A 72,089-nucleotide genomic window follows, 5' to 3' on the forward strand; every position below is an offset into this window, starting at 1 on the left:
TTCCATGCAGAGCAACACCTGGTTACAACTCACATTCATTGGAGAGCACAGCTTGTGTTCTCATACACCACTACTGTGCATGCGCAGTACAACGTCTAAAAAACATATTATAGAAATAAGGCAATTCTGTATGAAAAATAAATACATTGAATAAACTTGCTTGAAATATAAAGTCATCTGACATAATGGAATGGTTATTTTACCAATTTAATGACTGCTGTACAACATCACCCACCGCCGTGGTGCAATTACACGTTTATTGAATGCAATTGAAAAAAGAACAGGCAGGGAAGGGGTTAAATTAGTGCATCTGTTTTTGCATGTTTTGCCCATTTTTATCACACCACTTATTTATCATATAGAAATCTGTGTCCTGTCTGGTAATCCCAGATGTAGCAAAACGTTGTCACTTCTAATGAGGTTCTGGATGAAAACAGGTGTTTTTCACACACGCCTACAATATCCCCTCGTGTCTTTATTTCTCAATAAAGCCTAAAAGTGCCACAATAGTTCAAAGTGTATTGTGTTTGAAAAGAATCATGCGACTTCAAACCTTTAGTCCAATCGCCACTGCCCAGGTAGAGACTCATTCCAAAAGTTACTGGAGTTTCAGGACCAGTCCAGGACCCAAGTGGTTGCTGTATTTGATGGACAGTGGGCCTCTGCCTGCTCAGGAGTGGCAGTATGTTGAGGCCTGCTTACTGACCATCCCAAACCTGGCCCTGTTTGGAGAAGTTCTTGTTAGGACTCGAGCCGCATGAGCTGCTGGGGAACAGGCAGCACACAGAGATAGACCTCAGCAGCCCAGGCCCTTTCTAAGCATCCTGCAAATGCCACCTCCCAAGTCTAGGATTACGAACGTCAGACGAGACATACCAGTTCCGTTGTCGCAAATACCGTTTCTGGCTGTGCTATTCATCTGGAATCTGGCAAAATGCAAAAAAAGAAATAAAGTTGGAATGTACCGTTGTGAAAAAATGTCAGGGGTGTCACATTTTGCATTGGGGCTGTTGTCCTTGGTTAACTCGGTATTAATGTTTTCATTGCGTGCCACATTCAGCTCTGTTTGCAGCGAACTCACATGAGGTTTGTTGAAATCCATTTTGGGATCCTCGGGTTTAAAAAGATGCTAGGCCTCACCAGCCATCCCTGTCCTGCTTCGCTCTGAAGGTGTATGCTCGACCGGCTAGTCATGGTAAGCGCCTTTGACTGAAGGCCCAGTGTTCCTCCTCACCCCCTGCACCTCGTGGTGACTGCTTCATGGCACTTCAGTCGTCTGGTGAATAGCCGACATCACATGGTTAAACCCAAGGTGAGCTGCGCCCCCTCCACAGGGTGGGCTTCCATCTTGTGCTGGAGGCCCTGCACCGCTGAGCTTCATACTGGGGTGTGGAACCTCCCCAGGAGGATGGCCCCAGCCTTAGAAGCTTTTGTGAGCTCACCTCACTGCACACAGTGCCATTCTTTTATACATCTGCAGGTCTTCATTTCAAGCAATCAATCAATCAATCTTTTATTGTTTACTTAATGTTCTGTTTTATATGCTGCACATTGTTAAGCAATTTTGCTGTACAGTTAAATCAAGAATGATTTTTTCTTTTTTCTCATTGAGTGGCTAAAATGAGTGACTGAAACGCACTGCTGAAAGTGAAAACCTCTGCTTGAAACAGGCAGCTGCTGTGTGCCGAGTATACAATGCATTTACTGAGCGCCTAGTATAAGCAGCACTTACTGTGTGCTGAGTATAAGATGCAGTAACTGCATGCCTAGCATAAGATGAAGTTATTGTGTGCCTTGTATAAGATACATTTAGTGTGTGCCTAGTTTAAGGTGCAGCTACTGTGTGCCTAGTATGAGACACAATTACTCTGTGCTTAGTACAAGGTGCATTTACTGTGTGCTTAGTACAAGGTTCAGTTAGTCCGTGCCTAGTAGAGGATGAAGTTGATGTGTGCCTAGCATTGGATGCAGTTACTGAGTGCTAGCATATGATGCAGTTATTGTGTGCCAAGCATAGGATGCAGTTACGGTGTGCCTAGCATAATTTGCAGTTACTGAGTTCCTAGCATAAGATTGAGTTATTGTGTGCCTAGTAGATGATGCAGTTACTGTTTGCCTAGCATAAGATCCAGTTAGTATGAGCCTAGCATAGGATGCAGTTACTGTGTGCCTAGCATAAGTTGCTGTTCTGGGTGCCTAGCAAAGGATATGGGTACTGTGTGCCTAGTGTAAATACAGTTACTGTGTGTCTAGTATAGGATGAAGTTACTGTGCGCCTAGTACACAATGCAGTTACTATGTGCTTAGTACAAGGAGCAGTTACTGTGTGCCTAGTACAATGTGTAGTTACTGTGAACCTTGCATAAGATGCAGTTACTCTGTGCCTAGAAGAGTATGAAGTTACTGTGTGCCTGTCGTAAGATGTAGTTACTGAGTGCCTAGCACAGGATGCAGTTACCATGTGTCAAGCATAGTCTGCAGTTATTGTGTAAGTAGATTAAGTTGTAGTTACTATGTGCCTAGCATACAATGGAGTTATTGTGTGCCTAGTCTAGGATGAAGCTACTGTGCGCCTACTACAAGATGTGATGACTGTGTGCCTAGTACAAGGTGCAGTTAATGTGTGCCTAGCATAAGACGGAGTTACTGTGTACCTAGTAGAAGATGCAGTTACTGTGTGCCTAGTATAAGGTTCAGCTACTGTGTGCCTAGTATGAGATACAATTACTCTGTGCTTAGTACAATGTGAATTTTCTGTGTGTTTCGTACAAGGTGCAGTTAGTCTGTGCCTAGTTGAGGATGAAGTTGCTGTGTGCCTAGCATAGGATGCAGTTACTGAGTGCCTAGCATATGACACCGTTTCTGTGTGCCAAGCATAAAATGCAGTTATTGTGTGGCAAGCATAAGATAACGTATTTGTGTGCCAAGCATAAGATGCAGGTATTTTGTGCCTAGTAGAAGATGCAATTACTGTGTGCCTAGCATAATATCCAGTTATTATGTGCCTAGCATAGGATGCAGTTAATGTGTTCACAAGCATAGAATGTAGTTACTGTGTGCCTAGCATAAGTTGCAGTTCTGGGTGCCTAGAAAAATATTCAGGTACTGTGTGCCTAGTGTAAAATGCAATCGCTGGGTGTCTAGTATAAGATGAAGTTTCTGTGTGCCTCGTACACAATGCAGTTACTATGTTCTTAGTACAAGGGGCAGTTACTGTGTGCCTAGTACAAGGTGTAGTTACTGTGTACCTAGCATAATATGCAGTTAATCTGTGCCTAGAAGAGTATAAAGGTACTTTGTGCCTAGCTTAATATGCAGTTACTGAGTGCCTAGCATGGGATGCAATTACTGTGTGCCAAGCATTGGATGCAGTTACTGTGTGCCAAGCATAGTCTGCAGTTATTGTGTGAGTAGCAAAATTTGTAGTTACTCTGTGCCTAGCCAATGATGGAGTTATTGTGTGACTAGCATAGGATGCTGTTACTGTATACCTAGCATAAGATGCAGTTACTGTGTGCCTAGCATAATATGCAGTTACTGTGTGCCTTGTACAAGGTGCAGTTAAAGTGTGCCTAGATTAAGGTGCAGTTACTGTGTACCGAGTGCAAGATGCATTTACTGTGTGCCTAGCATAAGATGCAGTTATTGTGTACCTAGCATAAGATGCAGTTACTGTGTGTCTCATATAAGATGCAGTTACTCTGTGCCCAGTACAAAGTGCAGTTAATGTGTGCCTAACATATGGTGCAGTTACTCTTTGCCTAGTACAAGATGCATCTACTGTGTGGCCAGCATAAGATGCAGTTATTGTGTGCCTAGCATAGGATGCAGTTACTGTGTACCTAGTGAAAGATTCAGTTACTGTTTGCCAAGCATAAAACATGGTCACAGTGTGGCGAGTTTAAGTTGGGGTTACTGTATGCCAAGAATAAAATAAAGGTACTGTGTGCCTAGTGTAAGGTGCAGTTTCTGCTTGCCTAGTTTAGGATAAAGATACTGTGTGCCTAGTACTAGGTGCAGTTACTGTATGCCTAGTACATGGTGCAGTTAATGTGTGCCTAGTGCAAGGTGCAGTTACTTGGTGCCTAGCATGAGCTGCAACTACTGTGTGCCTAGTACAAGATGGATTTACTGTGTGCCTAGCATAGGATGCAGTTATTGTGTGCCTAGCATAGGATGCAGTTACTGTGTAAATACTATTAACTGTTTGCCAAGTATAAAATATGGGCACAGTGTTGGGGTTACTGTATGGCGAGAATAAAATAGGGGTACTGTGTGCCTAGTGTAAGGTGCAGTTACTCCGTGTCTAGTTTAGGATGAAGGTACTGTGCGCCTAGTACAAGATGCAGTTAGTGTGTGCCTAGTACAAGGTGCAGTTAATGTGTCCCTAGCATAAGATGCACTTACTGTGTGCCTAGTATAAGATGCAGCTATTGTGTGCCTAGCACAAGATGCAGTTACTGTGTGCCTAGCATAAGATGCAGTTACTGTGTACCTAGCATAAGATACAGTTACTGTGCGCCTAGTAGGAGGTGCAGTTACTGTGTGCCTAGTATGAGACACAATTACTCTGTGCTTAGTACACGGTGCATTTTCCATGTGCTTGGTACAAGGTGCAGTTAGTCTTTACCTATTAGAGGATGAAGTTGCTGTGTGCCTAGCATAGGATGCAGTTACTGAGTGCCTAGCATATGACACAGTTACTGTGTGCCAAGCATAAGATGCAGTTATTTTGTGCCAAGCATATGATGTAGTTATTGTGTGCCTAGCATAATTTGCAGTTACTGTGTTCCTAGCATAGGATCCAGTTATTATGTGCCTAGCATAGGATGCAGTTTTTGTGTTCCAAGCATAGCATGCAGTTACTGTGTGCCTAACATAAATTGTAGTTTCTTGTGCCTAACAAAAGATGCGGGTACTGTGTGCCTACTGTAAAATGCGGTTACTGTGAGTCTAGTATAGGATGAAGTTAGTGTGTGCTGAGTACACGATGCAGTTACTATGTGCTTAGTACAAGGTGCAGTTACTGTGTGCCTAGTACAAGGTGTAGTTACTGTGTACCTAGCATAAGATGCAGTTACTCTGTGCTTAGTAGAGTATGAAAGTAGGAAGGTACTTTGTGCCTTCATAAGATGCAGTTACTGAGTGCCTAGCATAGGATGCAGTCACTACGTGCCAAGCATAGTCTGCAGTTATTGTGTGAGTAGCATATGTTGTAGTTACTGTGCGCCTATCATACAATGGATTTATTGTGTGCCTAGGATAGGATGCCATTACTGTTACTTTGTTGATGAAAGCACCTCACAATCAGGTATGCTTCCAAAAACAGTGTTAATTACTGGCTTAGGTGACTTATAGCAGTAGTGCCAATGCCACATTCACGTAGTTTGCTAAACGATAGCCTTTCTTTACAGCTAGCCAAAGAGTACCCAGCCGCGCTAGAAAGAACGAACATAAATTAGAATCGGTCTGAATTTCAGAAGGTAGGAATTATTAGCTATGGTCAATAATTATTAATAATAACCTTATAATACAAAGCTTTATAATTCCCTTCCTCCTTTTTTATTACTGCCAGAAAATACTCAAACTCCTAGCCTAAGAAGCTTAAAGTCTGCATTAAGGAATGCCTTCCACCAGGTATATTCATTCATTTTTTAATGGTCCAACCTATATGTTTTGTAAGGTAGAAATCAATTAAAAGGGTGGGAGCCCTATCACTAATACTAATTTTTTATACCCACTACAGACAGCATCATCGGTCATAAAATTCAGAAGCCCTTATGAGAGCCTCTGTACTCGTAAGCCAGGGACTCGAAACGCGTTGAGACAATTTTGAATGTGTGTAGGATCCAAAAAAAAGTGTACCACACTGTTTATTTGGTGTAAGAAGTTTATGCTGTCGCTAGTATTTTTTAAGGTGTTGTGATGTATCAATGTAGTAATGTCTATGTCTTTTGTAATGATAGTGTAACGATGATAATGTGTTATTGACTTCATTGTTTTCTTTCCGCACACTTTAATAAATGTATGAAAATGAAAAAAGAATTTTGAAAAATAAGGTGAAATAAAAATACCTGTTCAGACAATTAAAGTAAGGTGTTTGATCTTTATGAGAAATCATCTCCATATCTAAAAGATATAAGGTCCAGGTGTTTCCCCTTTTTTAGCTCACATTTACTGTATACCTAGCATAAGTTGCAGTTACTGTGTGCATAGCATAAGATGCAGTTACTGTGTGCCTTGTACACAGTGCAGTTAATGTTTGCCTAGCATAAGGTGCCGGTCCTGTGTGCCTAGGGCAAGATACATTTACTGTGTACACCGCAATACTATTACAACACGAGTATTACAACGCAAGTCATTACAATGACTTGCGCTGGATGGCACTATAACCTAATGAATAGTATGATTTACTCTTCCAACACCTTCCCTACGACTGGAGTTGGAATAGTAGATCATACTATTCCTAAGTCACGCGCACTCAAGCGCAAGTCTTTGTAACAACTTGCTTTGTAATGCCTGCGATCTAAAGGTATCGCGGTGTAAACACCGCGATGTAACATCGTATATTTGAAGGAGGTACACAGTTGTCAAAATATTGACAGTCAACGGTAAAATAAAATTTAGAGATGTGAGGAAGTGCATTCAGGAGAGAGTGAAAAGAGGGTGCAGAACAGGGAAGAGATGTGGTGTAAGATATGAAAATGGACAAGATGAGAGAGGAAAATGGCGTATATGTCTAACTAAGTGAATATACCTGGAGTGATTTAAACACTCTGAACACCACTACTTCTTTCACTAGACCAGTAATATCTAATTTACAATCTTGTAATTTCAGAATTGAAACACTTTCAATATTATTTACAACAAAATCATTATTGTTACTCATTGATCTTAAATAGTCAACACCCACTGACAAAATCATTAGTTCTGATTGGTTGTAGGATTAAGTCAGCTGTGTTATGTATAGGCCTGGGCGTAGTTCATGGAGTTTTGGTGCGTGGAACTCCGCGAAGTTACAAAAAAACTCCGGGAAGTTCTGCGAGTGGCGGAGTGTAGTGCGAACTGCAGTTTGTGCTGGTATTCCTGCTGCTCGGGTAGAAATTCTACCCGATCAGCAGCTCGCACTCGCAAAATTGCCGTTTGCGATCTTACCGTTTGCGCTTGCAAATTTACCGTTTACAATCGCGAGCAGGGAAAAAAACTCCGCTGCACATCGCGAAGCAGAGTTTTCTGCACTCCATGAGCTCCAGGGATGCGGAGTTAAAAAAACTCTGCAAACTCCGCGAACAGAGCGGAGTTCACCGCCCAGGCCTAGTTATATATGTGGATGCAATCACTAAAAGCTCAGAGGAACCAACATGCCTGTTGGATGGTTTAATTTACTTGTTTAAGCCACTCCCTTGAATACATAGGTCATGCCCCTTTTTGAACCCTCTCCAACGGTTTTTTTACCTCACTTAAAGCCCTGATGATAGTATCAGGTCAATTGTGAACTGATCTTTTAAGGCAAGGGTCTCACTGTGACTTTAAAAAAATGAATATATTTAGCACATATGAGCTAGCAGGAAGGTTCATTTGGCTCCACAATAAGGACAACTTCCTCCAGTAAATAGGGTGCCCTTATCAGAAGTGTGAAAGTTCACTGCCCACTGGTGCTCATCTGGCTAAGGTGTATGGATATAGCACCCTACAGGTTCAGTGGCTGAGGTAGATGGACATAAGGATCCTACAGGTTCTGTGGCTGAGGAGGATGGATATAGGCACCCTTCAGGTTCTTGGTAGAAAGGGTCAGTGCAGTCTCACTGGCTACTTGTGATCCTCTGGCTGAGGAGGATGTATATAAACACCCTACAGGTTCTGTGGCTGAGGAGGATGGATATAGACACCCTACCGGTTATGTGGCTGATGAGAATGAATACAGCACGCTAGAGGTTCTGTGGCTGAGGAGGATGGAAATAGACACTGCAGGTTTTTTGGCAGAGAGGGTCATCGTAGGCTCATCTGCTTTATTGTTGTAATAATCTTTCACCTTTGTCGCCTAAACCTCAATGTGTGTGTTACCCAAGTGAACTTCAAACATTATTGATCTAATTCTTTTGGGCGTTTAACCCTGTTATGGTCCAAGATATAATATTATGCATTTGGTATAAGTTTTTTCCCATTTCCTGAATTTAGAATCATACAGGATACCTCTGTGTGGGTACAGGCACCTGCTTTTATCACCCTGTGTATTCCATTACACTATTTTGCGGTACCTGTGGTTCTATTGACTTTTGGAAGAAACAACTGTTTTTTTTTTACCAATAAGATTGTGTCTAGTGTTTCTTTCAGGCCTTCTCAAAATAATATAGCATTTTGGAAAGAATATACATCCGAGGAGTCCAGCACTTGAGCACAGGATGGCAAACACCTCCACGGCCACCATGTACTTCCCTTGTGTGCTCAGGTACGCCGGGATGAAGGAGATCCACACACTGACAAACACCAGCATACTGAAGGTGATCAGCTTGGCCTCGTTGAAGCTTCCAGGGAGATTCCTTGAGAGAAAGGCCACTATAAAGCTGACTGTGGCCAGGAGGCCCATGTATCCCAGCATGCAGTAGAAGAAGATGGCACCCCCTTCATTACACTCAACAATCATTTTTTCCTTATAAGACACCATGTTTAGCTCTGCAAAAGGAGGTGATCTCACCAGCCAAACAACACAGATAACAACTTGCATCAAAGAAGAGATAGAGACTACACATGTTGGTGTCTTTGATCCCAGCCACTTCCTTGCAGAGCTGATGGGATTTGTTGCCTTGAAGACAATGACAACTACAATGGTTTTAGCCAAAACAGAGGCGACACTGACAGAAAATATCACCCCAAAGACAGTCTGTCGGAGCATGCAGGTTAGCTTGTGAGGACGACAGACAAATATAATCGAGCAGAGGAAGCAGAGCATGAGGGAGACAAGAAGAAGGTAACTGAGACCACGGTTGTTGGCTTTGACGATGGGGGTGTCTCTGTATTTAATGAAGACTCCAAGGACCAAAGAAGTGATGAAAGTCAAGAAGGCAGCAAATATGGTGAGTGTGAGTCCCAGGGGCTCTTCAAACGAGAGGAATTCAGTCACTTTTAGGATGCAGTGATCATGATTTTCATTGGACCATTTGTCGTCAGGACATTTCATACATTCATCTCTGCCTGAAGAAATAATGAAGCAATGTTATGTTTGGAGACAGTCTCTGTCTATGGAGTAGACCACATTGTAATTGCAGGGGAACCGTCAAAAATACAATTCAGCAGTGCATAAGTCCTTATACCTTATAATCTGGGATAAAATCCTAGACGTACTAATTTTGGTATTCACAGAAGGCACTTACTACTTTTGGTGAAACTTACTACTTTTGGTTAAACTTACTACTTTTGGTATTCACAGAAGGCATTTAGTAGTAGTAACTACAACTAAATGCCTTCTGTTAATACCAAAAGTAGTAAGTTTAACCAAAAGTAGTGAGTGCATTCTGTGAATATCAAAAGTAGTACGTTTAGGATTTTGCCTCAGATTAGTTCTGTAAATAGGGCCCCTAGAACTTTGAAATGGTGGCAACCATTGTGCTATTCATTAAGGGCAAGAATAACTCCAGGAGGGCTGGCTCTATGCCAGTTTGTTTTGATAACCACTGACAGTATGAATAATTAATTTTTAGAATATTTGAGTGTAAATGTACCTAAAATTGCCACTACGATAATATGGTATGCATTTAACTTTCCTGTATGTAAAGTACCATTTATTCAAAGCTTAATTAGCAAAGGGTAGTCGGAGGTTTGTGGCATACACTTTTATAGCAAATGAATCACTATACCAGAGTCTAACACAGATCTCTTAACAGAATTATTTGGTTTGATGAAGTTGAAGTATATTGTGAATATAGAAACTATATTCTTAGCCAGTACAAGAACTGTACGCATAGTCATTTTATTGAAACAAAGATTTTTATAACACAATTGTATATTGTTAAATTACTCCTCGTGCAGTGATAAATAAGAGAAACCAAGGACAGGAGCAAAGTAGGGGTCTGCAATTTGCTGGCACATATTTCATTAAATACACTGATCATTTTATCATGATACACTATTTTGTGAATTATAATGATTACAGAGCAGTTGAGTAATTTAGAAGGATCATTTCAGTCTGATTCATTGATGTTTTGGGGGCATATATACAAGGCGGCGATAGAAAATTATCGCCGCTTTTGCGGCCGTTTTCGGCCGAAAAGCAGCGATAATTTTATCGCCTAATTAGCAAGGTCATGCTAACGCGTGAAACCTTGCATTAGAGCACAAAATCTTAACGCCCAGCTTTGCATCATTTCTCCTATCATCAAGCCCCACGCTATGAAGCATAGCGGCAGGAAAAGTAGCGATAACCCCTGTTATCGCTACTTTCCTTACGCCTGCTTCAGGACTGACTTAGCCATGATATCCTATGGAAGGTGGATATCATGGCTAAGTTTGTGAGGCCCTGTCAACAAGCTAACGCCACATTTTGTGAGATTATCGCTGGGTTTCCAGCGATAATCTCACGTTAGGCAGTTAGCGCTAGGATTTTTATCGCTTTTGAGATACGCGTTGCTAATAGCACGCTATCTCAGCGATAAACATCCACGTTAGCCGGCAATAATTATCCTAGCGCTAAGTGCGCTTAGCGATAATTATCGCCGGTTGTTGCTGATATGCCCCTTGGTTCCTTATTTTAAAATGTAAAGAGCCATCACCAGGACATAAAACATAATTTTGACCTCTCCTTCTAGAATCCTGGCCACTTCTTAATTTTGACTCCCTTATTATTATTTTAGACAAAGTAAAGTCTGGCTCTCCTAATGATCCATTACCAATTTCCATTCTTAAGCCACTTGATCCTTCCCATATGCATGTCATCTTGAATGTTTTAAACTCATCTCTACTTGAGTCCAAAGTTCCCTCACATTGGAAACACGCTATGGTGACTCCTCTTTTAAAGAAACCCACTGTTGACCCTACTACCCTTGCAAATTACTGACCGAATTCCCTTCTGCCTGTTTTCTCCAAGATCCTTGAAAGGCACATCCAGCTTCATCTTTCCCAGTTTATTGAGACTAGCAATATCCTCCCCCCTTCTCAAGCTGGGTTTAGAACCGGGTCCTCCACAGAAGCCACTTTGCTGGGGGTTGCAGAGAGGCTCCGCCATCATCTGGATGTTGGTGACATCATTGCGCTCATACTGATAGACCTCAGCGCGGTGTTCAACACTATCTCCCACCCCATACTAGTCAACACACTGAGGACCTCTGGCATTGGTGGCTCTGCCTTGGACTGGATTGTCTCTTTTCTGGATGGCCGTACATTTCAGATTTTTTCTGCTACGGATAGTTCCAATATCCATCCATCACCCTATGGGGTACCCCAAGGCTCCATACTGAGCCCCACGCTTTTTAACGTGTATGTCAGGCCTCTAGCTGACATTGCCGAACAGGCTGGTCTGACCCATTTTACCTATGCTGATGACTCTCAGATCTTTTTTTCACTCTCACGGTCTGACCCCTGCTCCACATCCTGCCTTCAGTTGGGTCTCAGGCAAATTGCAACATGGATGAACCAGAACTATCTGAAACTAAACAGTGACAAAACCAAGGTCTTAATCCTTGGTAAAGAGAAAGATCTTTGGGGCCCGCTACATTGGCCGGCCGAGATGGGTACTCTTCCGCAGCCTTCCAGCCATGTCCATCACCTGGGCGTTCATATTGATAACTCTTTGACCATGCATCATCAAGCAGTCAAGGTCACAGCCATTTGTTTTACCATCTTAAAATGGCTTAGGAAGATCCTTTGGATGCTTCCTAATACCACCCAGAAAAGAGTGGTCCAAGCCCTTATCACCTCACGGCTGGATTACGGCAATGTTCTCTTTCTGGATGCGAACAAGGCTGTGTCCCGTAGACTGCAGCTGGTTCAGAACTCTGCAGCAAGACTTCTTTGCAGAGTTCCCAGAATCACTCCTATCTCTGGCTATCTCCGTGATCTACATTGGCTCAGGGGGGAAAACCGTATTAAATTCAAAGCCCTGAGTTACACGTTTAAGATCAAACGGGGTTCAGCACCACTATATTTGCATTCTCTTATGTGCCCCTATGTCCCTACTCGCCATCTTCGTTCCGCTACTCTTGAAAAATTCACGGTGCCCAGGTTCAAACTTGCTAGGATGGGTGGTCGGTCTTTTTCATATCTTGGTCCGATCCTCTGGAATACTCTCCCTCTCGCTATCCATAAAGAAACCATTTATACCGGTTTCCGCAGATCTTTTAAGACCTGGTTATTTAATCAGTAACTTCTTCCTACCTCCTCTCTTCTGCTTCCAGTTCCGTCCAGGCACTGAGAAACCATTTTTGGGTAGCTGTTGCGTCTTATAAATTCAACAAATAAATAAATAAATAGAACAGATTACAAAAAGAACTGATCACTTGGAGAGTATAATCCGGGTGCAGAGTGGGATCGACGCACTTAGGGTGGAGATTCCGCCCCGACTGTAGACGTAAAGATACTACTTGTAACTTACCTTTGTGAATACCGAAAGTCGTAAACTTAGACTTTTGACCTAAGTTTACCTTTGTAAATACTGAAAGTCATGAACTTTGACTTTTGATCGAAATTTTCCTTTGTGAAAGCCAAAAGTCTTAACCCCTTCGCTGCTAGGCCTTTTCCCCTCCAGTGCTAAGCCTTTTTTGGGCTATTTGGGGTAGTGCGCGCTTAGGGCCCTGTAACTTTTTGACCACAGTAGGTATCCACGCCAAATTTGCGTCCTTTTCTTCCAACATCATGCGGATTCTAAAGGTACCCAGGGTTTGTGGATTCTCCTAGAGGGTTCCCAGAAATTAGTCAAAATACAGCAACATTTTGTTTTTTTTGTGAAAAATGGGGAAAAGTGGCTGCAAATGAAAGCGTCTGGGTTTTTCTCTGCAAATTATATCAAAAAAGGGTTTGTGGGGCTGAAATCACCATTTCTCCTGCTTTTAGGGAATGACAGATTGTTGTCAGAAATCCAACTTTTTTTACACAGTTTTGTCATTTGTCTGAGACATACCCTATTTTTGCAATTTTTTGTGCTTTCAACCTCCTTCCAGATAATGGTAGAAATGGGTAGAAAAGCAATAATGGATCTAGGAAAGCTATACATTTTTGAGAAGTAGACAAAATTCTGAATTCAGCAAGGGGTCATTTGTGTAGATCCATCAAGGTTTTTTTATAGAAACTAACAGTTAAATATAGGAAAAATTAAAAATTAGTTGAAAAAAGCAGCCTTTTGTGTCAACGTTTTCTCCAGTAACTTCTTCTAATTATGACATCTCTTTGAAAGCAATGTACTGTTACATCCGCTGGTCCTTCCTGGTTGTGGGGATATATAGGACTTGTAGGTTCACCAAGAGCCCAACGAACCCAGAGTAAAAAACTGAGCAGCATTTTGTTAAGGGTTTTTTTTTTGTTCCGGGTATATAGCAATTATAGTGTGAAAATGTATACATGGAAAAATTGGTATGAAAGACACCTATGTATTTCTGAAATGAAAACAAATTACAGAGTTTAGAAACAGTGCATATTTGCACATTTTCGAAATTGGGAATACTCATACTTGCATGACAATTATTGGTCATTTTTCAAAATAACTTTTTTTTTACACAATGTCTTTCATTTGGAAGGGAGAAATGCATCAAAAATCAATAGGTAATAACAGTTGCTTTAAATATTCGAACTACCCCAAGTCTTCCGATAAAAATGGTACCTCACTTGTGTGGGTAGGCATAGTTCCCACGACAGGAAGTGGCTCAAAACCTAAGGTGAACATTTTCACACTTAAAAATTTACACATTTTTTGCGAAGAGTCTAGGTGTAGTTTTTGAACCCTAGCTCTGCCGGCATCTGGGGAAACCTAGCAAACCTATACATTTTTGAAAACTTGACACGCAGGGGAATCCAGGATGGGGTGACTTGAGTGCCTCCCACCATGGTCTGTCACCCAGAATCCCTTGCAAACGTAAAAAATTGACAAAAAAAACACATTTTCCCCACATTTCTGTGATGGAAAGTTCTAGAATCTGCGTGGATCCACAAATTTCGATGCACCCCGCGTTCCCCAAAGTCCTACGAGAAAAATGGTACCTCACTTGTGCGGGTCGGCCTAGTGCCGGCGACAGGAAACGGTGCAAAATGCAACGTGGTCACACCTCAATTTTGCAGTGAAAAATGACCCTTTTTTGGCAAAGTGACTAGCTGCAGTTTTTGAACCCTAGCTCTGCCGGCATCTGGGGAAACCTAGCAAACCTATACATTTTTGAAAACTTGACACGCAGGGGAATCCAGGATGGGGTGACTTGAGTGCCTCCCACCATGGTCTGTCACCCAGAATCCCTTGCAAACGTAAAAAATTGACAAAAAAAACACATTTTCCCCACATTTCTGTGATGGAAAGTTCTGGAATCTGCGTGGATCCACAAATTTCGATGCACCCCGCGTTCCCCAAAGTCCTACGAGAAAAATGGTACCTCACTTGTGCGGGTCGGCCTAGTGCCGGCGACAGGAAACGGTGCAAAATGCAACGTGGTCACACCTCAATTTTGCAGTGAAAAATGACCCTTTTTTGGCAAAGTGACTAGCTGCAGTTTTTGAACCCTAGCCCTGCCGGCACCTAGGGAATCCTAGCAAACCTATACATTTTTAAAAACTAGACACCCAGGGGAATCCAGGATGGGGTGTCTTGAGTGCCTCCCACCATGGTCTGTTACCCAGAATCCCTTGCAAACGTAAAAAAATTGACAAAAAAAACACATTTTCCCCACATTTCTGTGATGGAAAGTTCTGGAATCTGCGTGGATCCACAAATTTCCACCCACCCCGCGTTCCCCAAATTCCTACGAGAAAAATGGTACCTCACTTGCGCGGGTCGGCCTAGTGCCCGCGACAGGAAGCGGTGCAAAACGCAACGTGGTCACACCTCAATTTTGCAGTGAAAAATGACCCTTTTTTGGCAAAGTGACAAGCTGTAGTTTTTGAACCCTAGCCCTGCCTGCACCTAGGGAAACCTAGCAAACCTATACATTTTTGAAAACTAGACACCCAGGGGAATCCAGGATGGGGTGATGTGAGTGCCTCCCACCATGGTCTGTCACCCAGAATCCCTTGCAAACTTAAAAAATTGACAAAAAAACACATTTTCCCCACATTTCTGTGATGGAAAGTTCTGGAATCTGCGTGGATCCACAAATTTCGATGCACCCCGCGTTCCCCAAAGTCCTACGAGAAAAATGGTACCTCACTTGTGCGGGTCGGCCTAGTGCCGACGACAGGAAACGGTGCAAAATGCAACATGGTCACACCTCAATTTTGCAGTGAAAAATGACCCTTTTTTGGCAAAGTGACTAGCTGCAGTTTTTGAACCCTAGCCCTGCCGGCACCTAGGGAAACCTAGCAAACCTATACATTTTTGAAAACTAGACACCCAGGGGAATCCAGGATGGGGTGACTTGAGTGCCTCCCACCATGGTCTGATACCCAGAATCCCTTGCAAACGTAAAAAGTTGACCAAAAAAACACATTTTCCCCACATTTCTGTGATGGAAAGTTCTGGAATCTGCGTGGATCCACAAATTTCCACCCACCCCACGTTCCCCAAAGTCCTACAAGATAAATGGTACCTCACTTGTGCGGGTCGGCCTAGTGCCCGCGTCAGGAAACAGCGCAAAACGCAACGTGGTCACACCTCAATTTTGCAGTGAAAAATGACCCTTTTTTGGCAAAGTGACTAGCTGTAGTTTTTTAACCCTAGCCCTGCCGGCACCTAGGGAAACATAGCAAACCTATATATATTTGAAAACTAGATACCCAGGGGAATCCAGGATGGGGTGACTTGAGTGCCTCCCACCATGGTCTGTTACCCAGAATCCCTTGCAAACCTAAAAAATTGACAAAAAAAACACATTTTCCCCACATTTCTGTGATGGAAAGTTCTGGAATCTGCGTGGATCTACAAATTTCCACCCACCCCGCGTTCCCCAAGGTCCTACGAGAAAAATGGTACCTCACTTGTGTGGGTCGGCCCAGTGCCCGCGACAGGAAACGGCGCAAAACGCAACGTGGTCACACCTCAATTTTGCAGTGAAAAATGACCCTTTTTTGCCAAAGTGACTAGCTGTAGTTTTTGAACCCTAGCCCTGCCGGCACCTAGGGAAACCTAGCAAACCTATATATTTTCGAAAACTAGACACCCAGGGGAACTCAGGATGGGGTGACTTGAGTGCCTCCCACCATGGTCTGTTACCCAGAATCCCTTGCAAACGTAAAAAATTGACAAAAAAAACACATTTTCCCCACATTTCTGTGTTGGAAAGTTCTGGAATCTGCGTGGATCCACAAATTTCCACCCACCCCGCGTTCCCCAAAGTCCTACGAGAAAAATGGTACCTCACTTGTGCGGGTCGGCCTAGTGCCGGCGACAGGAAACGGCGCAAAACGTAACGTGGTCACACCTCAATTTTGCAGTGAAAAATGACCCTTTTTTGGCAAAGTGCCTTGCTGTAGTTTTTTAACCCTAGTTCTGCCGGCACATAGGGATACCTACCAAACCCACACATTTCTGAAAACTAGTCACCCGGCGGCTTCCAGGGAGGTATGGCTTGCGTGGATACCCCAACGTTTCCTTACCCAGAATCCCCTGCAAACCTCAATTTTAGCTGAAAAAATCACTTTTTTCACACATTTTGGGGTGGGAAAGTTGTGGCATCACCGGGCTCACACAAATTTAACACCACCCAGCATTCCCCCAGGTCTCCCGGTAAAAATGGTGCCTCACTTGTGTGGAAGGACCAAGTACCCGCGGCAGGCAAGGGCCCAAAACATAGTGAGGTGACATCAAAGTGGCCTATTGCAAAACCACCTGGTTTTGCAAGGGGGGTCACTTGTGTTTTTGGCCCGGTGCTCGGCGGCCATCTAGAGAAACCTACCAAACCCACGCATTTCAGAAAACTAGACACCCGGCAGCTTCCAAGGAGGTATGGCTTGCGTGGATCCCCCAACGTTTCCTTACCCAGAATCCCCTGCAAACCTCAATTTTAGCTGAAAAAATCACTTTTTTCACACATTTTGGTGTGGGAAAGTTGTGGCATCACCGGGCTCACACAAATTTAACACCACCCAGCGTTCCCCCAGGTCTCCCGGTAAAAATGGTGCCTCACTTGTGTGGGAGGCCCAAGTACCCGCGGCAGGCAAGGGCCCATACATTTTTTTGTTAGGCAATGCGGATTTCGCCTCACAACGTTTTGGGCCCTTGCCTGCCGCGGGTACTTGGGCCTACCACACAAGTGAGGCACCATTTTTACCGGGAGACCTGGGGGAACGCTGGGTGGTGTTAAACCGCATTTGCCCTTGACTCTCTTGCCCCTGGATAGAGGGCTTCTTTGTTAGCTGACGCTCCCGCTGTCATCTTTGGTCTCCCTCCCGCTGCCGTTCATCTTGCAGCTGCCCAGAGGAGGGAGACTACACTTACCAGCCTGCCCTGCTTCCACCAGGAATTCGATACAGCTGACACCGTGCCCGGAGGCGCTTTAAATTCCAGGCAGCCCCGGAGGAGCGGGTTGAACCGCATTTGCCCTTTACTCTCTTGCCCCTGGATAGAGGGCTTCTTTGTTAGCTGACGCTCCCGCTGTCATCTTTGGTCTCCCTCCCGCTGCCGCTGCTGGTCATCTTGCGGCTGCCCAGAGGAGGGAGACTACACTTTCCAGCCTGCTCTGCTTCCACCAGGAATTCGACACAGCTGACACCGCGCCCGGAGGCGCTTTAAATTCCAGGCAGACCCCGCGTCGCGGAATCGCGCGCGGATCGCGCTGGGCGAAGCCCGGGCAAAGGGCAGGCCCTCTGTGGCCCTCAGAGGCCAGAGGAGGCTGGGCTGGGCCTCCCCCCTTCAATCTGCAACCCACGGTGAGGATGGACTGTTTGCACAAGACGCTAGTAAGCAGTTCCACTTAAAGCTCCTCATTTGGCCTCCCTGATAATTGTTAAATGTATGATTACAGTTCTGTTTTAGACAGCACTAAAGGCTCAGTGTGATCTGACTAGCCACCCATAATTGTTTAGCACGCATTATGACCTTGCCTGTCTCTAAAGAAAAATCCTCACTGGGAGGAGGAGTTAATCTAGGAACGTTAGACAATTATGTCATTAGGGCTGCCACAGGAATTGACAGTGATATCGCACTTGCAGAGCGACGGGCCGGGAGACGCCGTTCTGTTGAGCTTATTAAGAACAGACGTTAATCTCTGGGCCCGTTACAGCTAGCCATGTCACCGCATTCCAGCACGCTCTGCTAAAGCGAGGGTCTTGATGTTGCTTCTCTTTGTGACAACATACCGTTACTCCTCCGAGATAGAACCCCCCCACCCAAGTCAAATAATGACTTGAGTGTAAACCTTTCTGCTTCTTTTAGTAACACAATACCAGAGGCAGAAGTTCTGTCAGAAACACTGTCACCAATTGTAGAGATTGTTCAAAAATCTAATACAACTCCGAAAACTCCTCGAGTACAGGGCCCGCCACCGAAAAAAAGGAGAAAGAGGGGGAGTGGACTAAAGAGAAACAAGATCAATTTACCTAATTTTGGTAACTCTAAGAGCTCCTCCTCCAATGCACCCACACTACCCACATCGGCTGCTCCATTACACTTCCCAATAATAGAAACATTGGGCACTGACCTAATGGGAAGTATTGAAAAACTGATTAGATCTCTCACATTGCCTTTAGCAGAGAGACTAAAAAGAATAGCCCAACAGTTGGGGAACCTAGAACAGGCAATTGGGGAAATCAAAGAGGGAACTAAGGATTTACCAAAGCCCCCATTAGTGCCCTTAACTATTGCATCAGCCCCAAACACCATTGTCCAAAAGGGAGCAAAATCCATAAGTCAAGTTAAATCAAAAACCCTGAACCCAATGTCCCCCCAAAAATCTCGGCAAAATGCAAAAATTAGAGAAAAAGAGGCTGAGGTAGGTGGGAAACCTATTCTTTCAGGAACTGCCCAAAAACCTAAAGGCCATGAAGATTCTGTAAGGATATCCTTGCCTAAGAGGCATAATGTGGAACTGCCTCCGGAAGCGGCTCTGCTTGTGGTGGTCCTCACGGGAGTCCCAGTCCTAGAAGATGGGAAGTTAGAAGATCAAAGCCAGCTAAAAAATAAAGTCATATTTTGGCTTAGGCAGAACCGGCCACTTCCTCCAAACGTAAATGGGGAAATTCTATATGTTAGGCGTCTTCCCTGGCTAGGACACAGAACAAAAGATATTATGGGGGATATTATTATAATAAATTTCAGAGATAAAAGGGCAGTTAGACATGTTTTAAACTGGTTTCCCCTAAATGGCAGCAATGCAATCACAGCACGTGTATTGCCCTACTTTTACCCTAGAGCACTGATGACCTCTGAAACTAAATCGAGGCCCCCATTCCGAAATCAGGACGATTGCATTAGACCTTTACTCCAACACCAGGTCGTACACCCTAGGCCCCCATTTAAACGTCAAGTTGATTGCTTTAGGCACCCATCTCAACATAAATCTGGACCCTAATTTTCAGATTCTTAGGCTGAGTTTCTACAATAACCTTCCTGATGTCGAGACAATGAATTTGGTATCCTTGATCCGGTCCATATTAATAACCAAAACAAGGAAGACAACTAATGAAGAGGTTATTATTTGGCGGGGGGATTTCAACCTGGGACCATGCCTTACTGGTAATAATAATATCTGTGGTATCCAGGACGAATTTGAAAACCCCATTCCACATTTTAGACATTTCACCCTAGGTAATTATTTGAATGAAACCTTATTCGAGTTAGACCTGGTCCAGGCAAATACCCTGAATAATAAGAATTTAACATTGGCCCCTACTTTTCACGGGAGAGGATACCAAACAACTATAGATTACATCTTGTTCTCAAATGGTGAGAGGACTATAGATGCAGGATTCACTAGACACATAATTGTGCTAAGCGACCATTATCCTCTCAGCATTTCTCTCTCATTGTCCTATAAACCGAAGAGTGGCCTGGGTTCTATTTTATCACAAAATAATCTGGCATTAAGCAGATTAAATGGATATGCGCTTAAATGGGGGAAAGCAGACCCTATGGAAATAACAAAGTTAGTGATAGCGAGGGCCTACCCCTCCATTATGAAATGCCTTACTCCAGATACTACACATACAGAAGTCATTGCCAACTTTGAATTGATCGTTAAAGCGATCAACGAGGCTCTGTGGGTAGAAATAAAACATAAGTCAAAAAAGAGGAAGGGTTGGTTCAACCACGAGTGCATGGTTGCCTATTCTAATTTAAAAACTGCACTGAGAAAATTGGTGAGGATCCCACACGAGATAACATCATTAAGGAAAGCTTATAACCTTGCATTAAAAAACAGGAAAAAAGAACTAAAAAACCAACTTTGGGCCCAATTGCATGAAACCTGCTCCCATAAAAATTCGACTGCTTTTTGGCAAGTGGTCAAGGCTCCCTTTTTAACTGATAATACTAATCACGCAAAGTTAGATTTAGCAATAGAAGAAAAGGAATGGGTTCTCCATTTTTCCAAGATTTTTTCAGTCGTTCTGGAGTCTGTTAAACCTCAGGACCCAAAACCTCAGAACACTAATTCCCGGAACGTTTCAGATAGTGTCTATCCCATCGACCTACAGTTCTCATTGAAACAAACTGCCCAGGCTCTGACTGCAAGTAAAAATGGGAAGGCACCGGGCCCAGATGGCGTCCCTATCGACTTATTTAAAGCTCAAATGGACCTCTGGACCCCCCTTCTAACTAGAGTCCTGAACGCAACTTGTAATATAGGCTTACTGGTTTCATGGTCAAAATCCGTACTAGTTCCCATTTTTAAAAAAGGTGACCGGGAGTCAGTAACCTGCTATCGTCCAATCTCTCTCTTAGACTCCCTTGGAAAGGTGGCAGGTCGAGTCATTTTAGAGCAACTGCAAGATTGGGCGGATGATGGCAGGATTATTTCAGATCTACAGTACGGGTTTCGCCAGGGTCTGGGGACCATGGAGCATGCCTTAAACCTCTCACTTCTGATAGATAAGTATGTTTACATCAAAGGAGGAGACCTGTACATGGTCTATGTGGATTTATCGTCTGCATTTGATTGCGTTTCCCACTCCAAGCTTTGGACATTACTGGTTGATATGGGGACTCCATTGAATTTGGTCAAGTTTGTGAGGGAACTTTACTCAAATGCCACTGCAAGAGTGCGTTATGGGGTGGGGGGGAGTTGACGGAAGAGTTCCCAGTAGAAAAAGGGGTTAGGCAAGGGTGTGTCCTGGCCCCTTTCCTCTTTACACTGTATACTAATGGGCTGGAAAGAGAGATGATGAAGGGGTGCCAGGATCTTCCAATGGTGAACAATCGTCCAATACCCGCACTCCTTTATGCAGACGATACCGTCATTTTAGCTCGTACCCCCCGTGAACTTCAAAAGAATTTGGACAGATATTCCACATTTATGGCAGGCCTTGACCTGAAGATAAATATCAGTAAAACCTTTGTCATGAGAGCAAGTTCTGGCCACAAAAGCATAAGTAAAATGAGGGGTATCTATATGAACCAAGAAAAAATAGCAACTACACAAAAATACTCCTATTTAGGCATAACAATAGATCACAAACTATCCTGGAAACCGGCTGTAGAAACAAGAAAACTTATTTTCTTAAGAACAACTACAGCCCTTGTCAATTTTACCAGGAAGTTGGGAAATAGAGCTCCCCCTGAAATTATTGCGATCTATAAAGCTAAATGGTTATCTGTGGCTTTGTATGGGGCGGGTCCCTGGGGCTACGTGGGTACGGATAGCATTCAGAGAGTTGAAAATTATTTTCTGAGGTTTCTTCTTGCAGTTCCTGGGAGTGCGGGCACCTTGGCTTGTCACACAGAGCTGGGTCTTGTACATGTGAAGGACCTAGCCATAGTCTAACCTCTTTTATTATGGCGCAGGATTTGGACTTCGGATAAAGCAACCCTTACCCAGTCTATTCTATCCGACTGTCTAACCATGGACAATGCTTGTAGATCTAGATGGTTGTGGTACATTGCAAGATTTTTTCACGACTTGGGTTGGGATAAATATTATCATAATCCCTCCTCAATACGTGAGGTTTCGAGGAAGGCCCTAAAAAAGAAAGGTCTCGCCCATCTTGAGGAGCTGAGACTGATGAGCGAAGCCGCTAAACCTTCTGTTACCCACAGCTTAATGATACAATTGGTACCTACAATACAGCCGTACCTCACTTTTAATACCACGAGTTACGAGCGTTATCTACTGGTAAGATTTAGGATGAACTTCTTCCATCGAATGGTTGCATTTCCAGCGCGAAACAACTGGGCTAAAGTACTTTCTACCTGTTCCTGTGATGACACTTCTTTACAATCGACTTTGCACACCATTCTTTTTTGTAAATTCTATACTGAACCCAGGAAAAAACGGCTTATTCCGTTCCTGAGGCGTATTGGACACAGACAATGTCGCCCAGCTTGACTTTTTTTTACAGATACTGGAGGGAGACCAGTTGGTATTTATAGTAGGTAGCTTTCTTAAATGTATTGTTTGCCATCGTAGGAATTTAGATTAATATTCCACGGAGACCAGTTCTGAAATGTATTAATATAAAAATGTAATGTCATTTTTAACTTTAATGGATTTATTATGTTGGTTGTGAATCGTCATAACTAAAGATTAAATAGTTGATTTGTATATGCCCTTCTCTGTTTCCTTGTAAAAGATTAGGTGGGGCATACATTTTTTTTTTTTTTTTTAATTTGTAAATATCATGTTTTTATGTTTTTATGTGTGATCATTTTATTGTATGATTTTATGATTTGTAATCAAAATCGAAATAAAGCAAGAATTCATTCATTGATACTTGGGCCTCCAACACAAGTAAGGCACCATTTTTACCGGGAGACCTGGGGGAACGCTGGGTGGTGGAAAATTTGTGTGAGCCCGGTGATGCCACAACTTTCCCACACCAAAATGTGTGAAAAAAGTGATTTTCCCTGATAAAATTGAGGTTTGCAGGGGATTCTGGGTAAGGAAAAGTTGGGGGAAGCACGCAAGCCATACCTCCCTGGAAGCCCCCGGATGTCTAGTTTTCAGAAATTTATGGGTTAGGTAGGTTTCCCTAGATGGCCGCCAAGCACCGGGCCAAAAACCCAAATGACCCCCGTTCCAAAACCAGATAGTTTAGACATAATTATTGGTTTGTTTCTACAGCGTGAGAATTTTGGAACAATATTGCAATGAAAATGTGGCAGACATTTTGAGGTTTGCAGGACATTGGGGATTAAAAAACTTTTTGAATTCACAAGAGACATCACCATGAACTCCCAAGGGTTTTCAACAATATCTACAGTTGGTGGGTTATTCTTACATGGAAAGTACACCTTGGCAGAGAAACTAAAGACAAAGATTCCTGCACAACCATCTATTCCTCAAACACACACATACTGGTTGGATTTGGCACGAGGGCGAGTCATGGTTCAGTGTATTAAATTTTATTAACAAGAGATTTCACAAAAATGAAATGCACTGTCAATAATTAAATTCACAAAAAACCAAACCAATGACTCGCAGCTCGTGAGCTGTAAAGCCACGTCAAGGCACCAACCACTTTACAGGCCATTCACACACCTTTCATACATGATACAAACAAGACCATTCACACCACCACGCACAAAAGCAAAACACATTACAAAATTCACAATAAGGGACAAGGATCACCCTGCTTCAGAAAGACAAATATTACTGCACAGCCATCTAATCCTCAAGCACACACACATACTGCTTGGATTTGGCACGAGGGTGTGATGGTTCAGTAGATAAAATTGTATTAGCAAGTGATTTCACAAAAATGAAATGCACTGCTAATAATTGAAAGGGCGAGAAACTGAACCATTGACTCACAGCTCGTGAGCTGTAAAGCCACGACAAGGCACCAACCTCTTTACAGGCCATTCATACACCTTTCATACGTGTGAGACATACAAAACCATTCACACCGCCAGCCGCGGGCCCATCACATAACAAAACTCACACCAGCACACAGCGTCATTCAAGGGCCCATCACTTTCACACGCCCACAATCCTGACACAGCAACTACACAGGCTGATGGATTGCGTGGAGTGGCACTCAGCTAGCAGTGTGTGTAGTGACCAGCAGAAAGTCACTACTCACACACAGCCAGCTGAGCGCCAGTCCACACACACCACTAGCAGAGCGCCAGTCCACGCACACCGCTAGCCAAACACCAGTCCACGCACACCGCTAGCCAAGCACCAGTTCAGGCACACCGCCAGCCAATCGCCAGTCCAGGCACACCGGCAGCCAATCGCCAATCCACGCACACCGCCAGCCAAGCTCCAGTCCACGGACACCACCAGCCAAGCACCAGTCCGCACACACCACCAGTCCACGCACACCGCCAGCCAAGCACCATTCCACGCGCACCACCAGCCAAGCACCATTCCACGCACACCGCCAGCCAAGCTCCAGTCCACGCACACCACCAGCCAAGCACCAGTCCACTCACACCACCAGTCCATGCACACCGCCAGTCCACGCACACCGCCAGCCAAGCACCATTCCACGCACACCACCAACCAAGTGCCAGTCTACACACAACAACAGCCAAGCGCCAGCCTACACACACCGCCATCACATTTAGGATTTTTTTAGAAAAAAATAAAAACACAAACAAATCGCAAATAGATACAAATCTTCAAACACAAAATCAGCAACTAAATACATTGCACTAACACCAACCTTGAAACAGAATCAAATTTTCCAAAGAATACAGACCAGGCAGTTCACTTTACCACTCATGAATGCTCCCAAAAATTATTTTGCGTGTGGTACGCTCTAAAACAAGCAGGGGCACACAGTCCAGGTTGAGAAGGACAGTCGGGGCAGTACATACGACTCTCCTTCCGCGTACCTCTTCGCCAACAGACTCTACATCTCCTACTGGGAAAATCTTTTGAGGGTGTGGGAGGAATGTGATCAGGAAAGTGGCTATCTTTCAATCTAGCAACATCCTCCACCACTCCAACTCTAGGAACACTTGCATGTTCCACTACAACAAGGCTGCCTAGTACAGACTCCTGAAACTTAGCAAAAGTCATCTTTGACTCAGGGCAAGAATCCTGGAACACAACAAAAGCATTAAACATTGCCAAGTGGAAAAGATGGATAGCCAACTTCTTGTACCAAATATAAGCCTTACGAAGAGCAATGTAAGGTTCCAACGTCTGATCTACTCTGTCAACACCACCCATGTGCCTATTATAGTCTAAAATGCACACAGGTTTGCGCGCTTCAGCGACCTGACCCCAAACAGTCACAGGTGCAGTGCTTTCATCATGGATGGTAGTCAGCATGTAGACATCTGTCCTGTCTGAAAACTTTACAGCAAGAAGCTCCTCGCAACGCAACGCACTGCACTGTCCCCGCACAAGCTTTTGACAAACAAGTTCTTTTGGGAAACCTTTACGGTTGGAGCGGATTGTGCCACAAGCAACAGTGTCCACTTTGGCCAATTCCCTGAACAACCGCACACCAGTGTAGAAGTTATCTACATATAAATGGTGGCCTTTGTTAAAAAATCCTCTAACAAGTTCCCAAATAATTTTCTCCTGGATTCCTTACCGGTGTACACCCTGAAATTAGAGACATATCCAGTCCTACTGGCACACAGCATATACAGCTTTATTCCATAGCGTGCCCTCTTACTAGGAATGTATTGCCTTAAACCAAGCGGCCCTTGAACAACACCAAAGACTCATCCACTGCAATTTCTTTCCCAGGAGCATAAATCTCAGAATATCGATCAACAAAGTGATCAAGGACAGGCCTAATCTTAAAAAGACGGTCACACTCAGGGTGATCTCGTGGCAACGCTAAACCATTATCAACAAAATGCATCAACCGAAGCAGAAGCAAATACCTGTCACGACTCATGACTGCCGGAAAAATAGACGTTGCCATCAAGGGACTGCTAGACCAATATGAAGACATTGATGGCTTCCTTAGCAAGCCCATCAAAAAAGTTAAACCCAAGAACTTCTTCATCTCTTCAAGATTTGTGGGAGTCCACCGGGTAGCTACAGAGTGTGGCTTCAGACTGGCACTGTTGTCCCTCAAAAACTGTTCGGCATACAAATTAGTCTGCTCAACAATCTCTGCCAAAAACACATCGTCCATAAACAACTGAAAAAAATTTATCGGCAAAAAGTTTTCAGTATTCACTCTACACCCTGGAACACCAGAAAACTCTGGCAATGCCGGCTGCACCATGCCAGGGGCAACCCAGAGGTCATCACTTTCAAAGGGAAGCCTTGCAGCCCCAGCCTGCAGCCCAGAAGCCTTGCCGCACTACACCAACGGGAAGCCTTGCAGCCCCAGGCTGCAGCCCAGATGCCACTTGCTGCACTATTGGCACATCAGTCTCCTCCTCTAACACAGGCACTTCATCCGCACTAAGAGTATCTTCATCATCCGATGACTCCATATGGAGAGAAAACTCACTGCCAGAATCGTCCCCTGCCTCCTCTCCCTCAGATGCAGAGTCAGTCTCTGAACCATGGTCAGAGGAAGACTCAAACAGCAAACCAACAACCTGCTGAGCAGTAATCCTGCGGCTAGCCATTATACTTACTAAGATAGAAGACTGCACAAACAAGTCAACAACAACCAACAATGTGCAAACCAAGTAAGTAAAGAAATGTGTACCTTTACAACAAAGATCAATGTACTCAAAAACTATACAATTCAATTACAAGAGACAGCTACACTCACCAGAATCTACTCTGCAGTGACACAGCAAAAAGCAACGATATCCAATTAGAAAGAAGAAAAAAGAAAAAAATTACTCTCAAGACAACAAAATACACATCGAGCACCAATGCAGACAGTTTTTGTCACTCAAAAACAAAACATACTGCTATTATTACACCATTTGCACAAAAAATTCATGCAGAGAAATCAAACACATTTACATTGTAAAGAAAAAAGTCTCTTACCAAACTACACAAACAGCAGAACCACCAGTAACGAACACGCAAACTGGAAAGAGCAAAAGCCTTCACCTAGAACAAAAAAGTAAAAAATTAAAAAACATTACAATTGCAATTCACAAAAAATTTAACAAAAAACATTATAATATGCTATGTTACTACAAAAATAACATCCCTGGTGTCTAGTGGGCTTTTCTGCCCCCCCTGGGAGCAGAAACGGCTAGTTAGGCGACCGATCTGCCCCCAGGGGGGGGCAGAAAAGTCTTAATTAATTTTTTGGCCCAAAGGAAGCGACCCTTGCCCAAGGGGTCACTTCCTAAACAGAGAAAACACATCCCTGGTGTCTAGTGGGCTTTTCTGCCCCCCCCTGGGAGCAGAAACGGCTAGTTAGGTGACCGATCTGCCCCCAGGGGAGGCAGAAAAGTCTTAATTATTTTTTGGGCCCCGAGGAAGCGACCCTTGCCCAAGGGGTCTCTTCCTAAATACAGAAAACACATCCCTGGTGTATAGTGGGCTTTTCTGCCCCCCCCTGGGAGCAGAAACGGCTAGTTAGGTGACCGATCTGCCCCCAGGGGGGGCAGAAAAGTATTTATTGATTATTTGGCACCAAGGAAGCGACCCTTGCCCAAGGGGTCGCTTCCTAAACACAGAAAACACATCCCTGGTGTCTAGTGGGCTTTTCTGCCCCCCTGGGAGCAGAAACGGCTAGTTAGTCGACCGATCTGCCCCCAGTGGGGGCAGAAAAGTCTTTATTAATTATTCAGCCCCAAGGAAGTGACCCTTGCCCAAGGGGTCGCTTCCTAAACAGAAAAAGCCCTGTAAAGCTACAAGGAGTATCAGAAGGGACAGTGAAGATCGCAGAATATCACCATGTCCAATCGACCTGACTCCACGCAGTATGCAACACCCGGTCCGGCCTCAGCTGCACCACGAGGACCCATATTATCGTTCCTGCAACCCCCTGAACCTCTGATATTGATGTCAGGAAACAGTATGGGCCCAAAGTGGAAAAACCGGATAGAAGATTTCGAAGACTTTAAGAAAGGCTCAAGAGTAGACGATCCTGACCATCAACTTATAGTGCAAAAAAATGTTGTGGGCAGAGACATTGTGCAGATAATCAAAGAATTGCTCCCAGCAGATACTGCATCACATGCCGACGTGAAGGACGCTCTGGACAGAAAATTTCTCCATAAACGCAACCTAGACTATGAACGCTACACCTTCAATCTCGCGAATGCGATGAATCAATGGGCGATTTCATCTCAGGGCTAAAGCGTCTGGCACGATATTGCGAGTTCGACAACTTTAACACTGATGGCGCACTGCGCTTACGCATCATCGAGGGATGCCAATCCGAATGACTGTAACGTCAACTCCTTAAAAAACACTACTCGCTTGACGACATTGAAGAACTCACACGCATAAATGACCAAGCCGAAGAGCACGCAACGAAGATGGAGTCCGGAAAGACAGAAAAGCGGGAACAAGCTCTCCGAGTTCAATCCCAGACAGACACCAGACGTCGGCTGGATCATCGGAGGCCTGACAAACCTACGAGCTCGTCCCACGGCGGGACCAGATGCAGCACAATCCGGAAACAACCGCCGCACTGCTACTGATGTTGCCTAGAATATCCACACACTGGCACGTGCCCAACCATGGGCAAACAATGTCATAGATGCCGGAGAGATAATCACTTCGAAGCTATGTGCCAAACCAGGCGTAAAGAAACTAGGCCAGTCAGACGAAGTGCTGGGACACGTCACCATGCGAGGGCAGTGCACAGAAGAAGAGACCGATCAACCACCTCCTCCAGGTCCAGCACCCAGTCCCAGGCATCGTATCGTTCTCACAGGTCGACATCAGAGAATCGTCCTCACTCCCTCCCATATCGCAGGACAGTGACCCAGACCAGCCGAAGAAATACCCCCGGCTAGATATTCGAATGGGAAATTACTCTGCCACGTTTGTTCTGGACACGGGAGCGTCACTGAACTATATCTGCATAACGGAATATAAAAAGATGTGCCCGAAACCAAAGCTGGAGCCTGCTGCAGTGTGTGTCTACACCTGGATGTCCAAGGAACCACTGCCATGCCTAGGACGTTTTTCCACAACACTAACCTACAAGAACAGATCAATTCAAGCTCAAATTCATGTCACAGAAGGCCCTGAAGCTGCTGACTGCCTACTCAGCTTACCCACAGCAGAACGGCTGAGACTAGTAGAGATCCTATTCAAAGTGGATGACTCGCCCAACATGATCAACAAATTCCCGAAGCTGTTCTCAGGCCTAGGAAAGTTAGCCAACATCAAATTCAAATTACACATCAACGAGCAAGTCCCGCCAGTGGCCCAACACCACAGGAAAGTACCATTTCACCTACAGCAAGCGGTCGATGATGAGCTTCAAGATCTACTGAGAGCAAACATCATAGAACGATCATCTGGACCCACCCCCTGGGTGTCACCAGTGGTAGTAGTGCCCAAGCGAGGGCATGAAAACAAAGTACGCCTGTGAGTGGACATGCGCGCCCCGAATACAGCCATAGAGCGGGAAAGACATCCCGGACCTCATAGTAGCGACATGATTACCCGCCTGAACGGAGCAAAGGTCTTCTCAAAATTAGACCTAAACAAAGGATATCACCAGCTCGAACTCCACGAGAAATTAAGGTACATTTCCACATTCACCACTCATCAAGGACTCTTCAGATATAAACGCCTCAACTTTGGCATCTCGTCAGCAGCGGAAATCTTTCAAGAAGCCGTTCGGCGGGTGACCCACCACATTCCCAACTCATTTAACTACAGTGACGACATATTTGTATTTGGCACGACACGTGAAGAACACGACAAAGCCCTAGACCGTGTGTGCCATGCCCTTCTAAGTGTCAATCTCACACTCAACAGAGACAAGTGTGAATTTCACAAGTCAACTCTTAAGTTCTATGGCCACATCTTCTCCTAAGATGGCATGAGACCAGACCGAGACAAGGTCTCATCACTTGCTGACACACCGCAACCCCGCGATGTCAGTGACTTTCGGTCATTCCTGGGCATGGCCAGTTATTGTGCCAGATACATTAAAGACTATGCTAAAAAGACAGGGTCAACTAGGGCAGGGCATGTGAACACGCTATCAACAAGATAATAGGCACAGTGAGCTCTGCCGCCCACTTGGCCTACTTCAACCCCAAAAGGAAAACAGAAGTCACCGTTGATGCCAGTCCCGTCGGCCTGGGTGCCATCCTTGCCCAATATGATGACGAAAGAGACCAGCGTCACATCATAGCCTACGCCAGCCGCAGTCTCACAGACACAGAAAAAGCATATTCGCAACCGGAGAAGGAAAACCTAGCTGTTGTGTTGGCGTGCGAACATTTCCACTTGTTCGTCTACGGGAAGCACTTCACCCTTTTTAACGACCAGCAGGCTTTAATCACTATCTTCAGCAACCCGCGAGCGAAGATGCTGCCAAGGATCGAAAGGTGGGGGATCCGCCTGCAGGACTATACCTACACCATTATCCACAAACCGGGAAAGGCAGAAAATCCAGCGGACTACATTTCACGCCATCCTCAGACATTGACACAGACACGCATTTCGCTGGCTGAGGAATATCTTCACTTTGTGATTGATCAAGCTTGCCCACCTGCCATTCCACTAGAAGCTATTATTGAAGCCACTGCCAAGGATGCCACAATCCAAGAGGTTATGCAGCGCATCCGTGCAGACTCATGGAGACATCTGGAGACTTCCCAAGCCATCACTGATATTAACATGCAAGAACTCTCATCCTTCAAACATGTCAAGGATGACCTCACGATCAGTGTAGATGGGTTGTTACTGAGGGATAGGAGGATTGTCATTCCTCGGCAACTACGACAAGGGACCATCAATTTAGCCCACGAAGGTCACAGGGGCCACAAAGAAAGCGCTGAGCGAGGGAGTCTGGTTCCCGTCTCTTGACCAGATGGTAGAGGCCACGCTTCAAGACTGCCCGCAATGCCAACTAGTGGGGCGAAAAGAACCACACGCCCCATTGCAAATGTCTGATCTCCCGGACAGCGTATGCCAACAAGTAGCCGTCGATTTCTTCGGCCCATTAAAAACTGGGAACTATGTCATCGTTGTCATGGATGAATATTCTCACTTTCCCATTGCACACTAACTACCGTCCACAAGAGCATCTGCAGTCGTACCCATCCTTGACTAAATATTTGCAGCATGGGGGTTTCCACAGACAGTAAAAACGGACAATGAACCACCTTTTAACGGACACGAGTTTACAAAATTCGCAGACCACCTGAACTTTAGACACCGGAAAATCACCCCCCTTTGGCCTCAAGCCAATGGGATGGTTGAGCGCTTCATGGCCACCCTGAAGAAAACAATACAACAAGCGGAACTGTCCCAGCGGGACATACAACCGGCGCTCAATGAGGTACTGAGAGCCTATCACACAACACCACACAGTACCACCAACCGGTGTCCTGCTACCTCATGCTGGGGAGAACTCCGCGCACCAGGATTCTGACGTCGGACGCAGTCATACACTCCAGACTCCCGACCACAGATCATGAGACATTAATGAACATTGATAGAGACAAGAAAGCAAAGATGAATGACTATGCTGACAATCGGCGCCATGCAAAGACATCCAACATCCAAGAAGGAGACTGGGTACTGGTGAAGCAGGAACAGAGAACTGAAGCCGACAGCCGCTATCATGCTCACCTGCTGCAAGTACTGAAAAAAAAGGAACCATGATCACAGCAGCCTCCACGACAAAGAGAACCACGAGAAACGTCTCACATTTCAAGAAGTGCAATCCGGCGGCATACCGTCGAGAAGAGGAAACGGACACAGACACAGACACCACAGACCCAGGAGCAGATAGTCTTGAAGAACGTTTTTATGTAATTAACATGGATGAACCCAAGGAACAGCGACCTCCCCGCCAAACGCAGAGGGTCACGCGAAGGCCGGTTCGACTCATTGAAGAACTTTAAAGATAGCGACCCAAGGTAAATGACAATTTACAAAAGGGGGAGATGTTGCGTCCTAACTTCCGGGTCAGGCATGACAGGAAGACAATGGGAGAGGGCGGTGTGAGTGCGCGCACTCTGTAAGGCAGGGATATCGTGAATAAAGAAGCAGATAAAGAGCTCCGTGAGTGTTGCGTATCATTTAGCGCGAACAACGCTAAATGGATGTAAAAATTCATCGGACCCAGGGAAAACTCCCTGACTGGCCTCCTTTGGATGGTCCTATCTAGTTAACCAAGACATTCCAGTGTTTTCATTTGCTTGAACTTGTGTCCTGTGCTATTGGCTGTTCTGGTGCCATGTGCAGTTCTGTCATTAGCATTCTGGTGCTTACACATTCAGTCTTTCTGTAAGAAATTGGGGTATTGGTTGGGGTGGGTAAAACCCTGCTCAAGCATCAGTCACAATGCCCCTCAGGGTGAACAACTAAAGTCACTAAATTAACCTGCGGTATCTTGCCACAAAAGCAGTCAGGCAATGTGTAAAGGATTTATGCTGCACGCAAACATCAATGAAGTGAAAACACAACCTGAGAAAAGAATCTCAAGCCAATTTAGAAAAAATGTGCATGTTCTAATGAATTATTTAAGACCAAAACCGAAAACCTCCAATCAGTAGAACTGGATTTATGCATTTTTAAAAGGTTTAAGTAAAAATAGTGCTTAAAAGCATGAAGCCCCAATTGGTGTTATATGGTTACGCCAGACGGGGACAAAGTCACAAGTTGAGACTGATCTCAATGGAGTGCAGGCCAGATATAAGGATCAAATTAGGCCCCCTGAGTATTGTATCTTAGGTCTTTGGCTCACAGCTGCGATGCGAGGTCGGCATCGCATTGCCCAGTTCCGATGAGGAGCTGTGAGGACCGCGATGTGAGGTCTTGCATTAAACTGCGTCGGTTCTGAAGAGCAGCTGCAAAGCTTTACTGCGCTTCACGTTGCTTCGCATCAGGCTTGGGGGGACCATTGCTGGGCTGTCAAGACACATCTATCCCTAACTTCTAAAGGTCCAAGACTAGAGGGGCACCACTTGTGTGGGGGGGGTTAGTACTCACAACAGGCAGAATCCAGGTGCAGTCAAGATAGTTGGAGCTCTCATCAGGAGGCCTGCCAACTAGACATTGTAGTCACTCTGGTGGCTCAGGGTTCAAGATGTAGGCCCAGTTCTTCTCATTCAGACAGAAGGGCAGCAGGGGAGCAGACTAGCAGGGTAGCTGGTCTATCCTACTTGCAATAGAGTAGCACTACAGTCCTTCTTCTGATTCTTATAAAGATCCAGAATTATACTGAAGAGTCCTATTTTTTTTACCTGATGCCTTCTTTGAATTAGGAAATGTTTCTTTGAAGTGCTTGGGATTGCGTGCCTCCCTGGCCTACCTCCAGCCTGGCTGCCGGCAGAATGGACTAGTGTGATGTTTATTGTATGAAGACAGGGCACAACCTATTGCTTTGCGCAAGTGGGGATGTTGTCAGCCCTTCCCCCATCCTACCAGCGATGGCCAATCCAAGAACACCTAATCTCTCTATTGTGTGTCAGTCCATAAAGAATTTACAAAGCCCAACTGCCAACTACACACAAGCCCAACTACCAACTACACACAGTCATGTGACCCAGGAACAGGTTGCAGGCACCAAATAGTTAGGGCAAGAAAATGCCAATTTTCTAAAAGTGGCATTTTCAAACTTATAACAAAAAATATAACTTTACCATTAAAAAGAGTTTAAATTACAATTTCTCAGACACCAAATATGAGGTTCCTACCTGTTCCCAATCAAACGTTACCACTTATTAACTGTAAAAATGTAGCCCTATGGGAGAAGTAGGCCTCACATTAGAGAAAAACAATTTGTGTTTTTTTTGTTACCTTTACTCTAAAGTACATGTCCAACCTTTCAATTGAAATATACTCTGCTCTATGGTTTGCCTAGGGCCTATGTTAGGGGTGACTTATGTGTAATAAAAGGTACGTTTAAGGTTTGGCAAGGGAGTTATTTTAGCCAAGTCGAATTGGCAGTTTTACACTGCATACATGCTGAAATGGCAGACTTGAAACTTGTTTTCAAGGGGCTACTTAAGTGGGTGTCACAGTAAGTGCTGCACGCTGTCTAGTAGCATTTATATACCCTAGGTATATGGTATACCACTCTAGTAGGGACTTAGAAGTAAAGTTAAATTAAACATGCCAATCAGGGGTAAGCCAATTTTACGATGTTTTTGAGAGTGAGCACAAGAACTTTAAAACTGGTTAGCAGAGGTAAAGTGCAGATGGTCCTAAGGCCAGCAAAAAGAAATTCAGAAAAATAGGAGGCTGAAGGCAAAAAGTTTGGGGGAAGTCCACCCCTAGGCTGACAGGTCTAACCCACCACGATTCTGCACTGCCAAAGTTTGCTGAACTATTTTGCTGCACTGCTTGTTTTTTGGAATCGACCACCTGCAAACCTATTTCACCGTCTTTCAGGATGCAAGTCAAATAAAATTACATTTAATGAAAATGCCATGTTGTTTGAACTCAGCCATTTTGTTTTTCCCATGTTATACTTAGGCCTGAACTGTACTTGCACTTCTGACATATTTTGGCTACTTTTCATATTGGCACTTGTAAGCATGGACTCTCACATGACATGTTCGGACGTTGAGAAATGTATGTAATCTGTATCTCTTAAAGATCCTCTCCATACTTCTCCTGAGAAAGCTCAGCACCTGATGAAACTAACACAATCTAATTCTCAGTTTCGGTCACATATCATTTCTATTGCTAGTTATGGGATACGTGAACATGGTTTTAGATTTATAAGGCTTTAAAAATATAAATTTAGATGACTCAGATTCTTGGAATTTTCTTGGTTTCCAAATTTAGAAAGAAGTTGGTACCTACTGCATAAAAGTGAAGGAAATACTTAAAACACAAAGCAGGCAGGGCAGTGAAAGGAGATGCAATTGATTAAAAGTTGCAATAATGATGACTAACTTTTCAGGTGAAAGGCCCTTCTGAATTACTTGGGACCTTTCAGACATAAATGATGGAATCCACTTTGGAGGTGAACCACAGACGGAGGATTTAGACAGGCAGCAGATAGGGCTCTGATGATTTCATGCCTGGACCTGTTAAGAGCCACGGATAAGTCTAGTAGAATCAGGTTCCTCCCGAGCGCCTTCAACAGTCACATCTTTATCACCACTCACACCAGTCTTATCACTCATATTACACACGTAGAGCCTGATTCACAAAGGTAAATTGAGACGAAAATCTAACTTTACGAATTTCGATATTCAAAAAATGGCATTTACGAGTATCAAAGTTAGACTTATGCCTCAGTTTTGGTCTCAGTTAAACTTAAGACCAAAACTTAAGTTAAACTGAGACAAAAGTCTGACTTTACTGCTCGTAAATGCCCTTTTGAATATCGAAAGACATAAAGTTAGACTTTAGTCTCAGTTTACCTTAGTAAATTGAGCCAAATATTTAAAACCTTCACCTAATTCATTTTTACCACTCACACTACTCATACTCCTTCAAAGAGTCTCAGCCTATTAGATTTTCTGTAACATGTCTAATTCCATCAATCCACTCACTCACCCATTCAGTCTTTCAATTCCTACTCCCACTACTCACCTTTTCAAAAACAAATACAAGCCCTCACTCACTTACTATGGATTCATGCTCTTAGTTACAGTTTTCATACATATTTACTTCTAGAAAAGCTAGAACTATTGGCCTTGCACATTTTTGCTTGAAATGTTAACCACCATATTAATAAAGGACATGAAACTGGCCCTTGTCAGGCAAGTGGTGGATTACAGAGAGCTGGAAAGTGCAGACTGCGCAGGAGTGATAGTTTGATGAATTGTAATGAACTAATGTAAAGTGATTAGCGATTAATTCGAGCAGATGGTTGTCGGTGGAGACCACCAGCACTCATTTTTGGGCAGCAGCACTTATTTTTCCTGAGCAGACATTTCCCCAGAGCCAGAGAGAGAAAAACACACAGAGTGGAAAGAATGAGGAAAAAAACCCAGGAAAAAGCCTCAGAGGTAGACAGCTGAAACTTGCAAGAGCGAGTTAAAGAGGCAGGGAGTGTCTGGCGGTGGCTTAAAGACTCATGAGGTGGATTCAAGTCTATCCAGTCTTGGTATTCCACATCCCAATACTTAGTAGGACAGGACACTGGCTTCTGAGCAGAGCTTTGGGCACCAACACTCATTCTACTACAAATTAATCACGGTGGGGCATATTATCAAGAACGGCATTAAAATTATCGCCGCTTTAGCAGCAGGAAACTGCCGCCAAAGCGGCGATAATGGGTTTGATAATACGCCCTTCAGAATTCCAATAGAAGCCCATGTTCTGGTGTGAACCTGGGCTTCTATTGGAATTCTCAAGGGCATATTATCAAGCCCATTATCGCCGCTTTAGCGGCAGTTTCCTGCCGCTAAAGCGGCAATAAGTTTAACGCCGTTCTTGATAATATGCCCCTGTGACTGTTCAACTCTTCCCTTTCATTATCTTCATTCAGTTAATTGAAACCATGCTGATAAAAAATATAGACTCACAAGTAGCATAAAAATATAAAATAGCAAACACACGTTGAAAATACACACTCATTATACAGATAATTTCTTTCTTAATCTAATAACATCCCTAAGATCATTTGAGAAGGATGAACAGGTAACTTCATTTGATGACATATGAAGATGAACAAGGGCTGGTCAACTGAGTAAATGCAGAGATTTAAGAAGTGGTTTCAAATAGTGTTTCCGAATATAAAGCTAGAGGGACTTTTTTACAAACCCCTTGCGCCGCTGGTGTGGCACTTTTTGTGACACACTGGCGGCGCAACCTGCTGCCCCATATTTACAAGGACACGTAAAGCCGCCCTGTGTTGCGTGTAAAGGGGCGTGTCATGGGTGTTGCTGTTGGTATTCCCATACAACACCCATTGCTCCTGCCACATTTCCAGATTTACAAGACATCATAAACCTGGAAATGCATCTGAATGCTACGCCTCCCCAGGGCACAACCGGGAGAAATGTTTTCATTTCTCGTTGTTTTTTTCCTCTTTCTATGCGTGCAGCATTCTGCAGCACACATAGAACGAGGAAATCACCTCTTGTGATTGTTTTTGTGCAGGAAGGTGTCCCTTCCTCCACATAAACAAACATAAAAAAATGGTGTTTTCTACTTCTATGTGTGCCGCATTAAAAAGCACACATAGAAGTTTCAAAACACCATTTCAGATTGCCTATGTGAAGGAAGGGAGACCTTCCTGCACATAAACAATCATTCCCCTCAACGCAAGCACCCTTGCCCCTATGTTGCAAGGGTGCCTGCGTCAGCTCATGGCAGCAAATTGTGCGCCAGTGCAGGGGAGAGCTGAGGGATCCGTCATATCGTTGTAGATAAGATGCATCCCTGTGCTTCAGATTTAACACAGCATGGTGCAGCCAAATGGCTTGCAGCACCACTCTGTGTTAATTCCATTAATTGAGGTCCAAAATGTATAAACCTAACCCAACAGCAGTGTAGACTGGACAGAAACAGCATCACATGCACTAGGTAGAAAAATAACAACCCCAAGGGAAACTTAGAAAAAGGTGCCCACGTCCCAGCCAAAAATGTCCCAGTACTTACCTGGGATAGGTCTACTTCACGCTATAGAGGCAGGGCTCAATATTATGAACAGTTTTTAAAAGAACATACAATGAGACTGATTGTTTCAGAAGTCCAAGATCCTCCCTATGTGGCCATCGAAGGGCAAGGAATTAAGATTTAGCCCAACACTTATCTTTTTTTATGACAGCGCCAGGTTTTAAAAAAAGGCCACGTTTCTCCAAGTTCAACCCTCACTAATATAATACATTGAGTCCAGGACCTTTAGGGCACCATCTAGAGAGGAACATTTTGAAATTAATAATCTATCCAGCTGTGTTTCAAGTTTGTCCCAAAATAAGGTCCACAGCACTAATGGACAGAATGTGATAGTATTGTCAGTATGCGGCAGCCCGAGCTCTTCAAGACTAATGAAAATAGATAAACTAGGAGATGAGGAGAGCAGGTACCTTCAATACCCGTTCCCCTCCCGTTGCATATTTGCCTTGTCGACATAACCCCAGATCCTCACCTGATTCTTTGCCATGGAAAGTCATTTACTAGGGTAAATATCAAGCATGACCTTGAAAAGTGTGGAGCCTAATTTTGAAGAACAATTGAACACAGCATCAATAGGCCTGGAATATTGCTGTCTCTGAATAGCCAATAGGTGTTGGCAACTACCAGATGTATTGAAAGGGACTCCTAGTAAGTAAAGATGTGTGCCTTGACAATTGGTTTAGTTTAAATTTCAAATGGCTTGAGGGTCGCACATTTCAATCCTTGAGGAAGAAAACAAGATGGTCTTCATAAACACAGAAATATGCAATTTATGTAAACCATTAGCAGAGCAGCAGGTGGGTGGGAGCACTCTGCCTCACATCCCAGCACACAGTTTGCCTTAATGCATGCATGCTTCACCCTTGTTAGAGGAGGCTGTGCTGTGTAACTCCAGACTTGTGTTTCTGGACCCATTCCTTTATCAGCATGGAGCAACAAGACAGTTTGGGAGTGCTGGAAATGCTGTCCAAAGTCGGTCTCTGTACCACTCACTGGGCACAGGTGCATCAACACAAGTTCATCAGCTCAGTAGCTCAAGGAAGCCTTTTCAAAAAGAAGTAGGTTGGGCGCACACTGCCTCACATCCCAGCACTAGATTTGCCCCAATGCTTCATGTTCAATGCAGTTCATGATAACACTTGCTTCAGTTGTTGTCTTTAATTGCTGACCCTTGTTGGTGGAGCCTATGCGGCGTAACTCTGGACAAGTGTTTCTGGATTAATCCCCTCATCAGTATGGAGCAAAAAGTAATTTTAGGGGTGGTCGAAATGCTGCCCAAAGACTTCTCAGTTCCCTGAATCTGACAAAATCCCTTCTCATCCCTATCAATGGCGGCTGCCTTCAAACAAAAATCAAGGTCTTGTTGCCCTTATTCCAACTTAATGGGTTTTCCCGTTGCTTCTCTTTCAGCATCAAATCCGTCATATTCAACATTGACCCCTGCATTTCTGGTAGCGAATGCATCAACAGAAGACGTGTCCTACCAAATCAACTTTCTCTGAATGAATAAACACCTTTACTCCACCTTTACAACCACACTATTGCTTTTGTAGGCACCAACACCTTACACATGTAACTAGCGCAGACAATTGCTTGCAGAGATGTATCTTTTTCAAATTCATCTTTCATCTTGTCAATAAATTTGATACAGCAAGGAAACGTATACATGTTTGAAGGGTTTTATTGAAAGAATTACATCCTCCAAAACTCACCAGGGACAGAGATTTCCCCCTGAGCACAGGGGACACAGTCAAAGCAGCAGACAGGTTGTCCTTCAATGCCAGCTCTTCTGTACCCAGGAAGGCACTCCTCACTGCAGACAGAGCGTGGGATCTGCAGGACAAAGACACCAGTGCTACTGAAATACGTCACACAATGGGTACATTGCAGGATGAGGAACAAAGAAAATCATACATGAAAAGGAGTAAATGCATAATGGAACATTCAGCAATGATGTCATAAAAGGTTTATTTAAAAAAATCACAAGTACGTTTGTGTAAAGTCTATTATTGAATACTCTTGCTAGCAATTAAACCTCCACAATCAGAATTTAGAAATTAGAATTGAGATTTCAGATGTTGGTGCAACACTGAATGGTGCATTGATCAAGTTATTAAGTCTGTCCTGTTTGTAAAAGTGCATGTTTTTCTTCTTTGATGGGTGAAAAGAGTGAAAGATATATATATATATATATATAGAGAGAGAGAGAGAGAGAAAGAGAGAGAGAGGAGAGAATGAATGAGGTAGAGAGAGATTCAGTAAGTGCATGGACAGATGCCCCTACTGAACTCTGTATTCCCTCAAAAGAGTGAACTGTTGTCAGTTTGGCAAACCGTTTAAAAAGCCGTCACACTGGATATCCAAGATTAAAATAAGGGATCATATGGCCTGGGATTTAAATGACTCTCCTGCTGACACCAGGATTCAAACTGTAACCATTGATTTACAGAAAAGGCAGCACTACAGCGCCTCCTAGACCTTGGGGTGTTTAACCTTGAAGCTCTAGAACACCACTGGGACTGTAACGCTAAATTGTCAACTGCTAAGCCATGAAGTGAAGGCAGAGAACAGCCCAAGGGGAGAGGCTGGTTACATTAGGGGAGGAAGAGTCATGACATATGGAGAAGGCTCAGGAACCAGTAGAGTCGCAGACAATAAGGAGCTATCAAGATCACAGATGCAATCTTTCCCAAATCGTCTTCAGCACCCTTTGGAAGAGGGGAAGGGAAGCAATACAAGCAGTCTTCGTGGAGACCAAACCAGGGACATGGCTTCTACTCCCGGGCTTTCTGACAACACACATCTGAACTGAACTGCAGAAGAAAGGTGATGTCCTCTGAGGCACAGAGGTCTAGTCATGGCTGCCCCAATGAGGCTTTTAGTAGCTGAAACACTTCTAAAGATGAATAGAATGACCCTGAGGATTGAATAGCCCAGATGAGGTTAAACCCTGCCTCGTTCACACTCAAGGATGATGAGAAGCTTGAAAAGACAAAAGGTGCTTTTCTGCCCTCAAACAGATGAATTGAGCTACCCGTTTGAGGCAGAGAAAAGGCAGCAAGGATCACGCATCACCCAGTCTAGTCACTTGTGTGTTACAGCACAATACAATTAATACAGGATGCTTCAAATTCCAATAATGGTTCTTTTACTGAGTTCTTTTGTACGAAAAAAGATTCTTTATTCCTTTATCTCTTTGACAAGTAGGCCCAGCCAACGCGTTTCGCCCTAGAAAGGGCTTTGCAGGGCTTCGGTAAAAGAGATAAAATATTTATCAAACATATTATGTCTATCGTAGCAGGCGTTTCCGAGTCCGTTGTATAATTCGAGTAAGTTTCGGGATAGTCCCATGTCCAGAGAGTCGTCAACCCTCTTTTGGCTCTCATCTTTCTGTCTAAATTGAGCCACCCTCTCTGGGATTAGATGCTTTGTTTCCACCAGACAGTTGATCTAGGCCTTTGTTACCCAGCTGTCAGTGCTGAATAGGACTGCTTTGCCTTGATGAAGAGGAGCAAACCCTACGAGTGCTCCCTCTAATTTGAGAATTGAAGACTTTCCCTCTGCGACCAACCACTCTGAAAATCTCAATCCTGGATTTCTAGCCAGTGTCTGGCACCTGTGGGGGGGAATAATGGAATCAAAGGGATACAAAAATACTCCTTTGTAGGTGTTCAAGAATCAACAGCTACTATAGGGCTTGGGAAATGATGGAGTCAATGGACTCAAGGCCTCTTAACCCTGTGAATCCGGTGTCCTATGACATGGGTAGTGATTTATTTATGCTTCAGATTCAAGAGAGGCCAAAGAGCCACAGCATTGGTTTCTGACGCAAGACCTTGGACTCATACCCAGTCCCTACCAGAATCTAAAATAAAGTTCATTAATCTCTGAAGTCATGTTTGGAGAAGTCAATTTATGTCCTCTGACAGGAAGACAAAATCCAAGATGATCTTGAATAAGGCTCAGATGAACTGATGTGTCTGAGCTATCAGCAAGTGAGGTTTCTCCAAGTTCAGAAGAAATTTCAGCTCCAGAAGAGAATGTCAGGTAGTCTGATTGTGCCTTACAAACAAATGGGCTGTACTTAACCAGCCAATGAACAGAAGAGTAAATTGAAACACCTTCAAGTTATAAAGAAGCCAATACAGGTGCAAATATCTTCACAAAGACTCAAGGAGCGCAAGCCAGAATATGGGAAAGGATCCTGATCTGGTAATTGTGGGAACCCACTCTGAATCTCAGAACTGCTACCTATCCCAGGGGTCTCCAGCCAGTAGTTTGTGAGCTACTGTAGCTCTCCAAGGGGCATATTTACAAGCTGGCGATAAAAAATTATCAGCGCTTTTGCGGCCGTTTTCAGCCGAAAAGCGGTGATATTTTTTTCGCCTAATTAGCAAGGTCACGCTAACGCGTGAAACCTTGCTTTAGCGTCGGGATTCCTAACGGCCAGCTTTGCATCTCTAATTAGATGCGAAGTGGGCGTTCCTGACCTAACATGACAGGAGAAATGTCGCTAAGCGACATTTCTCCTATCATCAAGCCCCACGCTATGAAGCATAGCGACAGGAAAAGTAGCGATAACCCCTGCTATCGCTACTTTCCTTATGCCTGCTTCAGGACTGACTTAGCCATGATATTCTATGGAAGGTGGATATCATGGCTAAGTTTGTGAGTCCCTATCAACAAAGCTAACGCCACACTACGTGAGATTATCGTTGGGTTTCCAGCGATAATCTCACATTAGGCAGTTAGCGCTAGGATTTTTATTGCTGAGGAAATAAGCGTTGCTAATAGCACGCTATCTCAGCGATAAAAATCCACGTTACCCGGTGATAATTATCCTCACGCTAAGAGCGCTGAGCGATAATTATCGCCGGTTGTTGCTGATATGCCCTCAAGTACCTCTGAGTAGCTCACCTATGTGCAGCCCAGGTTACTAAATTAGAAAGATTTTGCTTGGTTGAATTAAAATATATATATAACAAAATTGAGATTATACAACACAAATAATATTAGTTGCTCTCAATGCGTTTTATTGAACAGAAGTATCTCTCAGTACAGAAAAGGTCGGAGACCCCCCTGATCTTGATGAACAGGAATATGAAATGTGGCACCTTCCAAACCAGGATAGAAAATCCCCCGAAGCCACTGAGAAAATTCTCATTATATACATAGCAACCTTACTTATTACATACAGTCAGAGTAATACTCATAAGTGGGAGATATAAGAACTTGTCATAGATAGTAGTTCCCAGCCTCAGCCACAAAAGGGATGTCACCCAAATGAAAAAATTGTGGAACTTAGAATTCTAGAACGTCTACTGCCTTAACCACACAAATGCATGGTTAAGGCAAGCGTTGCTCAGCTTGTGGGGAAACAGCATGCGTGGACGTAACAGGAGGGTTAGTTGGCCCCCACGGACCCTCAAGTGCGTCAGTAGACACATTAGCAAAGTGGTGGAGAAAGGGGGCATGGCCACTGAAAACCTCTCAGCAATCCAGCTGTGTGGGACTTACTGGAGGTAAAAGGAGGGGTAGTTGGACCCCAAGGAAACTCAAGAGCAAAGAGGACATCATCTCCAAACAGGTAGTGTACTAGGAGATACATTTTCAGAGTGGTTGAGAAAGTGGGCGTAGCCTCCGACAGCCTCTCAGCAATCCTGCTATGTGGGACTTAATAGAGGTAACAGGAGGGGTAGTTGGCCCCCAAGGACGTACTTGAATTTGGCTTATTCTCCTCATATATCTCTTCCTTGGCAGCAGTTTTGAGTTGGGACAATTCTCTCCTCTGGGGGGATGATGGAACACTTAGGGCTGCCCTGAGAGTCGACTTGAAATGTTCCTTAGGCTGAAAGAACAGTTGACATTTTTTAGGTCCCTTGAGCGAGCAAATGATGTATTTGGGCTTAGCTTGAACATCGATTTCCCCATGTGAAAGCCCACATTGAAGTTGTATATAAAGAGTTCTGTGCCCACCATTACCTTGACTAGCAATATTGCCTTAAGTCAGCCCAAGTCGCAAAATGAGGTGGTCTGTGGGAGTGCGTTGAGGAACAAACAACAGTCTTACTTAACCTGGAACTTACCTCATAGGGTCAGAAGGCTGATGCTCTTGTTGAGACTGCATTTGCTGCCCTTAGGAGAAATTCCTGCTATTTGGGCCAAAATTCAGAAAACTGAGAGAATTTTTAAGGTGTGTCACCTACAAGTTCAAGATATTAATCATGTGCTATTTGTGTGTTCATAGTTCTAAAAGGCGAGGCACAATTTTTTACGGCCTTTATTACTTAAATTTAACATTCACTCTGCACTTGAGGCCCATTCATTTTTTTTGTTCCCCCCCAAATGAAATGATTTGTAACAGGATCTATCTATTTTTGAAAACTTTCCGGTTATCTCTTAAGAATATAATGTTATTTCTTATGTCGTAATATTTTTACTTCTCCTCATCTAGGTATATGTGTGTTGTAATATTTTTCAGGAATGATCTGCTTCTACTTGCACTTTATATGCCTCACTCTGCACTTTGTTGTTTTATAAGATTGTTTTATTTTCTTCTGTAGTTTGCACAGCATGTATAGTAACAACTTTTAAAGAGGTAGTTATGTATATAGGAATATTATTTATCGGAGGAAATGTATTTGCGATCTATCTGTAGTTGTATAATTATGTAGACCTCTGTCGGAGTTCCGTGTCATCAAAAATAACAACTTGAAAACTTCACAGGGACTACCGGTGTTGCAGCCGATGCAATGCACTGTGGCCCAGAGAGGGAGCGACCTAACTAATGTAGCTCCTTGAGCCCCGATAGGTGATCGAATAACCATTCTGGAGTTCCAAGCTGAACTTAAAGATTGAAAAAAGAGTGTTTTTATTTGTAAGTTTTGCTTAGTGGTTCAAAGACCGAGGTTAAATTTCAGTCTTCTGACAAATTGCTGCTTATTCTCTTAACATTGAGACTGGTGTTAACTTTTCTCTGCTTACTGAGTGTTTGGATTTTGTAAAGTGAAATATGTGGTACTCTTGTTGGTGTGAAAGAAAATGCTGTAAGATGTTGTTTACTTCTAACACAGCCCAAAATATAAATACCTATAAATGAACTGTACAAATATTTCTAAATAAATAAACAGGAAACTACAAATGAAGAGTTTTTTTCTAATTCTAAAGCGTGATGGAAACAAAGATTTTAATAGGGGCAAGACAAATAATGACACTTGGTGATGCACAAATGACAAATATTCACAGAAACTCAATTTCCATAAATAATTGTTTATGCGCTGTATAGTTTTATTAATAGAATGTATTGGTAATTTCAATGGAAACTATGCTGTCTGTAAATAACAGAGGGTAGCACACCATGTTTTAGTAATATATTTCTGACAGTGTGCTTCTAAATGCAACACCAGCTACATACATTACCCTTACCATACTATGGCTGAGTGGGCGTGGCTGCCTTGAGGCACTTGTTCTTTGCGCAATGCTTAGATGTATCAGAATTCAGAGTTCAGTGATGTATCAGTGATGGTAGCACCACAAGTCCTAGAACTGTACCAGCATCACTGTGCACTAGGGCCACAGAAGCTCTTACAACTCTGGGAGTGTACTGTTAGCTCCATCTGAATCCCTCAGCTTTAGGAGTCTGACTCTAAGCTGTAGAATCTACTGACCTGTATGTAGGGGCACTGAGAAGGCCTCATTGTGCTGAGCAGTGCGCATGCTCATGTTTGTAAATGCAGGTTGCGCCATTTGGACCTGGCAGCCTACCTCCAGCAGGGTCAACAAAGACGTTATGTCTATGCTGCTGCCTGGTTTCTGAATGCAGGCGAGTCACAGTAATCACAGTGTTCAGCCTGATGGGTGGAGGGCAGATGATAGGGGTTAGAAAAAGAACATTGACTTACTTAGCACAGAGTGCTGAAACAGGGAAAATACATTATTTGAATGTTGTTTGCTCAACCTTTTGGAAAGAAATGCACATGTAAATTTAACCCCTTCCATGCGGGGCGGATTCCCCCGCTGTGCTGAGCGCTGCTTGCGCGGGCGTGGTCATGACGGAACGGTTCCGTCATGAGCACAGCTCAACCGACGCTCATGACGGAACCGTTCCGTCATGAGCGCCGAAGGGGTTAAAAAGCTTCTTGAAGTCGCTAATGTACAATTATTCCTTAGTACAATCTGCAGTAGTAGTAGATATCCTGCTGAGACCTGTGGAAACTTGCCTGAATTTTGGACACCTGTTTTGTATGTGAGAATATCTTAGCTTTCACTGCTGATGACCATCCTGTACCTGGGAAACCTACACTATTGCTAAATGCTACACATTGTGTGTGTGTGTGTGTTTACAATCCGGCTTGGAATGCTGCTGCCGATGCAACCCATGTTCTGTTCGGTATGTGTTCTATAGGTGTGAGGGAAGCATGTACTCCTACCTGGTGCTGTACCTGTTTTGTGTGTGGGAATCTTGTTCTGAGTGCGAGTCAAGCTTGTACTCATACACCCAAGTGCTGATCCTTAAACTTGTACCAAATCTGAAATGCTGCATGTTCATTGTATCTAAGGGAAAGTTAAATGGTGCTGCCCAGTGCCACAATTGGTCCATGTCTTTGAAGGAAGCTTGCACTGGCTAGTCCTACAGTACCACACTCGTTCCATGCCTTTGAAGCAAGCTTGCCCTGGCCCTGAATGCAACACTTGCTCCATGTTTTTGAGGTAAGCTTGCCCTAGCTGGCACTACAGCACCACACTTTTGACATGTCTTTATAAGGAAATGTTGGATGTTGCTGTTTCTGTAGGGTCATTCCTAGATGTTTGGCCTTCCTCCTCCTACTCTTGCTGAATTTGTTTTTGTTTACAATGGCTAACCAGTGCTCTCTCCCTAAAGCAAGCAGATTTGGCGTATACCCAATTGGCATATTTTATTTGCATGTGAGTCCCTATTCCACAGGTACTGGACATATCTAGGTCATGTAAATTTAATGCTTCTAGTTGGTCTTCAGAACTGATTGTGCCACCCACATACATATTACTTTAAACATGTCATAGATCTGCGATTGTAGTTTTAAACTGCCATTTTGACCTGGCAAAATAATCCTTTTTGCCAGACCTAAACATTCCTTTTTAAATACATATCATTCGCCCCTAGGGTAGGCCCTGGACAGCCCAGAAGGCAGGGTGCGTTGTATTTAAAAAGTTGGACATGTAATTTAAACTTTAATATTTCCTGTTAGTGAAACACTCCTAAATTTGTTTTTCAATACTGCAAGACCTATTCTCCCATAGGATAACAATGAAGTTGCCTTATTATATTGTATATGCGTAAATTCCCCATGGGACCAGGTGAACCCTTCATGTTTAACTTCTTTGGAATTGGAAATAGAATTCCTAACTTATGGTGAAGTCAGATTTTTATTACAATTTTGAAAATGCCCATTTTAGAAAGTTGACATTTTCCTGCCTAAGGAATTTTGTGCCAGTGGCCTCTGCCAGGGTCACATCGCTGGGTTTAGCTGACAATTGAGCTTTGTGTATTCCTCCTAGAGAGCCAAACACAATAGAGAGCTTAGGTGCTCCTGAATGGGCCATCACTGGCAGTATTGGAGGGAGTAGCTGGGCACAGCCCTACCTACACTTGAATAGGCTGTATCACAAAATGGCAAATGGCTCCAAATCGCCTGTAGTTAGCCTGCAGCCAGGACAGGAAAGGCAGGATTCCTGGGGACTTCAAAGGGAAACCTCTAGAAGCTTCTCCTTGACTTCAAAGGCACATCTGGGAATAAATATTGGACTTAAACATCACATCTACTGTACACTCCTGGACCTGGGGATAGTCTGCCAGGGAGAAACACTGCTATGCTTCTGAAAGGACTGCCACTCTGCTAGACTGCTGCTCTGGTAGGAGCTGCTCCCCTGCTGTGCTGATCTTCTCGTCTCCTGATCTGAGCGTCAGGGACATAAAAGTGCAGCAAGTTTCTGACCCCAAAGTAGTGCCTCTCCGGTCGTGGACCCCTTAAGTGGCTCAAGGGTGCTGACATCAAGCTGTTGGGCCCCTCTCGACCATTAAAGGTTCCATTCGCTCATACCGGAAAACAGTGCAAAACTTTGTCAGTCCAACTTCTACTACTTGCTGGTACCTCCTCCACGAAGCTCTTGCAACTCCCAAATGTGACGCCAGCCAGGTTCTCTCGCTTAGCCAACGGCCTCCCGCGGCGCTATCCCTGCTGTCTATGATCATCTTCTGCATTAAAAGGACACAAACTTGAGAAGGAAAAACTTCAGCAAGAGTAACATGGTTACTGTATCTGACGCGTGCTCCTTTGTGGTCAGCCTGAAAATGTGATTTTGACCCAGTCCAGTGCAACCTGATGTCCCTGGTTGGCGCTTCATGCTTTTAGGTGCCATTTTAACATACAACCTTTAAAAATTCATAACTCTGGTTCTGCTGATTGGATGTTAGTTGTTTGGTCTTGTTTTTATTTTATTCTGCTCTATTTTTCAAAACTAGTGTGTGAACCTTTTGTGCAGTGTTTTCTCTGTATTACTGTTTGAAGTGTTGCACAAATACTTTGCACATTGCCTTTTAAGCTAAGCCTGGTTGCTCTATGCCATCCTCGAAGGGGGTGGAGCACAGGGTAATTTGGAATTGCTTGTGCCTTAGTGTGACAAGACCTGTGGTAGCTGCTTGACCAAGGCTCACATCCCAGTCACCCAGTAATCAGATTTCTTACAGGAAACTTGAACTGGTCATGTAATACCATGCTTGCCCATGTCTTTCAAGGGAGATTGTGATGCTCTTGACTGGTGCTGTATACCTTACGCGTGTGCGCCATGGAACCCCTAAGCTCCTGCTCCCTGTGGTCTCTCTATTCCTGTGTGCTTAGGTATAACTAAAAGACTGTTTCACCAGCCTCATGTTTTCTAAAAAATAATACATACTTTTGCTTAGAGAAATTGGACTTTAGATAATCCTACTTCAGTTATTCATTCAACAGAGTGTCCTTCATATATTACTTCAGCCCTTCAAACCCGCCACCATACAACTGGGCAGTGAATCAGATGTTTTCAGACATTGGCTTTTTTGTCAATTATTGGCTCTAATTAGTTTTTGGGATACCAAAGAGTCAAGTAACATTATTTTGCATACTTATTCTCTGTCACTCTGCATCAAGATCAGTCCAATCTCAGGAGATATTTCCTGTAGTTCACCCCCCAGCTGCTCACCTGCAAATATAGACTAATGCTAATTGAGCCATTGCTACTGGACCACAACTTACTTATGCAGCCCCAGGCATCACTGCTGGAAGCTTCAAAACCATGCCGCCATCTTGAAACAGTCTTCAGCCCTCTTTTTACTGTTCCAAGATGACAGACCAGTGACAAGCTTTGCTTTACATTTTTTATTGAAGCACATGCTCTTCACATTTAGTTGGCATCTTTTTTATTTGCTGTTTTTGTTCACTTCTAGCTTTATTCGTTTTAACATATGCTTACACTACAGAGAAAACGAATACTTTGTTTTTTAGAAGGTACGTGGGAATTTTTTCATGATCTTCCCTGCAAAGGTCCACAAAGATCAGACTCCCATAGTCCGCAGTGCTGGTCCAAGTTTGGTTTATGGGAGATTAGATGACCTCAGTGGAAATTCAGGCTTCAGTTTGGCTTACTTTAAGAACTTTGAATTGCACTAGCGGACCGATGCATCAGATACTCAACCTGGGTCTCCCATGGTGCCATTTGTCCAAACTCTGCTACTTCCTAGTGAGTGACTTACCTGTTTGTTAGCAGTGTGCTTGTGTGAGTGTAGTATAGACACCATCTTTTGTGAGTGTATTGTGAAGAATATGTTTGTGTGAATGCGGGATTAACATTGTGTTTCGGGAATGAAGCATAAGTGGTCTTCAGGTAGTCTCCCCCGGAAGTGTGCAAGGCACGTTCAGCATTCGTAATTATGCCAGTGAGGGGCTAAAGTATGGTGGAAGCAATTTCAGAGTGGGCACAGCAGTACATCCTGCTTGCGGCTCTTGAAGTGCTTACACATGCGCTGTAACTGCTTGGTAGGGGCAGCGGTAAGCGCTTCAGTGATTATTTGCCAACTGACCACCTGAGGCAAGTGTAAACTTTTTTAATTGAATTTGGGTAATTAAAGCTGTGCTATGGGAGTCTAGTATCAGTATTGAAGATGATTTAGGAGGATGTATATGAAGAGGGTGTTGTTCGAGTGTTGTGAAGATGGGGAAACGATTGATGAAAAGAAGGAATCTTTCTTCTGATGCTTCTTCATCCAGTGGGTCTTCTCCTTTGCCTCCCCAATTGCAGAATTAATAAAGAGACTGGTGATGAGGCACTAGTTTCATTGAAGAAACATAAAAATGAGACGAAGAATCAAGCTGATCATGCAAGTTTTTACTTTGACCTTTCTGATTCTGACCTGTTAGGGGGTTCTTCCCCTCCTCCTCCTGATCATAAGGGGTAATACATTTTCAAAGAGATGTTGCCTGACTTGCTTCCCCAAATCAAGAATAACATAGGATTTCCTTCGGAAGAGTGGAGGAGACTTCCAAGAATGCTGTTCTGTGTCCCCTCGAAATAAAGCCTCACCCCACACTGAACAAGGTGCTCAAAATTGCCCAAAAGATAACTGTAAATGAGATTCTGGGGCAGCCTCGCTCATTTGGCTGCAAAAGTATAGCAGTGAAGAAAACATAACCTTAGTTCTCCGCCATTCTCCAGGCTGTCTTTAGGAACGGCCAGTATTACCTCCCTTTGCTCTACCTGCCCTTGCTTTTACCTCTGTCCAAGGCACTGGCTGACTTTGTATCTATCTTGACTCTGCCATAGATTTAGTTGCCTTGTATCCCAGCTATCTACTGAGATACAAACGTTGTATGAAGTGAACGTTTTCTGGCACTATGCTTCTTGATTTGAAACACTTTAAACCCCTATAACTTTGTAAGCACACTTCCATGAGGCAAAACCAAAAAATACCATAAATATTGTTTGAGGTATTTAAGTGATAGGAGTTTGAGGCACAATTGGGAAAACAACCAAGAAAAAAGAAACAGGGGATAGCCTATTAACGGGGCAGCTACCTGTTGTTGTAGACGAGGGGAGAGCAAAAGAAGATAGTCAGGATGCCCGGCAGCGACACAATACATTATTCTGCAGACTACAGCTGCTTCGCGAGAAGTATTAGTGAGGAAATGATGCTCTGGTGAAAATTCAGGGGCTGTTGGGAGAAGACCATTGACGTCTGGTGGAGAGGGTCACAAATACAGAAAGATCACTATGCAAAAACGCAGAGGAAATAGGTGAAAAACAAAAGCAATTAAGTGTACTAGAAAAGAAAGTAAAAATTCTGAAAGCACAATCAGAGGATGCAGAAAGTAGGGTCAGAAGAAATAATATTTGCATTATAGGGCTGGCAGAACGGATAGAGGGGGCCAGTGAAGGCAGTGGGGTTATGAAAGCTTTATTGGAAATATGGTTGGGGAGGTTGTGGCTCCGGTTCGGCTCTCAAAGCATTATTCACTGGAAAGGGCACATCAGGTGCCAGGACACCTACCACAGCCCAGAGAGCCGTTAAGGCCAGTAATTGCCAGGTAACTATTTTATAAAGACCAGGACCATATCATAGAGCAGGCATGTACAGAGGGTGATATCTTTGAACATAATCAGAGAGTAATGATATTCCCTTATTTTTCGAGAAAGTACAAAAGCAAAGGGCCTCTTTTACAGATGTCAAGAGGCGCATCCATGATAGGGGGATTATATATCCAATGTTGTTTCCTTCTAAATGATGTGTTGCAATTGGTCGTGAGGCACCTTATTTCACTTTGCCCCAGCTGGTTTTGGAGTGGATATATCAGCTTCCCTGGTGGGATGTGCACAACCCAAGAACAAAAAGCCAACATTTAAATGGCCTAATGGTGGGGAAGGAGGGGTGGAGGTGCAGTCTCCTCTAGGCTACAGGCTCATCAGGAGCAACAATGACTAGTTAGAAAGGTGGCGGGTCATATAGGAACTGCAAAACAATCCCTTACACAAAATACTGAGGAAGAGAAGGGAACGGAAACAGATGATTCTAGCACATCTAGTTCAGAGTCCGGGATGAATCTACCACATGTCACATCACACACTTATAATGATATTTAAAAAAACAAACTGCCACAATGTAGTTTCAAGAAGTGTTGTAGTAGAAGTTTCAGAATATTAGAAAATATAAATTTCATAATTGTAAGAAATGAGGTGGCCAACTGTATTTTGAATGTGAGATGGTTGGCGTAAAGAGCGGCAGGAAGGTGGGTGTATGAGCGTAACCCCTTATAGTAGTATGAAAACTGGGAATGTTTTAGTTTGGATGGGGCGTGAGTTCCTTCTTGTCCTGGGGTTGGGGCGTTGAGTTTGGGGTAGGTAGGATGAGAAGTCCAATGGTCCATTATCCAAAGGGAGGGAAAAGATAAGTAATCTGACATTTTGTACAATTGTATTAGTTGGAATGTGCAGTGAATGAACAACATGACTAAGCGCTATAAAGTCCATGCATATTTAAAAAGATGGGGAGCGCATATTGCATTACAGCAGGAGACCGATCTCTCAGCCTCATAAAGGGGAGCATTACGTAAGAGATGGTGGGGCCAGTTGTATGCAAAAGACTTTTGCAAGGGAGGTTTTGATATGGGTTCGGCATGGTGCGCCTTTTCAGAAAACAGGTGAATTAAATGATCCAGAAGGAAGGTATGTGATGTTGTTGGTGCACTTGGATGCGATATGCTCCTAACTCGGATTAGGATGGGTTTCTTTAGGGATTGTCGAGGATATTGGCACCATACATGACACAGAGGTGCCAATTCAGATCCGGTAAAAAAATTCCCCGTCCGACTCGTATCCGGATTTTTTTCCGTCCGAATCGTCAAAGTAGCGTACAAACTGCCAAGTACGATTCGAACGGAAAAAAGTCCATACGAATCGCATTGGGAAGATTTCCCCACACGTCCTCGGGTCGGGAAAAGTCACCGACACGTCCCCGGGCGAGAAACCCACCGTGCGGAAAAATAAAGTCCGACTGCGCAAGTACGATCCCTCCCGTCCTCCCCATTTCACAACCGTACGCAAAAAACACCGTCCGAACCGAACTCCCATAGCAACCATGGAGACATGTGCCCGCATACGCGCCGAACACCCCACCACCCCCCGCCCGCGTATGTACGCCCCGAACCCCCACCCGTGTATGTACGGACCGAACCCCCACCCCAGCAGAGTATGTACGCCCCGAACCCCCACCCGTGTATGTACGCACCAAACACCCACCCGTGTATGTACGCCCCCGAACCCCCCCCAGCCGTGTATGTACGCACCGAACCACCAGCCGTGTATGTACGCCCCCGAACCCCCCCCAGCCGTGTATGTACGCACCGAACCACCAGCCGTGTATGTACGCACCAAACCCCCCCCCAGCCGTGTATGTACGCACCGAACCACCAGCCGTGTATGTACGCCCCCGAACCCCCCCCAGCCGTGTATGTACGCACCGAACCACCAGCCGTGTATGTACGCACCAAACACCCACCCGTGTATGTACGCCCCCGAACCCCCCCCAGCCGTGTATGTACGCACCGAACCACCAGCCGTGTATGTACGCCCCCGAACCCCCCCCAGCCGTGTATGTACGCACCAAACACCCACCCGTGTATGTACGCCCCCGAACCCCCCCCCGCCGTGTATGTACGCACCGAACCACCAGCCGTGTATGTACGCCCCCGAACCCCCCCCAGCCGTGTATGTACGCACCGAACCACCAGCCGTGTATGTACGCCCCCGAACCCCCCCCAGCCGTGTATGTACGCACCGAACCACCAGCCGTGTATGTACGCACCAAACACCCACCCGTGTATGTACGCCCCCGAACCCCCCCCCAGCCGTGTATGTACGCACCGAACCACCAGCCGTGTATGTACGCACCAAACACCCACCCGTGTATGTACGCCCCCGAACCCCCCCCCAGCCGTGTATGTACGCACCGAACCACCAGCCGTGTATGTACGCACCAAACCCCCACCCCAGCCGTGTATGTACGCACCTAACCACCAGCCGTGTATGTACGCCCCCGAACCCCCTCCCAGCCGTGTATGTACGCACCTAACCACCAGCCGTGTATGTACGCCCCCGAACCCCCCCAGCCGTGTATGTACGCACCGAACCAACAGCCGTGTATGTACGCACCAAACCCCCACCCCAGCCGTGTATGTACGCACCGAACCACCAGCCGTGTATGTACGCACCAAACACCCACCCGTGTATGTACGCCCCCGAACCCCCCCCAGCCGTGTATGTACGCACCGAACCACCAGCCGTGTATGTACGCACCAAACACCCACCCGTGTATGTACGCCCCCGAACCCCCCCCCAGCCGTGTATGTACGCACCGAACCACCAGCCGTGTATGTACGCACCAAACACCCACCCGTGTATGTACGCCCCCGAACCCCCCCCCAGCCGTGTATGTACGCACCGAACCACCAGCCGTGTATGTACGCACCAAACCCCCACCCGTGTATGTACGCCCCCGAACCCCCCCCCAGCCGTGTATGTACGCACCGAACCACCAGCCGTGTATGTACGCACCAAACACCCACCCGTGTATGTACGCCCCCGAACCCCCCCCCAGCCGTGTATGTACGCACCGAACCACCAGCCGTGTATGTACGCACCAAACACCCACCCGTGTATGTACGCCCCCGAACCCCCCCCAGCCGTGTATGTACGCACCGAACCACCAGCCGTGTATGTACGCACCAAACCCCCACCCGTGTATGTACGCACCAAACCCCCACCCCAGCCGTGTATGTACGCACCTAACCACCAGCCGTGTATGTACGCCCCCGAACCCCCTCCCAGCCGTGTATGTACGCACCGAACCACCAGCCGTGTATGTACGCCCCCGAACCCCCCCCAGCCGTGTATGTACGCACCGAACCACCAGCCGTGTATGTACGCACCAAACACCCACCCGTGTATGTACGCCCCCGAACCCCCCCCAGCCGTGTATGTACGCACCGAACCACCAGCCGTGTATGTACGCCCCCGAACCCCCCCCCAGCCGTGTATGTACGCACCAAACACCCACCCGTGTATGTACGCCCCCGAACCCCCCCCGCCGTGTATGTACGCACCGAACCACCAGCCGTGTATGTACGCCCCCGAACCCCCCCCAGCCGTGTATGTACGCACCGAACCACCAGCCGTGTATGTACGCCCCCGAACCCCCCCCAGCCGTGTATGTACGCACCGAACCACCAGCCGTGTATGTACGCACCAAACACCCACCCGTGTATGTACGCCCCCGAACCCCCCCCAGCCGTGTATGTACGCACCGAACCACCAGCCGTGTATGTACGCACCAAACACCCACCCGTGTATGTACGCCCCCGAACCCCCCCCCAGCCGTGTATGTACGCACCGAACCACCAGCCGTGTATGTACGCACCAAACCCCCACCCCAGCCGTGTATGTACGCACCTAACCACCAGCCGTGTATGTACGCCCCCGAACCCCCTCCCAGCCGTGTATGTACGCACCTAACCACCAGCCGTGTATGTACGCCCCCGAACCCCCCCCAGCCGTGTATGTACGCACCGAACCAACAGCCGTGTATGTACGCACCAAACCCCCACCCCAGCCGTGTATGTACGCACCGAACCACCAGCCGTGTATGTACGCACCAAACACCCACCCGTGTATGTACGCCCCCGAACCCCCCCCAGCCGTGTATGTACGCACCGAACCACCAGCCGTGTATGTACGCACCAAACACCCACCCGTGTATGTACGCCCCCGAACCCCCCCCCAGCCGTGTATGTACGCACCGAACCACCAGCCGTGTATGTACGCACCAAACACCCACCCGTGTATGTACGCCCCCGAACCCCCCCCCAGCCGTGTATGTACGCACCGAACCACCAGCCGTGTATGTACGCACCAAACCCCCACCCGTGTATGTACGCCCCCGAACCCCCCCCCAGCCGTGTATGTACGCACCGAACCACCAGCCGTGTATGTACGCACCAAACACCCACCCGTGTATGTACGCCCCCGAACCCCCCCCCAGCCGTGTATGTACGCACCGAACCACCAGCCGTGTATGTACGCACCAAACACCCACCCGTGTATGTACGCCCCCGAACCCCCCCCCAGCCGTGTATGTACGCACCGAACCACCAGCCGTGTATGTACGCACCAAACCCCCACCCGTGTATGTACGCACCAAACCCCCACCCCAGCCGTGTATGTACGCACCTAACCACCAGCCGTGTATGTACGCCCCCGAACCCCCTCCCAGCCGTGTATGTACGCACCTAACCACCAGCCGTGTATGTACGCCCCCGAACCCCCCCCAGCCGTGTATGTACGCACCGAACCAACAGCCGTGTATGTACGCACCAAACCCCCACCCCAGCCGTGTATGTACGCGCCGAACCACCAGCCGTGTATGTACGCACCAAACACCCACCCGTGTATGTACGCCCCCGAACCCCCCCCAGCCATGTATGTACGCACCGAACCACCACCCGTGTATGTACGCACCAAACACCCACCCCAGCCGTGTATGTACGCACCGAACCACCACCCCACCAGGGAATGTACGGACCGCACCCCCACCAGTGCATGTACGGACCGTACTGACGCCAAAAAAACACGTACTGAACCCGGACAAACCATATTTACACAAGGAGAGTCAAGTAGAGTTTCCCCACACCACCAAACAGGCCCAACAACCCCACAAACATCACATACACTCACCTGCAACTGCCAAACTGCCAAACAGAGGCCCAAAACTCAATCACTCCTCATAACACACCCACACAAATTTCAAACACAGCCACACCCACAAATGGACCAATAACAATGGACCACACACACAAACCATGAGCCTTTGCAACAGACCCACTGCTGCCAGAGCCCACAGACGACCCACACCACCATACTTGAACCTCACACTTGCATACCTTCACACAACCACCTACACAAACACCCCCTCATCACATTCACACACACACCTCCACTACCACACCCACACACCCACAGCCATCCACACCCACACCCCCACAACCACACCCCACGCCATGTCCACCACCAAGAATCCAAAGTTCACAAAGGAGGAGCTGGAGATCCTTGTCGACGAAATCCTCAGAGTCGAGCCACAGCTCTTTGGGACATTGGTCAGACAGACCAGCATATCCGAAAAAACCGCCATGTGGCAGAGGATCGTCGATTCTGTGAATGCTGTTGGGACAACCAGAAGAACCAGGCACGAGTGCCAATCCAGGTGGTACGATCTGCGGAGGACGGTCAAGAGGAAGATGACTGACAATCACAACCAGGGGAACATCACTGGAGGAGGGCCGCCCCCCAGACCTGTACAATACCATCCCTGGGAGGAGAAGGTGATGTCCACGCTGGCGGTGGAGGGACTACACGGACTGCCAGGACTCCCAGACCCTGGTGAGTACACAAACAACTCACCTCACATGGGGGGGATGCCATACACAATCAATCATGCATGCCACCCCCCCCAAGCCACCACCGGACACAACAACACTCCACAAACACACACATGCCACTGGCGCCTCCATGCCCCATGCATCAATCAGGGCCATGCCAAGTCACAGGCCACACAAAACACCAACACAACACAGGATGTGGTCGATGCTGGGAGTGGGGGCAGCAAAACTAACATTGAGCAACTCACAAGCACACAACAATGCCCTCAGCCCATATGGCCCAGGGCACAGCCATACAAACTGTGTGTACCCACACAGTACTGTCTTGCCTGCAAATGATGGCTGCCATGCAGGATGCCATGGGTCTGAAGGCACAATTTGCACATAACAGCAGACAATGAAGATGCATCGCTCTGATAGAGTCTCAGCACACACCGCCACAGCAGCAGCCTACACTCAGACACACTGCCCAATGGGTGCCCGGAGAACAGGGACTAACTCACATGAACAAGCCAATGGCCATTCAAAGACCGGCTAACTGTGTGTGCCCAGGAAGCTGGCCTGAGGTGACAGAGAGTGACAAAGAGAGGGAGGGAGAGGGGGAATGAGAGGGAAGGAGACAGAGGGGGGACACAGGGAGACAGACAGAGGGAGGGAGTAGGGTGACAGAGGGAGACCGACAGAGGGAGGGAGGAGGGTGACAGAGGGAGGGAGGAAGGGAGACACAGGGAGACTAAATCACCCTTGGGTGGTGTGGCCATGTCCACTCGTCAGCCGGTGGACTGTGTGCATGCAGACCAGGTCTGGCAGTGCCTCAACCCCCCCTTCCGTAGATGAAGACCGGTCCATGTGTCAATCTGTGCACGAGTCCATCCGTGCTGCAGGCACAGACCTAACCACACACCCAGTATACCCACCCACCGTGTCGGTAAGAACCCTGTCACAAATGCTTCAGTCCCCTACCTGCAACATCAAATTGCCTTGCCAAAACACCATTTGGCCACGTACAGTGCAACACATAAGGCGCCTCTGCATGGCTCGCTACGCCCGCACACCACACTGCTGACTGTGTACCCAAATAGATGCATCAACTAAGATTGTGTCTCACACATGCGTAAAGCCCTGACAGCTGTGGCCAAGGGACATAGCCATGCACAAGTGCACTGTGAGAGGAATGCAGGACAGATCCAACTACCCAGAGGAAGAGTGCCAAATCAGAAATGCATGCAACATGGATGCCACATGTGACACTGTTAACATTGTCTCTCTCACACACAGGTCAACGTCGACGAACACCCCCCAACACTGGGGGGGAAGTCACACAGGACCAGGCTCCGCGGGATGATGACCCCACCGCCAGCGATGACTCTCACCACTCCGTGGATGACCCAGACCAACCTGGCCCCTCTGGTGTCCAACCACCTGCAGCACCTGCGTCAGGTACAACTGTGCCAACCACCACCCCCATTCCTGCCACATCCCAGGAAACGTCCAGGAGCCCTGCCCGCACACGACCACCCAGCCAGTCTGCCCAGGAGGGACACGGTCCTCCGGGCACCCAGGAGGAGGCAGGCGGCAACGCAGATGCCATCCCTCAGGGGTCCCGGAGACCCGATGCACCCACAACGGCAGGCCAGGTGCACGTGGGCAGGGGTGGCGGGAGTGGAGGACGGCGGAGGCGCGAACCTGACCAGGCAGCTCAGGACCCGGTAGTGTCCCAGGTCAGCAACATCCTGGATACATACCGGCGTGACACCAGGGGCATGGACCAGATTGCGTCCACCCTCAATGACATCAAGGGGACCCTCCAGGAGATGAAGACCCTGCAGTCCCAGCAACATGCCTGTCAACTGCAACACCAAGGAAGGATGGAGGATAGACAGGCTGAGCTTGTGGCGGTGCAAACCCAAATGACCGGTGTACTCCGTCGGATTGCCGACAACATGGGCAACCCTCCCTGTGGCACCAGGCGAAGGCCATTACCAGACACAGGGAGGGATCAGGAGGAGGAGGATTCATCCGACGGAGCGTCACAGACATCGTCACGGACTGCTTCCGAGGGTCCCCGCAGGAAGGTGGGTCGTCCACGAAAAAGACTGTGAGAGTCAGCAGAACATCACCATCTCCCAGGTCACCTGGCCTGGCACCTGGCCCTCTGGCCCAATAGCAGCACATGACATTCTCTGCCACATGGACTTGCTGGTCACTGTCTGACCTATGTTGACGAAGACTGTGGCATGGACTCTGACATTTTGCTACGACAAGGATACCAACTCCCCCAGTGAACTTTGGATTCTACACTCCCGCTGTGCACCTCTTGTCATCCCCACAAACCCGTACCCCACCACAAATAAATTAATCACACTTACAAGATGATGCCGTGATTCTACATTATTACAATACATGTGTGTGTCATACAGTCAAAGCATGCCTGATCTCAGAATTAACTCCAACCATCCAAACCGTGGGGTCGCAGTCTTGCCCAGGACACACATGGGTCCCAATGTCTCATCTGATACAGACATGGAGTACCAAACTCACCTGTGCTGGGCCCAACCAGCTGAGTGGTTCCCGCACAACTGTGGCTACAGACACATTCAGGGGAGCAACAGTCATGCGCAGAGGTCAGGGATCATGTTGAGTGACCTGGCTTGCCGCTCCCAGGTATGTCTAGACATGTGTCCCTACAATGTGCAGCATGCTTGCGTCAGGCGGATGTTGAGAATGGTGGCTAGGCCAAGGTTGGATGCATGGAGATGCCAGAATGCAGTTTAGGATCACCGTGCCACATGGTTGTGTTGGGGTTGTGGGCTGCATCATGAGTGTGGGCGTGGATCTAGAAGGTCATCCTGCAGCTGGCTGTGAAACATTCCCCCCATCCCGTTAGGACGTTGATGTGGCCTGGTTGCCCGACGCAGTAGCAGAGCTGTGCAGATGCACTCCGGATATGGACAAGTACCATGAGAGTCGTGAGGCACATGTCCGTAGACTGCAGGGTAGGATTCGACACGGATGTTGTAGTTGCCCTGGGGGATGGTCTCTCTTGCCTTGAGGTGGATGGAACTGTGCATCTTGTGCATAATACAGTTCCCACTCCCTGACAAACCCCTAGCATCTTGTCACTCTACACATAGACACATATGCACCACCTATGAAAACTATGCCAGACCTGCGGCACGCACAGTGGCAACAGGGCACCATTGACAGGGAAGAGGCACCTTGGAGACAGAGGGACAAATTTATTAGTCATGTGTGTTGGAATGACAATGATACTCTGTCAACACATACACAGGTCATGTGGATGTACATGTGGGAGCAACACTGGCACCCCCCATTGCAACACAGATGCTGGCATCCCATTGACCTGGCACACAAGTGACGGATAACAGCTAAACACCCCCTGCTGCCACGGAGAGGCCGCTATACACCATTGAGGCCCTGATGGGGCAATCACACACCATGTCAACCCGGTGCAACCTGTATGTTTCCGAGGCCAGTGTTACACACAATGATGGCCTCATCACAATCCCCAATCCCCTGCCACATGACAGTCACCAAGTCTGAGCATGGCTCCAGGTGAAGCCTGCCCCATGTCATGTTCCCCATGTAGGATCACCATGTATGCAAATGGAACACACATGAACCGGAGAAGTGCACACAGACTACAAACAATTCACACACCCAAAACGACGTGAGGCATCCCTTACCCTGAGGAGATTTCAACACTTGCCCGTGCATGTGACGCTGAATCAGCACATGTCGCTGTGTTCATGAGGAGTAGCAGGAGCACAACAATGCCACCAGCAGACAGCATGCACATGGACCTGTGGAAGAGAGACACACAAGGATTCAGCACAAAGGAGCACATCCGCAAGCATGTACTTAACACGTATCATGTTGTTAACATGACAGGTGACAATGATGACCCTCAGACAACATCCTTCCATTGCGCCATCACTTGAGTGACACTTCAATACACACCACTGACTCACTTGGCAGACATGCAGATGGACACACACATTGCAACACATGCCACACACGGCCCAATGCGTGCACACTCAGACACTGGAACTCACCACTAAGCAAAGAAGTTGCGTATGAGCCGACTCCGCATGTCCTCCACAGCCTCCTCCTCCTCCACATCACTTGCCCCGTCACCAAGCCCTTCATCCTCCACGGGTGGATGGTCCTGGTCATCTTGATCCAGTATGAGTGGAACAGCTTCCTCCACTGCCATGTTGTGCAGCATGCAGCAGACGATGATGATCTTGCACACCTTCACCGGGGCATATGGGAGTGCTCCGCCGGTCTTGTGGAGGCACCGGAATCGGCTCTTCAGAAGTCCAAACGTCCTCTCAATGACTCTCCTGGTCCGCCCATGTGCGTTGTTGTAGCGGTGCTCGGCAGCCGTGCTGGGGTTGCGGACAGGCGTCATCAGCCATGGCATGTTGGGATAGCCAGCGTCCCCTACAAGGAAACATCATGGACAGAAGTGTGTCAGCACAGGCAGTGAGATTGGAAGATGACGCCAAACACTGAACTGCCAGAGTCTACCCACCAACAATACATGCTCGCTCGTTCCGCAGCTGCAGCATCATTTCTGGCACCCTGCTACGCCTCATGATGAAGGCATCGTGTGCTGATCCTGGAAAGCGAACACAGACATGTGAAATCACCATGTTGGACAGACACACCACAAGGGCATTAATGGAGTGATAATGTTTGCGATTCCTATACACCACCTCCTGTGCCTGTGGTGGTACCAACGCAACATGTGTCCCATCTATGGACCCAATGACATGGGGCATCCCTCCCAGGGCATAGAACTCACGCTTGACATCTGTCAACTGCTCACGATTTGGGAATTTAATGTACTCATCCAGGTGAACCAACATGGCCTCTAAGAAATCATGCAGAACACGGCTGAACATCGTCTGGGACATGCCCCCGACATCAGCAATGGTATGTTGGAACGTACCCGTGGCAAGGAAATGTAGGGCTGCCATCACCTTCAACTTGGGTGTCAGTGCACTTGGATACCTGTGGCGCGGGAGGAGTTGTGCTTCCAGCCGGCCAGTCAACTCATCAATCAACCGTTGGCTGAATCTGTAGCGGCGTATACAGTCCCGTTCATGCAGGGCAGCAATGTCTGGCATACGTCGAGGGAGAGGCGGAGCCCTGCAGTGAAATGGAAGGAACACCTAAGAGTGAGCACTGTACAACAACATCGTCAATGCACTGAGCACATGTTACACAGCCAATACACATATGCCACGTTGTGAGTCAGGTCTGTGCCACAGTTCCTGGACACGTACGCCAGTCAGGTTACACTCCTACCAAGGGACAGCCACTAACGGAGGGGGGCAAGATCACGATGACATGGCATGAGACTAGCTGTGGGCCAGTGTAAGTGAACATGCACACGCATCACAGGATTCACAGACATCCACACATGTGCAGAAGTAGTATGCGTATGGTACAGACAGGTAGTTGGATGCGATATGCACTGGTCACATGTCATAGGAATAGGACAGGCCACACACATTGCCTTTGAGGAGTACATGTCGAGACAGAACATACATAGGGAGCATGTGGATATGTACTTGTGTTGATACTCCGTGTAGTTGGATACATACACACCTCATGGCAAATCACATATGTGGGCTGGTGTGCGGTCCAGTGTGCCATGCCCATCGACACACAGACACATGTTGGCAGCAGCAACTGCTGACGCATTGAACCACACACCTACAGCAAAATCATGGAAAGACATGCCACACACATGACATGGTTGCAGCATGCAACGCAGCCATACACGTGTCATATGTAATATTCCGTGTACCTGGCATCAGGGGACAGGTGCGGGTGTCCGTGACTGGGACATGCAAGTGACTCATGGCTCCACTAGTGTGTACGACATGCACACATGTCAAAGGAGTGCAGGGGATGTGTGGTACAATGCGCACCATCACACACGACATGTGTACACAGCTCATCGTACATGTGCTTTGCCCACACCTCAGGGGTAAAGTGCCACATCACATCCTGACACACCTGTGTCACACACAGGTGGTATTGCACAGACAATGCATTTGTGTCCACCCTTGGCAATACCTGTCCGCTCCATTCCTGTCTGTGTGCCGCCTGTCACCACTGACAGTTGTTATACGCAACGTACATACGCTCGGAGCGCGTGTATAGGGTCCCTGGGCCAATATTGCCGCTGGCGTATGCGTACGCCACAGTAGTACGGACTGTACACGCGCTTGTGCGGTCCGGATCACAATATGGGCGCTGGCGTATGCGTACGCCACAGTAGTATGGACTGTACACGCGCTTGTGCGGTCCGGATCACAATAAGGGCGCTGGCGTATGCGTACGCCACAGTAGTACGGACTGTACACGCGCTTGTGCGGTCCGGATCACAATATGGGCGCTGGCGTATGCGTACGCCACAGTAGTACGGACTGTACACGCGCTTGTGCGGTCCGGATCACAATAAGGGCGCTGGCGTATGCGTACGCCACAGTAGTACGGACTGTACACGCGCTTGTGCGGTCCGGATCACAATATGGGCGCTGGCGTATGCGTACGCCACAGTAGTACGGACTGTACACGCGCTTGTGCGGTCCGGATCACAATAAGGGTGCTGGCGTATGCGTACGCCACAGTAGTACGGACTGTACACGCGCTTGTACGGTCCGTACTACTGTGGCGTACGCATACGCCAGCGCCCATATTGTGATCCGGACCGCACAAGCGCGTGTACAGTCCGTACTACTGTGGCGTACGCATACGCCAGCGCCCATATTGTGATCCGGACCGTACAAGCGCATGTACGGTCGGTATCACTGCTTGTGGGGTGCCCTAGGGCGTGGAACGCACCGTACCTGTGTGTAAATGTATGAAAACACATAGGGGACACATGAGGGACAAGTATAAGGGCCTAAATGCCTGATGGTTGCCATGGAGACTGAGTTAAATTTTTGAATTTGAGCACCAGGTGCACAGCAGAAGTCAGTTTGAAAGAATCTACATTGTTGCAATGTGGATGTTGACTTGACATCATTATCAAAACTGAAACCATGCAAAGCCACACACTGGGGTAGGTTTGAAGGGATTGGATGAAACGTAGGATGCTAATGTGACTGACCAATCAATCTGTACTCCTATACATGAACAGGCCAGCCAGGCATATATAAGGCAGCCAGGTCCCATGAGAGAGCACTTGCCTGCACATCCATTCATCCATGACCACTGCTGCTGATAGTGATTCCTCTGGCACCATGTCCAGGACTGTGGAGAGGTCACAGCCATTCACCCAGGAGGAGAACCTTGCCCTGATAGATGTGATCCTCCCACAATTCCAGAGCCTGTATGGTCGACCAGGGGTTCAGGTGAGTGCAGACTCCACTAGCTTAGACTGTGCCCCTTTTGTGTGACAGTGACTTCTGGCATTGTGTCCATGTGTGACAGACATGCACTGTTGTTTGGAGTGGGTCCCAGGGTGTGGAAGGCCTCATGTCACCCATGCAGAGCATGCTGTGTTTCCTGTGTGCACTCCTCACTTGCATAGTGCCTACTGTGACAATGAATGCAAGGTGCATGCCACATTCTGCCTGCATACTCCTCCTGGGGATGTTGTTTCCACAGTCCTGATGTGATCCTGTGTTCCCCCCAGTGTGACAGGTGTCAGTACCCATGGATGTGTGTTTGTTCAGTGTACCTGTGCTGTGAGTGTCCAAAGGCCGTGTTCGTCCCCTGCACATTGGTGTGTGTGTTAGTCCCCTGTCATGTGGGTGAGTGCATATGGGGAGTGTTGCACACAAGCAGCATGAGGGATGGATATGGCCTGGCCATCGGATGTGAGCAGGGAGCAGTGCTGTGTGCATGCCGTGCTGAGCCAGCCCCACACCTGTGACACCCCCGTCTACTGGCACATGGGCAGAGTGAGGTGTGTACCCGCAGTTGGCAATGCCATGTGATTGTCCTGTACCTGTGTGTGTCTGTGTACTCTGCTGAGGTAGCATCAGTGTGCTGGGGCAGGTGACTGCTGTGAGGTGCTGTACATAATCCTGGTGTAGCCTGTGAGGCACAGTGTGATCCCTGGTCAGTGAGTGTGTGGTACCCCTCATGCCACCCGTGTGCTCCCACTGGCACGTAGTGCATTTGGCCTTCCACAGTGGATAATGTCCCTATGACAAAGGTGCAATTAGTTGCATGCATACCATGGCCTGTTCATAATGAGGATTGTTCTATATGTGTGTCTCTGTGTCTTTGCTCATGTGGATTAATGTATTCTCTCTTTTGCATCCTCACAGGTAGGCGCCATTGCCAAGGGGGAGATCTGGAGGGAAGCCGTCAGTGCCGTGAGGGGTACAGAGGGTCGGAGGCGGAGCCTGTCTCAGGTGAGGAAACGCTGGCAGGACATCCGGTGCTGGACGAGGAGGATTGCACGGCTCCTGCTGGGGGACTCACCTGAGAGCCGTAAGAACCGTGGCCGCCGTCGTCTGACCCACATCCAGAAGCGTGTGCTGGCGGTGGTCTTCCCCGATATGGACAGGCGCCTACAGGAGAGGCAGCAGCAGGAAGGGGGTAGGTACATGTGTGTCAGTTGTGTGTCCCCAGCCAATGTAAGTGTGCAGTTGCATGGATACACTGCCAGGGTTTGATTGTGCAGTGCGTCAACTTCTCCACAAAGTAGCACAGTGCTGTTCTCACTCCCTCCCTTCCCCTCCTTGCAATGTGTTCCCTGGTCTGTCGCCACTCTTGCACACGGTTATTTAGGCAGGCAGTTCATGCAGGTGCCCTATGCTATCAGCATCATGTGTGGGGGTGATGTGCCACAGGTATGGGGACCTTGCGTGTGCCATGGCCAATTTCAGTCATTGTGGTGTCCATGTCACTTGGCACTGATTGTGAATCACGACATAGGGGTGTGTCTCCAAAATGTACAGCCTTCCAGCATGCATGTCCAATTGTGTGCCCTCTGACATGATGTGCCTGAGTGGGAGGCCTGCTAAGTGCAGGGACGGTTGCTTAATTTGCAGTCATGTCCATCCTGGACCATGGAGGAGTGTGGGCACTACTGTGCCCTGGGGCACCTCTTCCTAGGTATCATGTGCGTCATCCAACAATATGGCCATTCACTGTGTCTTTGCCATGGGTTGCGTAGGGTGGCATTGTACCCTGGGCTCAACTGTTAGGACCTACAGGTTGCTACATGTGTCCACTGTACAGGGGGACCCATTTTGCTTGTGCATACTCACAGTGGGCATTACCTGTGTGTGTTGTTGAGACAATCTGATGATGTTTGCCTGTCAATGATGTGTGGACATGGCCACCAGGGGCTGTGTGTGTACAGTCATGAATTAGTGGAGGCCATGTGTTTCCATCCCAGAGTAAGAGGTGTACATACTTTCTCCGTCTCAATGAGATTGTCTCAGGTGTGGGTGGTTTGTGCGTACAAGGCCTACATGTCAGAAGCTTCATCCTCCTTGCTGGGTTTAGCCTGTGTGTGATGTTTGACTGGACATACGCTCAAGGTGCAGTGACCCTGTCATGTGTGGCCTGGTTTCATGTATTGCCTTTGCAGCATGCGGCAAGAGTAAATGGATATGATTCATGCTCATCCCTTTTTGACGACGCAGTGTGGTGCAGGTGCTGTGCACATTTGTCCCCAGAGGCTGGCTCCTCTCTAAAATTTCAGGTGCAGTGATTTGCTGTTGTGTCATGATCTCCATTGTGTCTCAGTGGCATGGTGGGTAGAAAAACTGTGTGTTCCATGGCCTACATGTGTACATTGTTTTGTAGGTGTTACTCCTGTTGCTTTTCAGGCTATGCAATGTGACCTATGTATATTTGACTCATGTGACATAAGTGTACAGGTGTCTGATTTTCTCCTGTCTCTTCACCTTGCCCACAGCATCGCCGGGGGACACGGAAGGAGACACTAGCACGGACCGGGAGGAGAGATTGAGCACCAGTACCAGCAGTGCTGTCCTGTCTGGCACATGGAGTGGCACGGAGGCCGAAGGGAGTGAGGCGGAGGACCTGTTGACTGCCAACACAGACTATGACGCAGACGGGTCCGAGGCTGAGCTCCCAGAGGTGGCGGAGTCTGCCCCCCCAGCTGATGGCAGCCCTCCACATCCCCCCGCCACCTCAGGTTCCATCACCGGCCTCCCACATGCTCGTGGCCCTTCCCTCCGTGCTCGGTCCCCACATGTCTCCTTCCTGCCAGGCACCGCACCCCCTGCCCCTGTCACCACTGCTGCGGTGAGTGCGGAGTCTGTGGACATCCTGAGGCAGTTGCAGGTTGGTCAGACTGCGATGCTAAATGTCCTCCATGCCCACACCCAGGTGCTGACCCAGATGGAGGCATACATGGAGGGCATGTCGGCTGCGCAGTCTGACCAACGGCAGTTGCTGAGGTCCATAGACTCCACACTGACTGCAGCACTGGATCTCCTGCAGCGCTGCGTAACACCCCCTACCCCTGCCCCATCCACAATTCCCACTCCCGTGCCTGTCCCACGCACATCCAGACGTCAGCGTGCACGCACCCCAACAGACACAGGCACCACACCACCAGGGAAGTCGAAGCGCACACCTCCTGTCACGCACACACAGGGTGAGGAAGGCACACCCACTGGGTCGGGGGGGAAACGTAGAACACGCAGCCACAGTGGGAGTCCGCATTCCACACAACCCACTCCCTCCAAATCCACTCCCCTTAGCTCTCCTGGCCAACAGTCAGTGACAGCATCATCCACTGCGAGTGTGCCCCCCAGCCCCAGGATGACACCACCCCGCAAGCGGTGGAGGCGGGACCCGGCCAGGGGAGTTGAGTCCCCCACCCTGTCCACACCCTCCCCCAGTGGCGCTGCGACCCATCCCTTTGCCCCCCCCCCTCCTTGGGGCCTGTGGTTGGATTGGGTACGGGGGAGTCGCTGGGGGAACTTGCCGACGTGTGCAGCGCCATTCTGTCCTCCACCTTTGGCGCTGGCACCCCCCCTGTGGCAGATTCATCCCTCCCTGCACCCACAACACCTACCCTTTCCCCTCCTGTCCCTGCGGTGCCTGTTTCCACCCTCCCCCCTGATGCCCCCTCTTCTGTGGATGAAATGGACTTGTGAACTGTGCAGGGAAGCTAGGGGACACACGTCCCGATGTGTACCCCCCCCCCGGACATTGCTGCTGGGCTGGCCCATGGCCCTTGTACATAGTGGACATTTTCTCTGATATATTTTCCTGCTGAATAAAGCCTTTTCTTTTTGTTTTGCACACTGATGCTTTCCTGGACTTGCTGTTGGTGCTGGTGCTCCCTGCGTTGGGGTGGTGATAATGTGTTAGGGGTCTGTGAAATGTTGGAGTGTGCTGCTCATGGGGTGTACCCTGCCATCTGCGTGCCATCACAAAGGTCTCTGCAAATGGTATTTGGTCATGTTTGCTCTCACTGTATGGTGACATTGTCCCAAGGTGTGTTCCATCCTCTGTGGCCCAGGCCATTTTTCCTGCAGGGTGTCTCCCAAATGCTGTGCTGTGCTGTGTCTACATTTCCTGGATGTGTGAGGGTTGCCTTTCAATATAGCCATGCTGGCTCAGCGATGGCTCCGCCTGCATCTGGGGTATCACCCTTGTAGGTCACTGAACTTGTTGATGGGGTATATTGTCCGATGTCTGGGCACTGCTGGGAGTGATAGGTACACACCCCTCCTGTGTCTGGGCACTGCTGGGAGTGATAGGCACACACCCCTCCTGTGTCTGGGCACTGCTGGGAGGACCCTGCACCCACCCCTCCTGTGTCTGGGCACTGCTGGGGGTGTTTTGCACACCCCATTCTTATAGCAGGTTCGGTTCGTACATGCACGGGTGGGGGTTGGGTGCGTACATACACGGGTGGGGGTTCGGTCCGTACATACACGGGTGGGGGTTCGGGGCGTACATACTCTGCTGGGGTGGGGGTTCGGTCCGTACATACACGGGTGGGGGTTCGGGGCGTACATACTCTGCTGGGGTGGGGGTTCGGTCCGTACATACACGGGTGGGGGTTCGGGGCGTACATACTCTGCTGGGGTGGGGGTTCGGTCCGTACATACACGGGTGGGGGTTCGGGGCGTACATACTCTGCTGGGGTGGGTGTTAGGTGCGTACATACACGGGTGGTGGTTCGGTGCGTACATACACGGCTGGGGTGGGTGTTAGGTGCGTACATACACGGGTGGGGGTTTGGTGCGTACATACACGGCTGGTGGTTCGGTGCGTACATACACGGCTGGGGTGGGGGTTGGGTGCGTACATACACGGGTGGGGGTTCGGTCCGTAAATACACGGGTGGGGGTTCGGGGCGTACATACTCTGCTGGGGTGGGGGTTCGGTCCGTACATACACGGGTGGGGGTTCGGGGCGTACATACTCTGCTGGGGTGGGTGTTAGGTGCGTACATACACGGGTGGTGGTTTGGTGCGTACATACACGGCTGGGGTGGGGGTTTGGTGCGTACATACACGGCTGGTGGTTCGGTGCGTACATACACGGCTGGGGGGGGTTCGGGGGCGTACATACACGGGTGGTGGTTTGGTGCGTACATACACGGCTGGGGTGGGGGTTCGGTCCGTACATACACGGGTGGGGGTTCGGGGCGTACATACTCTGCTGGGGTGGGGGTTCGGTGCGTACATACACGGGTGGTGGTTCGGTGCGTACATACACGGCTGGGGTGGGTGTTAGGTGCGTACATACACGGGTGGGGGTTTGGTGCGTACATACACGGCTGGTGGTTCGGTGCGTACATACACGGCTGGGGTGGGGGTTGGGTGCGTACATACACGGGTGGGGGTTCGGTCCGTACATACACGGGTGGGGGTTCGGGGCGTACATACTCTGCTGGGGTGGGGGTTCGGTCCGTACATACACGGGTGGGGGTTCGGGGCGTACATACTCTGCTGGGGTGGGGGTTCGGTCCGTACATACACGGGTGGGGGTTCGGGGCGTACATACTCTGCTGGGGTGGGGGTTCGGTCCGTACATACATGGGTGGGGGTTCGGGGCGTACATACTCTGCTGGGGTGGGTGTTAGGTGCGTACATACACGGGTGGTGGTTTGGTGCGTACATACACGGCTGGGGTGGGGGTTTGGTGCGTACATACACGGCTGGTGGTTCGGTGCGTACATACACGGCTGGGGGGGGTTCGGGGGCGTACATACACGGGTGGTGGTTTGGTGCGTACATACACGGCTGGGGTGGGGGTTCGGTCCGTGCATACACGGGTGGGGGTTCGGGGCGTACATACTCTGCTGGGGTGGGGGTTCGGTGCGTACATACACGGGTGGTGGTTCGGTGCGTACATACACGGCTGGGGTGGGTGTTAGGTGCGTACATACACGGGTGGGGGTTTGGTGCGTACATACACGGCTGGTGGTTCGGTGCGTACATACACGGCTGGGGTGGGGGTTGGGTGCGTACATACACGGGTGGGGGTTCGGTCCGTACATACACGGGTGGGGGTTCGGGGCGTACATACTCTGCTGGGGTGGGGGTTCGGTCCGTACATACACGGGTGGGGGTTCGGGGCGTACATACTCTACTGGGGTGGGGGTTCGGTCCGTACATACACGGGTGGGGGTTCGGGGCGTACATACTCTGCTGGGGTGGGGGTTCGGTCCGTACATACACGGCTGGTGGTTCGGTGCGTACATACACGGCTGGGGGGGGTTCGGGGGCGTACATACACGGGTGGTGGTTTGGTGCGTACATACACGGCTGGGGGGGGTTCGGGGGCGTACATACACGGGTGGTGGTTTGGTGCGTACATACACGGCTGGTGTGGTGGTTTGGTGCGTACATACACGGGTGGGGGTTTGGTGCGTACATACACGGCTGGGGTGGGGGTTTGGTGCGTACATACACGGCTGGTGTGGTGGTTTGGTGCGTACATACACGGGTGGGGGTTTGGTGCGTACATACACGGCTGGGGGTTCGGGGCGTACATACCAGGGTGGGGTGGGGGTTCGGGGCGTACATACACGGGTGGCGCTTGGGTGCGTACATACACGGGTGGCGGTTCGGGGCGTACATACACGGGTGGGGGTTCGGGGCATACATACACGAGTGGGGGTTCGGGGCGTACATGCACGGGTGGGGGTACGGGCCGTACTTCCACGGGTGGGGGTACGGTCCGTACATACCCCTGCCCACGCTCTGCGTGCCTGGGTACGGGCCGTACCCATGCCTTTGGTGGGTGGGTACGGTGCGTCCCACCATTGTTGCGGGGCCGTGGGGTCCGCACCGTACACAGGCCTTGGGGGCGTGGCTACGGGTCGTACCACGCGTACCCCTACATGACCCCAGCAATGCTGGTACGAGCTGTACCAAGGCCTTTCTGACGTGGGTACGGGCCGTACCGCTATTGTTGGAGTGACGTAGGGGGACGCGTGGTACGTTCCGTACCCACGCTCTTGCGGCCTGGGTAGGGTACGTACCGGTTCGCGTGACCATCCACTTCCGTTGTGGCGGACGCTTGCGTTGCTGGCCTCGCCCCCACCCCCTGGAAGTGACCAGGCCCTGATGGTCAGGTATGTCCAGGCCATGTGTGATTTGGTACCATGTGTTGGTGTTGTGTGTCCTGCCCCTGCCCCCCCCTTTGCCCCTGGTTGTTGTGCTGACCTTCTGCGGCGTCTGCGTCGGTTCCTGTACGCCAGGTGGACTGCTAGGAGGGCAGGGATGGCACGTAGGTTCGGGTCCATGTCTGTTCGTCG

At 47.5% G+C, this 72,089-nt stretch overlaps 1 protein-coding gene across 1 annotated transcript; it reads right to left on the reverse strand.

Moving 5' to 3' along the window:
- Positions 1 to 8,266: 8,266 nt before the first annotated feature.
- Positions 8,267 to 39,665, reverse strand: LOC146808542 (vomeronasal type-2 receptor 26-like). Its single transcript, XM_085623992.1, has 3 exons — positions 39,555 to 39,665; positions 26,559 to 26,572; positions 8,267 to 9,188 (listed from the first exon to the last, which is right to left on the reverse strand). Exon 3 carries the CDS (start codon positions 9,176 to 9,178, stop codon positions 8,267 to 8,269), a length of 912 nt encoding a protein of 303 aa, XP_085480118.1. The 5' UTR covers positions 9,179 to 9,188; positions 26,559 to 26,572; positions 39,555 to 39,665.
- Between the last annotated feature and the right edge of the window lie 32,424 nt (positions 39,666 to 72,089).

The sequence above is a fragment of the Triturus cristatus genome, chromosome 8 (genome assembly GCF_964204655.1).
Source record: "Triturus cristatus chromosome 8, aTriCri1.1, whole genome shotgun sequence".
Classification (NCBI taxonomy): domain Eukaryota; kingdom Metazoa; phylum Chordata; class Amphibia; order Caudata; family Salamandridae; genus Triturus; species Triturus cristatus.

Coding starts and splice junctions, on each gene's coding strand:
- LOC146808542 (XM_085623992.1), bottom strand. CDS start 9,178: ATGAAATGTCCTGACGACAAATGGTCCAATGAAAATCATGATCACTGC.